This window comes from Cupressus sempervirens, chromosome 1 (assembly GCF_028749045.1).
Source record: "Cupressus sempervirens isolate cs-2001-9-10 chromosome 1, ASM2874904v1, whole genome shotgun sequence".
Lineage (NCBI taxonomy): Eukaryota > Viridiplantae > Streptophyta > Pinopsida > Cupressales > Cupressaceae > Cupressus > Cupressus sempervirens.
Genome location: NC_143118.1, coordinates 16810374 through 16882462, shown reverse-complemented (window position 1 = coordinate 16882462; position 72089 = coordinate 16810374).

The window sequence follows — 72089 nt, the reverse complement described above, 5'->3', positions numbered from 1 at the left end:
TGTTAATTTTCTTTGCATACTAAATCTTGTTCTACACTTTGAATTATTCATAAAGATTCCTTTTGAAAGCTTTCTTTCTTTTGTATTAGGAAAATCTACGCTATCACCTATATTATTTTGTATTCCATTTTGCTCTTGGTCCTTTTCCATTATATACTAGTAATGTAATAGCTCTTTGCAACCTTAAGTAGATAATCAATGCACTATAATATCATTTTCATAATTGGTCTTTGCACTTCTTTTCTTTATCATAACTCAACCTTTCCTGTATGTGTTAATCCTCTTCATCAACCAAACAAATGATAGTACTCAAATCATTTAAGAAAATTATCTTATCAACATAGCAGGTTAGACATCAGTGACAAAAAAATTATTGAAATATATTCTCATACTTGTATTAATCTATTTTCAACATTTATATTGGTCTTTTGAAAGTATTGAGATTAGTTAGATATCTTCTCCTATCCTTACAATTGTATCTGACTTTGGTTCACCGGTACCCTTAATATTAATAGGATTGAGAGTTTATGTATTAATCTCTGAATCTTTGTCTACATAATATTCCTTATCCATTTCCATAATTCTTTCAATTAACTAACTTTTTCCCTTAAATGATTCTTTATTTTCTTCATTTCTTGAATCAAACTTTATTCCCTAAAGATTGGCTTCTTTTGATTTATCCAAACCTTTGTCACTAAATATTCCTTCTTTTGAGTTTACTTCATTGCCTTTATCTATAGATTTTATTATCTACAATTTGTATTTTTTGTCATTTAAAAGTATGGCTTTAGAATTCTCTAAAGGAAATTCTCTTTGAGTGTTCATCTCCATTCCTTTTGATTTGGGTTCTCTATCTAAGAGTACCATTTCTACTTCACTTATTTCCATCCTTCTCTTATTACCTTCTATATTAGTTATTATAATGTCATCTTCAAAATTCTTTGAATTATTCATAAAGATTCCTTTTGAAAGCTTTTTTGCTTTTGTATTTGGAAAATCTATGCTTTCACTTTTATTATTTTGAATTCCATTTTGCTCTTGGTCCTTTTCCATTTTATACTAGTAATGTAATAGCTCATTGATTTTCTCCTGGGGTTTATGGATGTTCTGGAATATATCACTTATATGTTTCACTTCTTTTTTCCATTTTATGAACTATATTAACTTGTTCGTCATGACATTTTGTCGATGTTCATTGCCTAACTATGTGAATTTTAGCCATGAATTTTGTTAGAATGTTTAGAATAACTAGGCAGTGGGGGGATGAATCAATTATCCAAGGTCCAGATGTACCAACTGAACAAAAAAAAACTTAAACTACTTTAGATATGAACATCTATTAGCTTGACTTCTATAGTAAGCTTTTAGTAACATAAACTAACAGTCAATGTCTTAACTATAATAGACTTGCAAAATGTAAACATTAATGTGGAAACCCAATTTTTTTTTAAAGCACTAGTGTCATGTCATCAATCTTTGACTCTTTTGAAGTGAGCTTTGTCAAGAGCCAAACCTGTTAAAGGTTACAAAATACACTATTAAATGTGACCTTGTTAAAGGATTTAATCACCCTATTAGGAGTGGCCTTGTTAGAGGACTTTAAAAAATTCTATTAGAATGTCACCTTGATTAAAGGATTTACATATGACTATTAGGTCAACCTTGATTAAATAATTTCAGTAATGATACAATGGTTAGAAAGTAATAACAAGTTTTGATCTAGCAAATACAACTCACTTTGAAAATATAGATCATAGTTTGACTCAAATGTTGGTCCATTGACTAGGCTTCATTATCATCTCAATCTCTGATTCACTTGGCAACCCTTCAATAAATCACTCTTCATTTCTTCTCAACTCTTCTCATCCTTCTACTTAAGTTTTCCAATTAGTAGAATCAACAACTGCTCTAACCTTTTTAGGGTAGCACTTGTACCTCCTTAACTAGGCAATTCTGATCTTTTTCTACTTAAATACCACCATATATTATAGGGTTTGGTCAGATTAATTGAATCCTTCCAACATTTCATCTCTTCTTTTCTCTTCTATAAAATTATCCAAACTTCTCCTTGAATCCTTGCATAGAAACATGCAAACATGGTTTCCCTTTATTTTAGTGTTCTAGGTTATCCATCCTTATCTTCAATATGCTTTACATATTTCAAGAAATCAAATCTATCAGCTAGAAATCATGATTTCCTCATAAACCTTCAAAATATTCTCCCTCAACCAACATTGTGTTATGATGCTCGATTATTACTTGGTCACTCTGTCACTACCAACTTTCTATTCAACATATATACCAACACTTAGTTAATATTGGTGCTTGGTCAACACTATTTCTTCTCGGCACATATTTTGGCTTAATTGACACTAGCATTACTCGATACAAACTTCAATTTCCTTAATCTTATGCTCTATTGCTTGGTCAAGTCTACGAATTTGGTCAATCTTTGACAATTTCTTCAAGGCTTTAGTACAACTATATTCTTCACTTGTAACATGATTAAACAATCACTTTATCTTATCAATGTCTAACTAATCAAATGTCCATTTTATTTTCTTCTCATAACTCAACCTTTCCTCTAGGTTCTTTTTTTTTTACCAATTTCTCAAATCGTCTTCATCAATCATCTAGATATGACACTCAAATCATATAGAAATCTTTTTCACCAATAAGGCTTGATATCTTGAAATCGTCTCCATGCAACTTTGATAAGCAACTCATAAACTCCCTCTATCATATCAAATTATGAAATCAATCAAATTATTCTGTATTTCTAGCAACACCATACATCCATTCTCCCTCTTTCTTATTATATATCTCTTTAGCTAATCATTGCATAGGTAATTTCTTCAATATTCTTCCTTTTCATGGTACCTGAATTATAGATTATCCCTCTTTGACAACAATGTCAAAGATATTGTATCTATCTCATGCATCTTTTCAATGTAGATATCTTCATATTAGCACTTAATTCTTCCTTTTTTTTCTGTGTCTAACTAATACAACATTTTCTTCTTCTTCCTCCACTACTACATTATTAAATTCCTAAAGTATAACTATCTACATCAACTTGTAAGATATTTTGATTAGCACATTTGATGTGGAGCTTCATCTAGTCTTAACTACCCTTGTCTAGCGGAATCACCCCTAGTTTATCTCTTAGATATTCATGATCATCCTTAGCTAAAGCTTTAGTGAATATATTAGCTATTTTCTCCTTCGTATCCATGTACTCCATTATCACTTCTTTATCTTGAACTAGCTCTCTCAAGTAATGGTACTTGACAGAAATGTGCTTAGTTTTTGTGTGCATCACTAGATTCTTTGATATATTTATAAAACTAGTGTTATCACAATAGATAACAACTAGGTCATTGATTTCTTCGTTTACACCATTACTTGAACAATTCATTTTTGTTGCCACATACTTGGCTTCATTTGTTGATTAAGACAATTCTTCTTCTTACTTGTCTATGAAACTAGTCTCTTTCCTAGAAAGAATGCTTCACTTGTTTTGTTTTGTCATCAACATTTCTTGCCCAATCTAAATTAGTGAACACTTTCAATTCAAATGTATCATTCTTCTTGTATTAAAATCCATAATCTTTTGTTCCTTTTAGATATCTTAGTATCATTTTTACTACCATCATGTGATTCTCCTTAGGACTTGTCAAAAATCTTGCAACTATCCCAACTGATAATGTAATATCAAGTATGTTGTGAACAACATATTGTAGCTTTCCAATTGTTGATTTATACAATGTTTGGTTCACATTAGTAGAATCATCATTTTTAGATAACTTATGTCCAGTGGCCATAGGTGTACTAATTGGTCTTGAAACCTTCATTCTAAATGTTTTTAGTATCTCTTTGATGTATTTGGATTGAGTAATGAAGGTCCCTTGCTTCATTTGGTAAACATATAAGACAAAAAATAATTTGATCTCACCAAACATAGACATTTCAAATTTATTGTTTATCTCATCTACAAATGATTTTCATAATGCTTCCCTCCCTCCAAATATGATATCATCAACAAAGATCTCAAGAAAATATACCTCATTTATATTACTAGTCTTCAAGTACATATTATTGTCATCATTAGTTCTACAAAAATCAACCTTCACCAAATAATTGTATAGTCTTTCATATCATGCTCTAGGGGCATGTTTCAAACCATATAGAGCCTTGCGCAACTTATGTACTATATTCTTCTTACTGATACAAAGTGCTCACACCAAAAGCCTAGGGAGACCACAAACTCAACATGTTAAGGTAACTCTACCTTGTCAATTTCTTCTAGAGCCCTCAAATATTCCTTTCAAGAACCTATCAAAAGGTTTTCAACTCCTCTCCAATCTTCTAATCTTCAAAGAAACTTTTGCCTTTAGTGACTCTAAGGATTAACAATGGGAAATGGGCTAAAATGAGGAAATGGAATTCAATCTATTACTTGGACCAAACTAACACCTAGAATATTTCAAGGGACACTCAAGGATTGGACCTCTATAATTATTTGGGTTCCCAAACTTCTATTATGCAAATTTTCTCTTAAGAGGCCTAATTCCTCATGTATCCTTTTTTACTAGTTTTAGGATAGTAATTTAGATTTTTCACACATAACTTGGTAACAAATTAGGGTTTCAGATATCCTTTTGGAAGTTCCTCCAATCCCCCAAACACAAACTTCCTAGCCTACTTCACCACCCCTAAACCTACACAAGCCTCACAAGCCTAATTGGTCAAATCAAGCATGGAATGTGTGGTAATGAACAAAGGTGGTTACTTAGGTATGGTTTATTGTTGCAAAAGATCTTAACTAACTTATTTCACCAATAAATTACCACTCACCAAGTTCTAGGGCCTCATTCCAAGTCCTACCCATGAAATCAATACTTTCTTGACTGAATACATTGCCATATTTAGCCTAGGGTATGTTCATTGGACCCTTGAATCACCTAAACAAAAGACACCACTTTGGAATCTTAAAGTAAATGCCCTACCCTTAAAAATTATAGAAGGCCATGAAAAACCAACTATGGAATTGTAGGTTAGAGCCACATTTTCCTTAAAACCCTCAATTTAAGGGTTTTTAAACCTACTTGCAGTAAAACTGATGTAACATGCCTCAAATTGAACTTAAATAATGAAATCAAGTGAACTGTAATCTAGACTCATAAATTTACAAATTCATGCAACTAGATTTGGTCTCCCAATCCGTATAGTTTTGTACAACAGAGAAATGCTTAGAAAATCTATTTATTTCTTATGAAAAACTTGTTGAACGTACACCTCCTTACACCTCTAACTTCATAGAGGGTATCAACATCTAAATAAATAATTTCCAAGTGATACATGGGTAGTTTGAGTAGTTTCAAGACCAGTTGTAATATTTTTGCAAAACTTGTCAAAATTGACAAAACGTTGTCAGCAACTTTTCTTACAAAATGCAATATTTTAACTATTGATTCCTAGAACTTAATTATACATTTGCAACGCTTAGAACTCTAATAGGGTGTAATGACTTGTAAAACATATATAGAGTCAGTTTATTATGTAAAACAACCAAAAGGAAAGATCCTTAGGACTAAGTGAACTTAGGCTTATATAGGCACTTTAAGTTCCTTGACCTCACAAAAGGATCAATCTTATTATGAGAAGAAAAAAACATCATATTAATTATGTGGATCATCATCCCATGTTGTTCTATCATGAGAAACCTCATTATGTCACCTAGGTACCCTACACCACTTACTAGGATCTACAAATCCTTCTAGCTTCTCTATGTAGACTTCTTCAAGTATTCCATCTAGAAATGTAGATTTGACATCCATCTAACATACCTTAAATCCTTTATAAGAAAAATATGCAAGTATTTCTCTAACTCCTTCCAATCTTGCAACAAGGGAAAATGTTTCCCCTTAGTCAATTTCTTCTTATTGTGCATATCATTTGTATACCAATCTAGCCATTTTCATTTAGCCTATTCCTAAATACCCACTTTTTTGCAATCATATTTTTTTCCTTAGGTCTAAGTACCAGTGTCCATGCTTTTTTATTTTCTATCTTCCCAATTTCTTCATTCATTGCTTGTGTCCAATCCTCATTCTCCAAAGCATTTTTTTTTACAAATTTGGGCTCAAACTCACAAAGTAAACATGTCTCACTTCAAATTTATTTCCTTGTAATAACACCAAATTCTTTATCTCCAATAATTTTATCAGATGCATGATGTCTTTCCACATATTTTTCCTGTATAGGTTATTTCCTTCTTTCTTATTCTATAGGTTCATCTCAAAAAATGATTTCAAGCTCATTTTATTTTTCTTGCTTAGGGTTTGGTTCATGTTCTGCTTGCTCAACATTTTCTTCCTAATGTCCAACTCCTTCTATCTATAACTTGACATCACTTTGATATTACTTAGACCCCATAATCTTCTACTCGACAACTTGTTGTTGCAAGTTGACATTCCCATTTTTTTTATTGATTTTCATCTTTGATCTCTTTCTTAGGTGGGGTGCTATGAGCACCTTCATTCACATATATGACTTTACTATAGTCTTCAGGTTCTATCTTGCATTCAACTTTATTCTTCTTCATATTCACTAACTTTTACATTTTCACTTTCCACAAATTTATTAGTGTTTGAGTTGAAACACTTATAAGCTTTTCTTTTAGTGGAATAACCTTGGAATATACCAAATTATCATAATCTACATGACATAACCTTTTATGCCATAACCAAAACCTTCATATTGTGCAAACAAACATGTCTCATTAGATAAATCTTAATAGAACAAGTTACCTCTTATTTGATCACCACTTCCAATCAATTCACCTTCAAAATCAAATATCTTGGCCTTTCTATGATGGAATTCAACTCTGATCCTAACTTATTCAACTATGAAACACTCACCAAGGCATAGTTAAGTCCTTAGACCCAATAAACATTGTCACACTTGATCTTATTAGGCAATTGTATTGATCATTTACCTTTCACAAGGCATGATACATCATTAATTAACTTAACACAACTACCCTTGTATGCTACAATGGTCTCAATTTTACTTTTATCACTAGTCATGTGATTTAAGCAACCACTATCAATTATCCACCTATCACTTTTATTCACATAAAAAATTAATGTGGTTTTCTCATCTTCATTAGAATCCTCTTTTGTAGTAGCACAAATAACTTCTTCATCATTACTTTTAGATTCATTATCAGTTTCTTCTTTAGCAATGCAACAAGATTTCTTACCTTTCTCTTTGTAGTCCTTGATTCTCTTGTTATCTTAGTCATATCTTTTTTCTTTGTACTTTCTTTCCCTCATTTCATCCTTGTCTTCTCTGTTAGGACATCTTGCAAAAATATCACCAAATTTGTTACATGAAAAATAGATTATAGGAAGTTTACCTTTGTATTTTCCTTTACCTTTTGGAAGTCTTCTAGTCATTAGTGATTCAAGCTCATCAAGTTCATCATCAAAAGTATCACTATTAATTTTTTTACATATTTTTATTTTCCTTTCTTACTAAGAACTAATTGTGATTTAAGAGAAGATTCAATAGTGGTAGGAGTGAAGTTATCAAAAGTTGACATCTCAAAACAATAATTCTACCAATCGCACATTTCAGATTTAGGTCATTACCTAGAGTACATCTTAGTTCTTGTATTGCAGAAACCCTAATAGCATAGATGGGAAGTAGAGTTCTCAATACCTTGCTGATTAGAGTTTCATCATCAATCTTTCTATTGGCTCCTCTCATAGAATTGACAACCTTTTTTATTCTTCCACAAAACTAGACTATATTCTTAGCTTCTATCATTCTCATTTCATCAAACTTACCTCTCAAGCTCTTTGATTTTTCTCTCAAGACATTCTTGTCTTCTCCATATATGGTTTTCATTGTGTACCATATTTCCTTAGATGTCTTGCAAATTTTGATGTCATCAAAATCAACATAGCTTGGTTGTGTTCTTTCTTCTCCTTCAACTGTTGAGCTAGCAAAGGAACTATTGTTATCCCCACATATGAATTTTCCACAAAATGTATTGCAACTTCTCCAAATCTATCTATATGTAGCTTCATCAACCTTTTCCATGCAGAAAAGTTCTCTTTGTTCAACCTGGGCACCTTCTTTTTGTACATCTTGATCTTTAGCTTCAAGTACCTTCAAACATTTCTCTACAAGCACCAGTTCTCTTATACCAATTGTTAGAATTTTTACAATAACTAGGGGGTGAATTAGTTATCTAAGATCCAAATGTACCAATTGAAAAAAAAAAAAAACACTTAAACTACTTCAGATCCAAACATCTATTAGCTTGGACTCTATAGTAAATTTTCAATAAAATAAACTAGCAATTCACTTTCCTAGCTATAGCAAACTTGTAAAATATAAATATTAACAGTAAATCATCATAAATAACATCCACATAAGTTTGACACTAGGATTTAATGTTGAAAATTCATTTGGAAAAAACCACCAGTAATATGTCACCAATTTTTCAATCTTCTAATGTGAGCTCTATTAGGAGCCAACCTTGTTAAAGGTTACAAAAGACACTATTAAATTATTTAATCACCCTATTAGGAGTGATCTTGTTAGATGAATATAGAACATTCCATTACAATGAAATCTTGATTAAAGGATTGATATATGACTATTAGGTCAACCTTGATTAAAGGATTTCAATACCAGAATACAATGGTTAGAAAGTAACAACATGTTTTGATTTGGTAAATACAACTCACTTTACAAATATAGATCATAGTTCAGCTCAAATGTGGAACCATTGATAGGCCTTCATTTTCATCCATCTCTCACTCACTTGGCAACCTTTCAGGCAATCACTCTTCGCCTCTTCTCAACTCTTCTCAACCTTCTACTTAAGTTTTCCAATCAGTAGCATTAACAACTACTCCAACCTTGCTAGGTTAACCCTTGTACCCCCTTAAATAGGTAATTTTGATATTTTTCCAATTAAACACCACCGTAGATTTTAGGGTTTTGTTAGATTCATTGAATCCTTCCAACATTTTCTCTCTTCTTTTCTATTCTATAAACTTCTCCAAACTTCTCCTTGAATCCTTGCATAGAAATGCACAAACATAGTTTCCCTTGATATAAATTTTCTAGGTCATCCATCCTCATCTTCAACACACTTTACATATTCCAGGAAATCAACTTAGTTGGCTAGAAATCACAATTTCCTTATAAACAATCAAAATTTTGTTCCTTAGCAAACATTGTGTTTTGACATTTGGTCATAACTAGGTTACTTGGTCACTACCAACTTTATATTTTCTATATATACTAACACTTGGTCAATACTGATACTTGGTTAACACTATTTCTACTCAGCACATACTTTGGCTTAGTTGACACTAGCATCACTCGGCAAAAACTTCAAGTTCCTTAATCTTTTGATTTATTTCTCAACCAAGTCTATTCATTTGATCAATCTTTGATCACTTCTTCAAGGATTTAGTATAATTGTCTTCTTTAATTATAACATGATTAAACAATCACTTTATCTTGTCAAAGCCTAACTAATCAAGTGTATTGTAGTTTATTCTCATAATTCAAACTTTCCTTTAGGGTCTTTATTATGACCATCTTCTCTAATCCTCTTTATTAGTCATCTAGATATGACACTCAAATTAGATAGAAAACTATCTTACCAATAAGTTTTGACATCAATGATAACATAAAAATTGTTCCAATTGTAGTTTCTAATGGAAGTTATCAACAACTTTTTCCATAATATCTTAGCTTATCTTTTGGATCCCTTCTTCTAGATTCTCATTGGAAATTTTTGCCTATTCCTTTATCTTACTTTTATCTAGCTTAGCCAACTTCACATCAATTGTAGTATTTACTGTATAGGTGCACCTAGCTAGAAGTTGGATTGGGAGTGGTTCTTAAGACTCTTATCTCCCCATCCTCAGATACTTGGTCTTCTGTATTATTTTCTTGATATTTTTCATTATTAGATGAAGATTTGTACTCATTGTCTTTATCTTGTGCATCCCTCTTCTTTCTCATGTGATGACTAATATTTTAGGGTCCAACTCTTCAAATCTATATTTCAGATATATAGTATTTGGTACCAATACACAAATTGTCTCATTGTTGATCTCAATCTTTTCTTTTACTAAAATATGAATATCATTAATAAATTCTTTGTAAAAAATGGGTCATAATTTTTAGATTGAGATATTTGTAATTGTTGGAAATATTATGATAGGCTAAGTTATTGAGAGGGGAGGAGTGAATTAGTAAACAATAAAAATTAATCCTTAATTATCAATTAATCCTTCATGTGTTTTCTAATCTAATTACATGCATGAGAATCTAAAAACATTAAAGAATTCATAACACTTTGACACACAATTTAGTGACCCAGAAGCCTTCTAAATAGAGAGTAAAATTGGGGTGGGAATGATACCAACAAGCTTTAGTACTACAGTATAAAGTTGTCTTGTTAAGCCTAACAATGATCACTTCTGATGATCTACCCTATTAGGAGCAATAAGGACTACTAGGTCCACCTTGCAAAAAGATTTACAAATGTACAATGAAGTATGCACTTGATAAAGAGATTTACATAAGACTGTTAAGTCTACCTTGTGAATGGATTATACCAATCCACCTATTAGGATGAAACATTAGTTGTTTTCTAATCTACAAGTTGGTTTGTTGAATGAGATTCCTTTGACTATAGTAATCACCTTGTTGTGATAGATATATCTTTGCTCCTCCTTATACTATTGTAGCCTTTTTAATTCACTCTACTGCTCTTTTCTTCTTATTACATTACTTCCATATATTACATTAGATGTGATATAATATGTTACATATATACCAATCTAATTTACAAATTACAAAGTTAGCCACAATACAAGTTTACGCAAAAACCACAAAGTTAGCCCAACTACAAGAACTCGGGTTCTGAAGACTAGCTCAGTGAGGTTTTGATACTTGGCATCCACTATCAATGCTTAGCATCATCATGCACTCAACATAAATAGAATCTCAGTCCATACTGATCACTTCCAAATAGTCTTGAACTCAGTCAGCACTGGTGGCTCAACGACTACTATGAAACTTAGCATCTAAACTAAATCACTAGATTTGCACTGCATAGCTCAGGCAATTCTATCACTATGAGCTCATCATAAATTGAGTCACTTGGTCAGCATTGAGTGGATTCGTTAATACTAGACTCACATCATATCAACTACAAACTTAGTAAGCACTGCACAACTCGGTTTGCACTAATAAACTCAACATACATTGAGATGCTCAGTTTATACTACCAACCATCACCTTTGTAGTAACTGCTCAACACAAATTGAATATTGTCCCTTGGACTCGGTAGCAACCGTGGAACTGAGTAGATACTAAAATGCTTGGTTAACACTATTAACTGTACAATGTTCTTGGTAGATACTTACAATCGGAATAAGTGTATGTCACTAATAACAAACATGACTAAAATTTCAACAATCTCCCCCTTTGGCATTAGTGACAAAAACACTTATCAGTCAAAACTAAATTTAAAATGTTCAAGAATATCTTTTATCCATCACCTTGTGTTTCTGACCCGGTAGAGTATAGTGTTTTTTAGATTTTTCAAAATTGGTTTTGTAAGAGATTTACCTTTGAGTGTCTATACATGAATAATATTATAATGCTCCCCTAATATACATTATACTATTCATCTTTTCACATCTAATATGTAAATTTTCTCCTATTTTCTATACATCTTCTCCCCGTTACACAATATACATTTTCTCTACAATATACATTTTCTCCCCCTTTTTGACATTATGTATGCTATATATATTATATAGTAATGCCAAAATGTGACAAGAAATTTTGATGTACCTTCAAAATTAACACAAATGTCTTGTCCCATTTCTCTTGCAAAACCTTGCATGTGTGCAATGCAATTTGCACTTCTGCTAACAGTTCTATCATGTGGTCTATAATGGAGAAGTTATTGTCATGGATGAGAATTTTAGCATGTGCAATGTGTTTCTCTAATGCATCCATGTTTGGTAGAATCATACCTTGTATATCTATCTATGTAGCTCTTATTCTTGCCTCTTCTCTCAGCAATTCTACTTGCTTATAAGTTAGGAATCTAATCTTGTTGGAATGGGAAAAGTTGTAGCTCAGGTCAAGTTGCAACTTTTGTGCACTTGCCTTTAGATCTTCATCAAACTTTGATAGTTTATCTTTTATTTCCTTAGTGAAATTTGAAATATCATAGAGTTTACCAAATAGTGAAGACACATTGTTGCAAGAGGTCTCCAGTGAGCCTAGAATAGTAGATAATTCTACTTGATAGATAGCAATTTGCTAAGCAATATGTTCCAAAATTTTATTCTCAAACTTCTTCTTGTATATGAGAAATGTTAGTATGCTAATAGAAACCAAATTTAAATAAAGCTTCTACAAACTAAACAAAATTCATAAACTTCAAGATAGACTAAGATGAGCTCTCAATTGAGAATATGAGCCATTATTGGGCTCTCTCAATGAGAAGCTCTCTTATTGAGTGGCTTTGCCTAAATAGATAGGATGTATGCTCAAGCTTATGCTTCAAAAATGGCTTCAAATGGAGTTGGAATTTGGGTGTGAGTGTATGGTTTTCATGTAAAATGGCTTCTTAAAATGGCATTATGACTTTACTTCATGGATTGTGTTGTTTTGCAAAGGGGAAGGATCCAATTTATAGGCAAGAGGCTTGAGGGATTGAGGGCTAAAATGCAAGGATGGGAAAAAGCTCATGGAGGGCTCAGATTGCATGAGAGGAGAGCACATGGATTGTGCTTCCTTACAGCCAATCAGGGAGTGACACATGTCACAAGGTGAGAGGATGGAGGAAAGGGGAAGGATGAGTCAACAAAGGAGGCTCAAGGGATAAAATCTTCATAAAGACCCTCATAATGGCTTGTAAGAGCAATAAAAGGGCTTGGAAGAGTCATTTATGGCCTAGTGGGCTTCATAAAGTTTTATGGTTGAGATATTTTGAGGGAGATGAGAGCAATTTTGACTTGGTCTTGATTAGGAGGTTTTTAAGCTTGCTTAAGATTGTGCAAATGATTAGAGGATGGATTAGGATGGTTTAGGATTAGCTTAGGGATAGGCAAGTGGATGGCATTTAATGAGGGTGGGTGAAGGAGGAGATATTTGTTAACTTTGGCTTGGGTTCGTAATTCTTAACCCATGTTTAGGGAATGTGACAAGGTTAGGAGGGGATTAGGATTAGGTTTAAAGACATATTCTAGAAGAGTCTAGACTTTGGATGAGGATAAAGACTTTCTAGAATAGTCTAGAATTTCCTAGGATGAGGATGAAGACTTTCTAGAAGAGTTTAGAACTTCTTAGGATGAGGATAAATTACATTTTTAGGAAATAAATAAAGTTTTATTTATTTCAAGGGTTTGGGTTGAGGAGATATTTATTAAAAAAAAATTAATAAACATGAGGATTAATATTTAATCTTAATTAAATATTTTGAGTTGGGATTAGGGGTAGGAAATGATGGGATTAGCCTTTAATCAAAATTAAAGAAGGATTAGAAGATTTTGGAAGAGGTTAGTGGTCTTAAGGAAATTGGCCAAGTTTTGGGCAAAAAATAAATTTTTTATTTATTTTGGGTTTTTTGGTCAATTTATTAATTAAATAATTAATAAATAAGGAAATAATGTTTAAATAAGATTTAAACATTTTTGGGAGGGGTTTCTTAATTAAATATTTTTAATTAAGATAAAGGGATTTAATGGCATAAAAATAAATTAATTAATTAATAAATGATGATGTCATCAGGAATTTTTCAGAAAATAAAAATACTTTATTTTCTAAAGGTTTTTAGGTGTCTACACTTCTTAGCTCTTTGCAACACTTTCCCTTGTCCATTCAAATTATTATTGAATTTTTGGACTACCTTTGCTAACTAGTTCAAAATTGGTTGAGAAGTATCAACCTCTATATTTAATGCCTCTACAAGGATATTCTTTCCATCTTCTATTATTTGGAATTCCTTGTTCCTTTCTTCTCTAAGCCTCTGTCGCTTGCCTTTCTTCTCAAGAATTCCTCCAAAAACATGCATCTAATTAGGATTGAGATTTGAGATTTCCAAATTTGGAATTAAAATCTCCTCATCAAGATCTGTCTTCTTCCTTCTCTTTTCCTTTACCCAAAAAGTTTGTACTTGGTTGAGACTTGGTTTGAACTATCTTTGTACTTATTGCTTGCATACTAGGAATAGAAACGATTGTAGAAATAGTACGCCTAGCTATAGATACTACACTTATTGCTGAAATACCTAGATTTACCAAAATTGATGTAGAGGGAAGTGATGGCTACTTAGTAGATGAAGTGCTTGTCACTTCAATCAATGAAGTACTGAGTTGGATGGGTGCAAAGATTGATTGAGTGATTGCACTTTTAGTGTTAGTCACAATCAATCCTACTGAAGCTCTCTTTGGGCTTGATGATTTTAGGATTTTTCTTGGAGAATGAGGAAGTGAGGCTATGACTACTACAACAATTTTCTCTGGGTTAGTTTGTTGGAATTAATTTAGAATAACTGAGAGGGGAGTGAATCAATTATTCAAGGTCTAGATGTATAAATAAAAAAATTCATAATTTAGTGAACCCTTAAAACATTCATACCCATGCATGCATCGATTGTGTATTTACTAAAACTTGTATGTTACTATCAAATCAATTTGTTGAAATGTAAAGCATGAAACATAACACATTCATCAGCACATTTGACATAATGATTTATGTGGAAACCCAAGTTGGGAAAAACTACCAATAACATGCTACTCCTTTTCACTCTTTTGAAGTGATGCCTTGTGAAACTCTGTTAAAGGTTACAATACACATTGTTAAATGTGACCCGATTAAGGGATTTCAATCACCCTATTAAAAGTGAGCCTTGTTAGAGGACTTAAGGTCATTCACTTGGAATCCCACCCTATTAAAGGATTTTCCAATGACTATTAGGTCAACCTTACTCCAAAGGATTTATCCTAGATTGATACAATTGTTAGAGGGTAATAGTAGAGCTTTGATCTGACATAACTTACAAATTCACTTGTAGATTATAGATCTCTGTTCAATCGTCAATTTTTCTTGGCTTTCATAGTTTGTAGCTCTGACAACTTGTTCACCCTTCAAGAATTCATCTCCTTAAGCCTTCTTTCTTAGCATGCCATTGTAGACTCTTCTCTTGGGTCTTTTGATGAAGCAAAACCCTTAATTCCTTCTCTTCCTTAAGTTCTCGCACATGACACCAACCTCTTCAACCTCTTTTCTTCATGACTAGACATTCCTAAATAGGAAATTTGAATATTTTCTCACTTATTATCCATCATCTAAATTAGGGTTTTGGATGGATTAGGTAGGATACAATGTATCTACCCCATATCTTGTCTATTCTAGAAGCTTCTCCTAGAATCCATTTGAATTTGCCTAAAATAGTTTACATCAAATTTTGTGCCACCAACTCATCAACCTTATCTTCCTCCTAGTTCATAAGTTCCAAGAAAACAAACTTGTCAGCTTAGATGCAGTGAATCTTCAATCTTTATCATAATGTAGCTGCTCGGTATTATCAACCTTCTAATGCTTAGCACATACTGCATTGCTCGGCATCAGTTATAAAATCACTTAGCATCAACTATAAAATCACTCAGCATCAACTAAAGTTTACTAGTGCTTGACATCAACCAAACTTTACTCAACATCAACTATGTTGCTCAACATCCACTAAAATTTTTTTCACTTGACTCCAACAAACCAAGTAGAAGTTTCTTTCACTCGACTGCAGTTCATACCTTGAACTGAGTACAGCTGAAAAAGGACTCATTAAAAACACCCTATGAGTTGTGGTATGGCTACAAACCCAATGTAAGTTATCTAAAAGTATTTGGAAGCAAATGTTACATTTTTAAAGAATCTAAAAAAGGTAAATTTGATGTAAAAAGTGATGAAGGAATATTTTTGGGATACTCTTGCAAAAGAAAAGCATATAGATGTTTGAACTTATCTACTCACAAAGTTATAGAAAGTGCACATGTGAAAGTTGATGAGTTGCAGAAAGAAAAGAAGAAGAAAGCAAAAAAGAACTTGAAGACTATAGAAGATTCATTTAAATTGAACCTAATACAATGCCAAGTATACCTATTATTCAAAAATCCTCAACTCCAAAATCTTCAATTACCGAGTCACAGGAAGTTCAAACTGAGCTAATACCTCCCAAGCTGCAAGAACTCGAGTTGCAAATAGAAGCTACCGAGTTAGCATCTACCAAGCCTGAGCAACCAGAATCAGAACCAAAAGTGGAAACATAGAAGGATAACAATGCAAGTCATTCAAAAGGCAAGGAGCTCATGTTTTCCAAGTATGTTAGAAAGCATCATGCACCAGATCAGATCATTGGTGATAAATCAGAAGGAATAATGACAAGAGGTAAGTTGAAAGGCACTTGTTTACTTGCTGATTTTGAACCTAGAAATGTCAAAGCTGCACTAGACAATGAAAGTTGGATTGAAGCTATGAATGAAGAGATAGAACAGATAGAGAAAAAAAAAACATGGACTCTTGTACCAAGACCCAAAGACAAAAATGTGATTAGAATAAAGTGGATATTCAGAAACAAACTAAATGAAGATGGTAAGGTATCAAGGAACAAAGCTAGACTAGTATGCAAAGGATACTCTCAAGAAGAAGGTGTAGACTATGGAGAAAAATTTTCTCCTATTGCTAGATTGGAAGGTGTTAGAACCTTACTTGCATATGTTGCATTCAAAGGATACAAAGTTTATTAGATGGATGTCAAGTCAGCATTTCTCAATGACATATTGGATGAAGAAGTTTATATTGAACAACCTGAAGGTTTTGTTGATCCAGTCAAGAAGGACATGGTCTGTGAATTGCATAAAGCATTATATGGTCTAAAACAAGCCCTTAGAGCATGGTATGAAAGATTTCATAACTATCTTATTCAAATTGGTTTTCAAAGAACTAATGACAATAGCAGTTTGTACATAAAGGAAGAACTAGATAATAAGATTGTTTTGGCAGAAATATTTGTAAATGATACTTTGTTCACAGGAAATGATGATCTTTACAAAGAATTTTTAGATCAAATGAATAAGGAATTTGAAATGTCAATGTTTGGTGAAATAAAATTCTTTTTTGGTCTTCAATTTTAACAGAATAAAAATGGCTTCTACATCACTCAATCTAAATACATCGAGGAGATACTGAAAAGGTTTGGTATGGAAGACTACAAACCAGTTGGGACTCCTATCTGTACTAGATTAAAACTCACCAAGGATGATGAATCAAACGAAGTGGATCAGACATTGTATAGATCTATGATTGGAAAGTTGCAACATGTAGTGCACACAAGACCAGACATTGCCCTTGCAATAGGAATTGTAGCAAGATTCTCAGCAAAACCAAAAGAAAATCACATGATGGCAATCAAAAGGATCACGAGATACTTAAAAAGAACTAAAGAATATGGATTATGGTATAAACTTGGAGGAAAACTAGATTTAAAAGTGTTCACTAATGCAGATTGGGCAAGAAATATTGATGATAGGAAGAGCACAAGTGGAGGAACTTTCTTTCTTGGAAAAAGGTTAGTTTCTTGGACAAGCAAAAAGTAGAATTGTACATCTCAATCCACAACAGAAGTTGACTATGTTGCAATAGTAGTAAATTGCTCAAACATTGTGTGGTTTAAACAACTATTCGAAGGTATGAAGCAAGAAATCAAAGAACTAGTTGTTATGTTTTGTGATAACACAAGTGCAATTAACATCTCCAAGAATTTAGTGATGCATTCAAAAACCAAGCATATTGCCATAAAATATCACTTTGTTAGAGAATTGGTACAAGAAAAGAAAATAAGGTTGGAATATGTGCATACAAAGGAACAAATTGCTGACATATTCATAAAGCCTTTACCTAAGGATGCATTCTTGTATCTAAGAGGTAAGTTAGTGGTCATTCCCCTATTTGAAGCTCACTAAAATATAGTTTTAGTGATGCACCAATAGGAATAGAATTGAAGATTTATTAGTTGATGCAGCAAACCAATGAAGACATTACACATGAATCTATACATCAGGTACAATGCTATTCAGTTGTTTTGAGTTATCTTTGGCATGTGTTGTCAAAGAGGGAGAATATATTGTCATATCTTTCTATAATTTGTAAAATAATAAGAGTTTGTGTAAGAGGGAGAGATTATTATGAAAGAGGAGGTTGTGTATTCAATTATTAAAAGACTTATTTTCAAATTTCATTCTACAATGACATTTTGTGTTTCCATCAATGCCAAAGAGGGAGATTATTGAATACAGTTCTTTAATTGTGTGTTGTCTTTGATGTTACACAAATATCATATCAGTCATCAGATAGTGTCTACCAAACTCAGAAGGTTAGCAAGGCAAAGGATAGTTTCTACCAAAGCTTTGAAAGTCAGCAAGGCAATAAATAGTGCCTACCAAGCCTAAAAGGTAAGTAAAGATAGTTTGTAGTGTCTATCGAGTAGACAGTTGATCACCAAGCTTTCAAGGTAATCAAAGAAATTTAGTTCTTATCAAGCTCACTTGGTAATTGAAGTAATTTGGAAGAAACAATTCTTACCGAGTTAACTCAGTCATCAAAGGTAATTTGGAAGAAATAGTTCTTACCAAGTTCACTCGATCATCAAAGGTAATTTGGAAGAAGCAGTTCTTACCGAGGGATTTAGTTCTCACTGAGAAAACTCGACAACCTAAGGATTTTAAGGATATTACAATATTAACAGAATCAATAAGGTTAACTCAAGAAATTTTTGGAAGCAGTATCTACCTTATAGGGTCGACCAGTAAAGGATTTCACTATTTTATGAAATAATGTTTATTTGTTTAGAGTAATATTTGTAGCCGACTGATGTATGGTTTATTGGTAAATGTAACACGTAAATGAGCCTACTTGACAATCTGAATGGTATAAGTAAGAGGTCAAGTTGCAAATTTAAAGTGCGAAAGATGGAAAAGTGGAATTAATGAGATATGAGGACTAATTATTGTGGAAGAAAATTTGAAGGATGATCAAAGATCCTTGAGGAGCAGTAGAGCCATATTTGATGAAGAAGGATTTAACGAAGTAAAATAGAGACCTGTAATTAGCAAATTTAGTTGCATCTTGTTCAAGTTAATTCATTGTTTCTTTCTGACCATTGTAGCAGTGATTTCAAGTCTCTTAAAAGAGTTGGTTTAACATCCATTTTGTAAATCCTCTAACAAGGTGACAGTTCAGTTGAATTGTTCTAAAGACCTCTATCAAGGCCACTCCTAAATAGGTGATTAAATCCTCTAACAGGGTCACACCTAATAGTGTGTATTGTAACTTTTAACAAGGTTGGCTCCTAATAGGGCTCACTTCAGAAGAGTGAAAAATTGGTGACTAGTTACTTGGTGGTTTTTCCCATATTGAGTTTCTACATTAAATCTGGCGTCTCTTCTGTTCACTTTATTTTTAATTACATGCATGAATGCTTGGAAAGAAAGTAATAGTTTAATTTACCGAGTTACAGCATTTTTTTACCAAGTACAAGTAGTAACTAGATCTTTAAGACATATAAGGGATTTGTGGATTAATTTTTGTTAGTAATTGATTCATCCCCCCCTCTCAGTTACTCTATCTTTAATTCCAACAATTGGTATCAGAGCTTTTGGTGCTTACAGGAAAATATTTCAAGGATCTAAGCTAAAGATTAGGATGTCTTACAAAAGGGAAATTCCAAGACTTAATAGGGACAACTTCTCAGCATGGCAAGGATTGATGAGGCTTCATCTGGCTTCTATTGGTGATACAGGGCTGACGTACCTTGATGAAAAATATGAAGAACCTTCTGGTACATTATTTTTCAATGATATTGCTGAAAAGAAGACTCACAATAACATGATGATAGATATAGCATCTGCTCTAAGTTCTGAAGAGCCCAAGCCAAAGTGCGTGCATGCTTTGCAAAATTTTAACTTTTTATATGTAGGCTACAAACCTGTGGCCCATTTCATTTTATTTTGTTGTTGCATTCTTTCTCCTCAACAACATGCACACGGGTTGAAAAAGTTGAAGAATTTTCTCTCCCATCTCCTCAAAATGCCTCCTCATCACTAAAGATCAAGATCATATAGTATGTTTTCTACTCTTGTTTTTGCATTGTTTTATATGTTTTTGCATTGTTTTGTAAGTTTTTACATTGCTTTGTAGGTTTTTTTAGTTTTGCTTTAAATTTGTTTATTTATTTAGAATGCAATTGGTTTCTTATCAAGAAATGTGAATAATGAACTACCAAATCCCCAACCAGATCAACAAAATCAAAATGAAAACCCTCCAAAAGATCCAGATCAAAACCCTCCACAAGAAGAGAAAGAAATTTTGCAACCTCCACTGATTGAAAGACTTCCTTCTGGCACCCAAGAAAACATAATGAATGAAATGGAAAGAGGAAAAAATGAATTAGAAGCACTCATTGGTAGGTTGAAAGCTTGTGGAAAAACCAATCCTATGAGAGCACAATTGGCATCTTCCCTTGATTTCATTATGACCCATGTAGCTTTTGTTAGTGGAAAATTGGATATTTGGTGTGTTAAGAGGGATGAACTAAAAACATATTATGCAAAAAAATTATCCTATAAAAATGTTAAAAAAATGGAAATAGCAAAAGGTAGAATTTGTGCATTATTTAAAAAGTTTGGAGAACAAGACACTGTTAAACATACAACTAAAAGGTTTCCCATCCATTGGTGCATACATGATGATATTAGAAATAACTTTTGAGATAGATGGTGGATGGTCTTTGATGCCCCTCACTATATTAATAATGAGGTTCCAATGTGTTTCTTAAAAAAATTGTATTGTGAATTTTTCCTTGGGGAGATCTCCAACTATTTTGATATAATAGAATCTCAAGGTAGAGGTGGGGGTCATCATTTGAGAGGTATGGGGCATGTCATGACCCTAATGTAGTTAGGGTGCCTATTGTCAAACCACAAGGTGAGCATGTGATTATTCCTTCAGTCACGAAGGAACATGTAGAGGCCAAAACTCTAGGGACAATTAGTTCTTTGACACAAACCCTCATTGATTGTGCTAGTCCATTAGTTGAGGAGGAGCCTTCTTTGCATCATGATCACATGTGCACATCATGTGGATCCTTACGCACATTTGGCAAACATGTTGGAGATAGTATGGATGATGGGCTAGTCACTGATGAGTGTCTGAGTAACACATTTGGCATTGACACACAGGTAAATTATAATTATAATAAACTAATTTGATCACATTTTTTATGTAGAGTGAATGACTAATTAATTAGCATATATTGATATTGTTCAAAATTTAGGGTAAGAGTGTTGATGGCCCTAGTAAGGATTCTTGGCCCCACTTTACATCCCGTCGATGAGTCGAGAGATATGTATTGATTTAATCATTTAAATTAATACATATATTTACTAAGTAATGATATGAAAGATTGACAAAAAAATTATCCATGTGCATCAATTCTCTACTAGACCATCAACATTCACAAGGGAGTCTGAGCCTAGGCATGAGGTACATTTGTTTCATGTTAATTTAATTCATTTGGTTATATTTGTTTCATGTTTTAGGTTAAATTTAAATTGTATTATATGACATGCAGTTGTTGATGTCTGAGACTCCTCCTCATCTTTGCCAATCCATCGATCATAGAGTTGCTGCAGTGATGGCTAGTTCAGAGTCATTGACTAAGGTATGAAAGAATTTTCTTAGTTTTAGTTATTGTTTATAATAGTTATTATTGAAATTTAAAATCTTATTTATAAGATATTATACTGATTAAATTGTTGTAGGGACTTCTTACACCTAATCGTCTGCAAGCCTTTGAGGTGGACTTATAGAGTGACTATTTGATGGTAGTAAAAAAATAATTAATTTTGTGTGTATATATATTTTATTTCAATGTATAATAATTATTGATTCATATCTACTTTGTTTGTATCAACTATAGTTAAAGAAGAGCATAAACAAAAGGATAAGTGAGCATGTTAGGAAGACCCCATCATCCCCATTATCTCCTTCCACACAACAAACGAAGACCTCTAGAGATTTTTTTCCTTCCTCTCATGGGAAGGAGAAGATATAGGGATAGACACACATGTATAGGCATTAGTGGACATATATGTTGGATTTTATGTCAGTGGACATATTCAACATACATCTTATATATATATATATATATATATATGACATTTTATATTTGATGTATGACATATATTTGATGCATGACATTATTAAACTTGTGAAATTATTGGTTAATAGATGATATGTTTTTTCATGTATCACATTATTAGTTAACATAATATATCATATGTTTGTTCATGTATGAAATTATTGGTTATCATAATATATATCTTATTTTTCTTGTTTATGTTTTAAGTACATTTCATGTATTTTATTTTAATGTAATTTGCATCCAAAATGATGCAGAGTGCTCACACCAAAGCTAGTGAATTACCAACAAGAACACTTTTAAAGAAAACTACCTTTCCCACCTTCCAAAGTGTCTTCAAAGACTCTTTCCAACTTGGTTAAAACAATGAACAAACTTCTACCCAATTTCACAAAACTACTCGATCATGTTCCCTATTCAAGACTTGGGACACAATAAGGGAAAAATAAGCAAATTTGAGAAATGGATCATAATCAACTTCTTGCTTCAAACTAACACCTTGGACACTTTAAGGAACACCTAATAACTATCTCAAAAACTTCAATCTATCAGCTATTCCATCCTTTCAAGAGATTCTTCAACATCCTATGAGTGAAAACAATCTTCCAACATCCTATGACTATATTTTCTTTGCAACATGCAATTTTTTTAATTTTTTTCCAACTCTTTACAAAGGGAACTGATTATGTTTCAAACCAATTAAATGGCTATCAAGACAGCCAAGAAGATCCTTAACATCTTCTACTAACTCCATTTAGTGATAACATATAGCTAAAGTGGTGTTTCATTCTAACAAAGTATACAGTTTTTGTTCTAAAAATGAAGTAATGATATTTGACAATAACTCAATGATCCTATATACAAGTTTAACATCAATAGTGAGTCCTTTCCATATAAAAAGAACTTAATAATCATCGACACTTTCTGCCTCCTCTAAATTCATAGAGGGTATTTTCATCATTTGACATACATTCCAACCAATTACTAGTTGGTTTGATTGGTTACATGGTTAATTTCAACCTTTTCCAAAAAATTGCCAAAAAATTGTCAGCAATTTTTATTGCAAAATGCAATTTTTACTCTAACTCTTCCTAGAACTTAACCAATTGGTTTTTGATAACACATAGGACCTATATAAGGTGTAATTAATGTCAAAACACTTATTGAGTCAACTTATTAACAAAAATAACAAAAAAAGAAAAATCCTTAAGACTAAGGCAACTTGGGTTTATAGGTGACCTCAAGTTCCTTGACCTTACAAATAAGGATTATCTTATTACCATAAAAAAATAACATGTTCAAAATGAGGTCTATGATCGCCCCTTTACCTTCCATCATGAGTTTCCATCATTGGATGAGATGACATATCCAATTCCCACCTAGGTGCCCTAAACCACAAGTTTTAGCATCACCCGAGATGGGGTAGCAAAATCTAAATAGAATTGGATCTCCAAAAAGAGAGAAGTTATTTTAGGTCTCCACAACATGGTCCTGTAGCACCTAGAATTGGATCCATACATCGTATGAGCTTTGAGATATGCCCCATCAATGATCACTATACTATGGCATTTAGTAACTCTTAGGGATGATTCATTTCGATGTGCTCGAGAATATTTGAGCACTTAGTGGGATGGGAGGAGCTTGGTGCTAGGGTTTCCTAGCCACACAAAGCTAATGGAAGAGATAGTTTGATCCCATGATGAATGGTGAGAGAGATTTGGTAGCTAGCACCTTTGTATTGATCAACATGACAAGTTTCAGCATCACTCGAGATGGGGCTGCAAAATTTAAATAGTATCAGATCTCTAAAAGGTGAGAGAGGTAATTTTAGATCTCTACAACATGGTCTTGTAGCACCTAGAATCACATCCATACCTTGCATGAGCTCTAAGATATGCCCTATCAAAGATCCCTAACCTATGGTATTTAGTGACTCTTAGGGATGATTTAGTTTGACATACCAGACAATGTTTGAGTGCTCAATAGGATGGGAGGGGCTTGGAGCTAGGGTTTACCTAGCCACCCAGAGCTAATAGTATAGATAGTTTGATCCTACAATGAATGATGAGAGAGATTCAATAGTTGGCACCTTTGTACTGACCAACACTACAAGTTTTAGCATCACCTAAGATGGAACCAAAAAACTTAAATGGAATCAAATCTCTAAAACGAGAGAGTGGTTATTTTAGGTCTCTGCAACATGGTCCTATAGCACCTATAATTGCATCCATACCTTGCACAAGCTCTAAGATATGCCCCATCAAAGATCATTGTCCTATGGAATTTAATGACTCTTAGGGATGATTATGTTTGACATGCTTGAGAACATTTGAGCACTCAACAAGATGGGAGGAGCTTGGGGCTAAGGTTTACCTAGCCACTTGGAGCTAACAAAATAGATAGTTTTATCCCATGATGAACAGTGAGATAGATTCAATAGCTAGCACCTTTGTACTAGCCAACACTACAAGTTTCAACATCACATAGGATAGGGCTACAAAATCTAAATAAAATTGTATCTACAAAAAGTGAAAGAATTTATTGTAGGTCTCCACAACATGGTCATGTAGCACATAGAATCACATCCATACCTTGCAGAAGCTCCAAGATATGCCATGTCAAATATCATTTCCCTATGCCATTTAGTGACTCTTAGGGAAAATTTGGTTGAACGTGCTAGAGAAAATTTGATCACTCAATGGGATAGGAGGTTCTTAGGGCTAGGGTTTACTTGGCCACCCAAAGCTAATGAAATAGACAATTTGATCCCATGATAAATAGTGAGAGAGATTCAATAGTTGATACCTTTGTACTGGCCAACACTACAAGTTTTAGCATCACTTGAGATGGGGCCACAAAATCTAAATGGAATTGAATCTCCAAAAAGTGAGAGAGGCTATTGTAGGTCTCCACAACATGGTCTTGTAGCACCTATAATTGCATCCATACCTTGCACAAGCTCTGAGATATGCTTCATAAAAGATCATTGCCCTATGGCATTTAGTGACTCTTAGGGATGATTCAATTTAGCATGCCTGAGAAAGTTTTAGCACTCAATAGGATGAGAGGGGCTTGGGGCTAGGGTTTACCTAGCTACCTAGAGCTAACATAATAAACAGTTTGATCTAATGACAAATGATGAGAGAGATTTGGTAGCTGGCACCTTTGTACTAGCCAACACTACAATGTTTAGCATCACCCAAGATGGGGCCACAAAATCTAAATAGAATTAGATCTCCAAAAAGTGAGAGATGATATTGTAGGTCGTTACAAAAGAGTTCTATAGCACTAAAAATTGCATACATACCTTGCACTAGCTCTAAGATATGCCCTATCAAAGATCATTGTCCTATGGCATTTAGTGACTCTTAGAGATGTTTCAATTCAAGGTGCCCAAGAACATTTGAGCACTCAACAAGATAAGAGGATCTTGAGTCTAGGGTTTACCTAGCCACCTAGAGCTAACAAAAAAAAAACTTTGATCCCACGATGAACAATAAGAGAGATTCAGTAGTTGACACCTTTGTACTGGCCAACACTACAAGTTTCAACATCACTTGAGATGGGGCCACACAATCTAAACAAAATTGGATTTCCAAAAATAGAGAGAGGTTATTTTAGGTCTCTATAACATAGTCCTATAGCACTTAGAATCACATTCATACCTCGCACGAGTTCTAAGATATGCCTCATCAAAGATTGCTACCCTATGGCATTTAGTGACTCTTAAGGATGATTTGATTTGGCATGCTCAAGAATGTTTGAGCACTCAATGAGATGGGAGGGGCTTGGGTCTAAGGTTTCCTAGCCACCTAGAGCTAATGGAATAGATAGTTGAATCCCATGATGAACGGTGAGAGAGATTCAACAGTTGGCACCTTTGTACTGGCCAACACTACAAGTTTTAGCATCACCCGAGATGAGGCCACAAAATCTAAATAGAATTGGGTCTTCAAAAAGTGAGAGAGGTTATTTTAGTACTTTTTAACATAGTTTTATAGTGCCTAGACTTGCATCCATATCTTGTACAAGCTCTGAGATATGCCCCATCAAAGCTCACTACTCTATGGCATTTATTGACTCTTAGGGATGATTCAGTTTGGTGTGCCCAAGAATGTTTGAGCTCTCAATGGGATGGGAGGAGCTTAGGGTTAGGGTTTACCTAGCCACCTAGAGCTAGTGGAATAGATAGTTTGACCCTACAATGAATGGTGAGAGAGATTTGGTAGCCAACACCTTTTTACTGGCCAACACTATGAGTTTCAGCATCACCCGAGATGGGGCCACAAAATCTAAATAGAATTGGATCTCCAAAAAGTGAGAGATTTTATTGTAGTTCTCTACAACATAGTTATGTAACACCTAGAATCACAACCATACCTTGCATGAGCTCTAAGATATGCCTCATCAAAGATGCCTACCCTATGGCATTTAGTGACTCTTAGAGATGATTCAGTTCAGTGTGCACGAGAGCATTTGAGTGCTCAATAGGATGGAAGGAGCTTGGGGCTAAGGTTTACATGGCCACTCAGAGCTAATAGAATAGACAATTTGATCACATGATGAACAGTGAGAGAGATTCAGCAGCTGGCACCTTTGTACTGGTCAATACTACAAGTTTCAGCATCATTCGAGATGTGGCCACAAAATCTAAACGTAATTGCATCTCCAAAAAGTGAGAGATTTTATTTTAGGTCTTTGCAACATGGTCCTATAGCACATAGAATTGCATCCATACCTTGCACGAGCTCTAGGATATTTCCCATCAAAGATCATTGCCCTATGGAATTTAGTGACTCTTAGGGATGATTTGGTTTGGCATGCCCGAGAATGTTTGAGCACTCAATAGGATGGGAGGAGCTTGGGGCTATGGTTTATCTAGCCACTTAGAGCTAACGGAATAGATAGTTCAATCTCATGATGAATAGTGAGAGAGATTCAGTTGCTAACACCTATGTGGGGCTGCAAAATCTAAATAGAATTAGATCTCCAAAAAGTGAGAGAGGTTATTGTAGGTCTCTACAACATGGTCATGTAGCACCCACAATTGCATCTATACCTCACATGAGCTCCAAGATATGCCCCGTCAAAGATCATTGCCCTATGGCATTTAGTGACTCTTAAGGACAATTCAATTTGGCATTCCCAAGAATGTTTGATCACTCAATGGGATGGGAGGGGCTTGGGGATAGGTTTTACCTAACCACCTAGAGCTAACAGAATAGATAGTTTGATCCCACAATGAATGGTGATAGAGATTCGATAGCTGGCACCTTTGTACTAGCCAACACTACAAGTTTCAACATCACTTGAGATGGGGCTGCAAAATCTAAACAGAATTAGATTTCCAAAAAGTGACAGTGGTTATTGTAGGTATCTACAACATGGTCTTGTATCACCTAGAATCACATCCATACATTACACGAGCTCCAAGATATGCCTCGTCAAAGATCGTTGCCCTATAGCATAATTTATTGACTCTTAGGGACGATATGGTTTGGCATGCCCAAGAATTTTTGAGTGCTTAATAGGATAGGAGGATCTTGGAGATATGGTTTACCTAGCCACCTAGAGCTAATAGAATAGGTATTTTGATCCCGCGACAAGTAGTGAGAGAGATTCAGCAATTGGCACCTTTATACTGGCCAACACTATAAGTTTTAGCATCACCCAAGATGAGGCCACAAAATCTAAATAGATTTGGATCTCCAAAAAGTGAGAGAGGTTATTATAGGTCTCTACAACATAGTCATGTAGCACTTATAATCACATCCATACCTTACACGAGCTCTGAGATATGCCCTATCAAAGATCATTGCCCTATGGTATTTAGTGACTCTTAGGGATGATTCAGTTTGGCATGCCTGAGAATGTTTGAGCACTCAACAAGACAGGAGGAGCTTGGGACTAGGGTTTACCTAGTGACCTAGAATTAACATAATAGATAGTTTGATCCAATGACAAACAATGAGAGAGATATCATCAAGATATGTATGCCTAGGCCACTTCATGCAAGATATGAGCAGAAGTTGTTAATTAGGAAAAATTGAATCTTTTTGAGTTTTTGGTCAAGATATCCTAGCATTAGGTGTTTTTAGTTTTTTTTAATAGTTTGGAACATATTTCAAGTCCTTGAAGTGAAATCTAGTGAACTTTGCAAAAGTTTCACCTTTTGTGAAAAATTGCAAAAGTTGTAAAAGTTGCTTAAGAATGCAAATCTAACAGGAAATCATCTAACCTTCAAAAATATGTTTCCCATGCTCATATACCTAAGCATGGATAGTTACAACTTCTCAAACTTCCATTTGCAACTATTTTATAAAAATTGCAAAAGTTGCTCAAGCAACATTTTCAACAACATTGCAACTTTTGAGCAATTTTTGTTCTTTACATATTTAGGTCAAATGGGTCCATCTAGGATTGTTCTAGGACCCTAGTTAAGATTCCTAGGACCTATTAGGTAACCAAATACCTTATTCTCCCATGAATATTGAAAGGCAATGAATAAGAAATTGGCTACCAGCTACAGATATTTCAAAGACATTGAAAACAATATATATTATTCCTTCAAGAAAAATGAGATATCGATTTTGAAAATAAGATTGAAATGATTCCCATCAGTGGCATGGCCAAGAACTACCTTTTTAATACAGTGACCAATAGTTGGCCTAACTCCCCATGCCTTCTCATTCCTACGAAGGAAAGCTTAATATACAGATGAATATAAATTGAGGAATTGCAGCTACATCTATTAAACATACAAAGGAAGATATAGAAAACCTGCTTAATAGAGAGATTAATCTGAGAGAAAAGGACATTTTAGAAGAAAATGGTTATCTTGGTGCCATCCAAAGTATGCCAATTACTTAGGATGAAGAAACAAAACCTACATCTATTGGGAATGAGTGCACATGTACACAAACACAAAATTTTTAAATAGAGAAGTAACAAGTGCTATAGAATTATCCATAGAGCAATGTAAAGTGAAGCCTCAAATTGGCTCACTAGTAGGCAAAGAATCTTGTCATGCACTTCATCCTAGCACCACAAATGTTTCAATTATAAATACCTATTCATCAATGGCCTTACATTTATAGGACTTGGGAAGCCAGGATACTCAAGTTGGTCATGATCCCTCAAAGTTCTCATCGAAATATATTAATGATCTTAACAGAACAACAAAAAGCTCATTACCACCTTTAAATGGAGATTGTCAATTCCCAAACATGTCCCAGTCAAGTAGATGACTAGTGTAGGAGAAACCACTCTAGACTCATTGAAGAAGGAATCTAAGGATCTTAGATAGTTCACTTAGGATAGGTTGGCACATTGATCTAGTTATAAAGCCTAGTTCCATGATTAGGCATAAATATGAGCCCCTAGGTAACTAAGACCAAATATGATCAATACACCTAAAAAATGAATAGGATTCTAGGTTTTTAATTTTTTTTAATAACTAGATCTATGTTGGATCACCTGCTTTAGGTCTAGACAAAGTTTGGTCTTCGAATTTGCATTTTTGCAAAAAAGTGTCAAATACTTTTAAATCATTTCCTCCATGGCTAGGTAGTTAAAAAGATCATGGAACCATTAGAGAAGTCCTATAAATCCTTATAGGCTGATGATAGGAAGCACAATTGTAATTTGGCATTGAAATCAATAGAAATCAACATTTTTCCTTGCAAAACACGTGTTCCAGACCCTTGTATAGAATTGTATAGATGAGAGGGAATGTGCCAATGGATCTAGAAGTTGGATAATTTTATCTATTTTATTTTACATCAAGTCTTGTGTTCTAATTCTTCATATGTTGAAAGTCATCAAATTTTCTTGCTTGCTATCTAGGATTCAGCCTAGAAATCAACACTTTTCTAGGGTTGGGTCATTTTGACACATTCCACCATAGGAAATTGATGCCCTTTGGTGGACTGCAAGGTGTAACAATGTGCTTTTAGATTCTACAAGTTGTTTTCTAGGAACTTCAAGGAATTGAGTTTTCCACCATACCCTAGGTGTGCATCACCATGAGTACACCATACACATTTGTAACAGTCCCTTCTAGTTTGAGTTGTTTGATTCATCAGAGGCTAAAACCTTGGATTATTGTTTCTTTTACATGATCCCACATATCCTAATAGTTTTATTGAGTTTCTCCTTTGTAGAAAACATGCTTGTAGAGTAAATAGAGCCCTAATTAGGCCTAGGAATCTGGTCTAATGTTGCAACAATAGAAACCTCTATTCCTATCCATACTTGGGTGCTTTGGCATGTTTTATAAAACCCAAGGGTATCCAAATCCATAGTCAAGCCACCATTTTGTTTGGAAGAATTCAAATTTATACCTCATTCTCATTCTAGGAGGGCTACAAGCCAATTAATTGGTTTTCAAAGCAATTTGATGCTATAAGTTGTCTTTGATGAAATGAATAATTGATTCATGTTGATTAGGACCATGATTGTAGGCCACCCCTAGTCTTTGTATCCAATTTTTGGGGTTTGATCTCTCTTTGGCTAAGGGAATTCATTATTGCATTTTGAGTTTTTGGTGCTTAGAACTTTAGTAGACCTAGTGATTAGGTTATCTTGTCTTGTGGGGTTGTGATAACCTTCCTATGAACCCATCTCCATACCTATGATAGGTATTCAGCACTAGGACCCTTCATCTTGGGTGTTGAGGAAATTTGAGAACTTCTACCATTCCTAGTTGTTTGAAGACTTCTACTACCTACTGCTGCATCAATGACCAAGATATTACTTGAGTAAAGGGGATACTAGTTTATTAAGGTATCTTTACAATCCCGCTTTCATTCAATTACTATTTTTTGAGCAGCTAGCCATCTGCTTCAGTGTAGGATTTCTATAATATATAATGTCCTCATACAAGTACATGCCATTTTTGTAAACATTTTCTTTTGTAAAGTATTAGTGAGCAATATTTGTAATGTCCATTTTTGGGACTAAAGAATATAACTATTAAAATCGCAAAGCTTCCATGCTGTTTTAATGGAGATTATGTGCAATATAATTTATGATTTTGCTAATTCTGATTTGGTCAATAATACTATATACATATGTAAGAATAATTTGGTTCATATATATGGTTCTTAATTGTCTGACTATTATTAATGACTTGCTACCTTTGGTTTGGAAAAATATTTGTTGTATACAATACTCAATATTCATATTCCTTTATATTTTTTATTGTTTATTGTTCATATATATATATATATATATATATATATATATATATATATATATATATATATATATATATATATATATATATATATATATATATATATATATATATCCTTCAATCATGTTCATTTTCATTATTGGATGCACTTGTCGAACACATTCTAGCTCACCTAGGGAAAAGGGTTAAAATTGCTTGCCAACTTTTTTAAGGGCCTTGTTTTTGCCACAATATATTACATTGTGTATACTCACTACCCCCAAGAGGTCATACAATCCCAATAGTGGGATAGTGAGTTACACCATTATTAATACAAGCTATTGAAAATAGGATAAAAGACTGGTGAATAGAGAAAGATTTTTAAAACTATGAAAAGAGACAATCAAACCAAACTTCCTAAAACAAAATTATTCTAAACAACCCAATCTACCATGAAAAATAGTATAGTCTACAAAAACAAGGTCAAAAATTCCTTAAAACTCAGAAACTTAGTAATTTTGCCTTCAAATATCATGATATAGCAAGTTGATCGTATACAATGATATTAACTTCTCTCATTTTAGGGTTTGGAAACTCTTTGTATCTCCTCCTAGGTCTTTCCCCTTCATCCTTTTGGTTTGCATCATCCTCCTTAAATTTTTAAAAGGAAAATCCATAATTTCTTGCAAAATCAACATTTTGCAAAAATTGCAAAATTACAATATAGCAACTTTTGCAATTTTTCTTGCTTGCTCTTCTTAACACTTCTAACTTTTTATTTAGGCTTTCCCTTAGAAATTCCATGCTAGGGACCCTTACCTAAGATAATGAATCATCCCTTAGGTTACTAATTTTCATATGGCAATGTATGCCTTGATTTTTAGGCCAAAATTGTGACTCTTCTAAGCACATTAAATGACATCCAATACCCTAACTACCACACCTAGGTCCAATGAACCTTATTCTACATACAAGGCTCACTTGGAGCATAACACAACAATGAAAAGGTGAGGGCCCTATGATTCAAGGTTCCCCTGCACCTCTCTCTCTCTCTCTCTCTCTCTCTCTCTCTCTCTCTCTCTCTCTCTCTCTCCCCCTATTCAATCTAATGAACCAACTAGATTTTCTCTAAATTTTAATGTCTCAAGTATTACCTCATGGTCTGACTCATGAACTTTCCAAAGAGTCATTTTATGTGGTTTTCCATCATATTTTATCAAGTGGACATTTGATGCAACAACAAGTTTTAAATAATGAAGATTTTTCCTCTCTATTTACTAATTCTTGAATAACCACAAGTTAGGATTCTTCATAGAATATCGTCTAAGCCATGTGTCAGTTACAACCACCACACTGATATGGTACTCTAAACCTTCACCATCTATAACTGAGTGATCCAATTTTTTTTGGCTTGGACACAATCACACAAATAATAATCTATCCCTTCTTCATTGTCTTCAAGTGCAATAATAGAAAAATCATGGCCTACAATGATAAATGTAAAAAATGCAGTCACTAATTCAAAAAATACTTAGGTAAAAGTTATAAAGTTACATATTGAAATTACAAAGATATATATATATATTACCATGTTGCACTAGATCAGACAAGTGATCAAAATCAATGGACAAATCCATCTCTACCATTTCCAGTGCTTGTGGGGAATGATAGGTTTTAGTTGGGTCCAAACCCCATATATCACATTTATCCACCCATTCAATCAACTCACACTCATACCAATTTTCCTCTACACATGATGGAAAATAGCATGTCATTTTTTGTGTGTGGATACTCCATGAACCTACATCAGAGCTTCTAAAAGAGTGCAACTCACTTGATCCTATTAGTGTGCAATAATCCTCATATGGTGCAATGTTAATATTATCTATCAACCAAAAAAATATACAAACCATAGACTCACCTTCCTTACCTGGACCCATTATAGGATTACACCACTGGATAATGGATTATGCATCTATCAATATTGCTCCATATTTTTACTTTATTTCTTCACAAGCTAAGGCTCTTTTGATGCATGTGCCTACACCATCATGCTCTCCCTTTCCATGACCAGCCTCTATGAAATTCCACATATATTGAATTCTAGACAACTTGTGCATCTTGTTCAACCAATAGAACTTTTGTACATTCTTAAATTGAGTTGCGCAATTGTCTAACCAAATAATGTACTGACGATATGGTATGCCCTTGTTATCGAAATATCCATAAAATAGTTGAAAGCAACCATGTACAAACTCCATAGAATGTGATCGATCATAGCTAATGTAAAAATGGTACTCCCTCAAAATCTTCCTATCATCCTCTATACTTGTAAGTGAATGCATGAATGTTATGTGTAACAAATATGGAAACCTATTGAGAAGTATGACACTTTTCTTGCACCTTGTTTTTTGGTTGTAGTGTGTAGTTCTTTGTGAAGTCTACAACCAAAAAAATGGTATCTAGTTGAAACGTATCCTTGCACAACTTGAATTGAAAATACAACCATTGAGCTCTATGTGTATGCCTTGCATACTCGTAAATTATGTTTTCACAAAAAATCTTTATGAACTCATACACTGGATTCTTTTCAATAACTAAATTGCATTTTTTACCCTATTTTCCATCTTTTTGAGCATATGTAACTATCTTGTATTTTATATAATCTACTATTTCATTTCTAATTGCATGTGTACTATCCATATGTTCACAAGTTGACAAAAGTTGCAAAGGACCACAAAATAAGCATGTACCATCCAAGTATGATGTCTTGTAAAATTGTTGGTTGTCCCCTATTTCACATAAAATGTTGGATATGAATTTCCTTGAAGATTAGGTAGCTTATTCATGTCACAATCTTGCAAAAAAAACTTAGAATGCAAAAACACACATATATGCCTAAAACATCAAAATGGTTAGAAAATTTTATATGTATCCTACAACAACAAGTTGTGCATGTGTGATTTATCTTCACATAAAAAGGTTTACCCATCTCAAAAAATCTTTGACTTATTCAAATTTGAGGATACATACTAATAAATTGTGCAAAAAATTGTGTGTGAGTTGAGTCCAAAAAATGTTTTGTAGGTGGGTCGCAATTTTGGCTACCAATCCTCCTTCTTACAAAATCTCTTTGATTAGGGGAAAAACATGTGTTATTTGTCCAAAAATCTTCGATCAATGATTTCAAAGCTTCATTAATTTCTTTATCCTTTCACAGTAGTCTACCACTAAATGTCCATAACTCATTTTTTCTTGGATCTTCCAATCTCTAACGCCTTAGCATGGCTCTCCTTAGAGTATCTCAACCAATTTTTAATGTTTTTCTCGTCTTTCTCATGAGTCAAGCTTTCTTCATTTGGGAACTTACTATTGTTAATGTAAGTACTCATCTCATGATATTACTATGTTTGGTGCATTATTTAGAACCCAATTTGTCATAAGCATTCATTAGATTATTTACAATACTTTTTTCATTTGAATCATCCATCATTCTTAGCTCAAAAATCTTCATGATAAGCCTAAATTTCAAATTCCTCATCATTTCAACAAATAATTGGCATTGACCTATAATATTTAATTCTTCAAAGAATAATCTCCACGTATGATTAACTTTTCTTTGACAAGTATGCTTGCTAATCTTGTCAGGCATTGATTTCAAAATGTTAGTATCAATATGAATCAAATATTCTAGTTTTCTAAAACTAATTCTAGAATTTGTTATAATTTCTTCCATTCCCTCAACATTTTGAACATCAACATAAGGTTGACTGTTTTGTGTACCTTGAACTAAAGATGATGTGCCTTGGCAATAAGATATAATAATGGAATATCACCTACTTGATATGTTGATGTTGTGCCTTCAACATGACATGATGAAGTGTGTACATTTTTTGGATGTAAAAATTAGCATATCTTCAACATGAGATGATGATATGACTCCAAAATTGGAAGATGGTGTAGGTTTACAATTCAATTGTCTTCTTGAGTGTAACAGTCTCATTCGTTCTCTTTGTCTTTTCAATTCTTCCTCTTTGTTTCTTTGTATAGGTGGTTCTTGTTCCTCTTGGAAAGACAATTCTTCATTATTGCTTTACAATTTTCTTTGTTCACGTAGTAGTTTCATTATATCTCTTTTAATTTTCAAATCTCTCTCCCTCTCTTCTATTGTTTGAGTTTTTGGTTTCTTCCTTGGCATGATGATGATTTCTAAATGTCTAATTATTCAAACATTTGAATTACTTACAATTTGTAAATTAAAAATCATTCAAATGCATATAAAAATCACAATTATTTCAATGAATACACAATATATATTAAAAAACTTGTCAAATTATAATCAAATTTGTCTCTATATATTAACAAAGAATAATTAAAAAGGACTCCACTAACCTTTTCTATAGAAAGAATACTCAAAAGCCCTTCAAATAGTGTATCTAATGATTGAATTCGGTGTTTTGTAGCTTCAAACAAAATGAAAGAATGTTCAAAAATTGAAAATGGTGTTTTCTAACTTCCAACAACATGAAAGCCATGTTTTCTATCAAAACAATGTAACACACAATAGATAAAAATAGAATATGGATCAACAGGAACCCAAAATGTCATTATAACCATTTTTCATTGTTTTCATATAATACGTATGCAATAGCATGTATGCCCTCTAAATCATGTGTGCACTATAGTGTGCATGCACTATGTGAAAAATTATATCTCCCTATCCCACCCTTTCCCATCCCCTACTTTCTCTCTCTCACACTCCCATCCCCCCTCTCTCTCTCTCGCTCTCCCTCTCCCACTGCCTTCTCTCTCTCTCTCACTATCTCTCTCCCATCCCCTACTCTCTCTCTCATTCTCCCACCCCCCACTCTCTCTAACTCTCTCTCCCATCTCCTACTCTCTCTCTTACACACTCCAATCCCCCCCTCTCTCCCTCTCCCACTCCCACTCCTAAGGCCTACTCTCTCTCACTTTCTCTCTCCCATCCCCTACTCTCTCTTGGGCTACTCTCTCTTGCTCTCTCTCCTCTCCCATCCCCTACTCTCTCTCACATACACACACTCCCATCCCCCCCTCTCTCTCTCACTCTCTCTCTCCCACTCCCTCTCCCACTGCCTACTCTTTGTCTATCACTCTCTCTCCCATACCCTTCTCTCTCACACACACACGCACTCTCTCATCCCTCTCTCTCTCTCACTCCCTCTCCCACCACCTACTCTCTCTCACTCTCACATCCCCTACCCTCCATCTCAGGCTTCTCTCTCTCTTCTCCAATCCCCTACTCTCTCACACACACACTCCCATCCTACCCCCTCTCTCTCTCCCTCTCCCTCTCCCACCACCTACTCTCTCTCACTCTCTCTCCCATCCCCTACTTTCTTTCTCTCTCTCAAGCTACTTTCTCTCTCTTACTCTCTCTCCTCTCCCATCCCCTACGCTCTCTCTCTTTCACAAACACACTCCCATCCCCCCTCTCTCTCACTCTCCATTTCCCACTCCCTTTCCCACCACCTACATTCTCTCCCTTTCTCTCTCCCATCCTCTACTCTCTCTCATTCTACCACCACCTACTCTCTCACTCTCTCCCATCCCCTACTCTCTCTCTCCCACCCCTTACTCTCTCTCTCTCTCTCTCTCTCTCTCTCTCTCTCTCTCTCTCTCTCTCTCTCTCTCTCCCTCCCACCCCTACTCTCTCTCCCATCGCCTACTCTCTCTCTCTCCCACCCTACTATCTTTCTCACACCCACACCCCCATCAACCCCACTCTCTCTCTCCCTCTATCTCTCAATCTCCCTCTCCCACTCCCTCTCCTACCACCTACTCTCTTTCTCTCACTTACACTCTCTCTCCCATCCCCTACTCTCTCTCATTCTCCCACCCCCTACTCTCTCTCACTATTTCTCTCTCCCATCCCCTACTCTCTCTCACCCCCTAATCTATCTCTCACACACACATACACTCCCATCTCCCTACTCTCTCTCTCTCCCTCTCTCTATCTTGCTCTCCCTCTCCCACTACCTACTCTCTCTCTCTCTCACTCACACACTGTCATGTCCCCTTTTCAAATAATTAAAAAATAATAATCTTTGCTAAGACAGGCAGGCCCAAGAAAGTGAAGTTTCGGAAAAAGGGAGTTAATCTTTGGAAACCGTTGGACTAATAAATGATAATTATTATTAAAATATGTTTCATTAACCTCTCTTGGACGTGAGTTACAGTTATGCCCTTTTTAAAGAGGTTTGGAGGCATTTTGGGGGGATTCCAGACTTGATTTTCACTCATTCTTTGTTATTCTTCAGAGGCTGCCAAACCTGTGGAGAAGGAGACCCAAGAACGGGAGTTTGCAGGTTTCCAGGGAGACCCAAGAACGGGAGTTTGCAGGTTTCCAGGAAGGCTAAGGACGGGAGTTTGAAGCCATTCCATGTGCATGCTCATACAGAGTTTGCCTTTGTGCTGAACAGTGCAGATTTGTGAGTTTCCGGGTGTATTTTTGTAAGAGTTTGGTGTTTCCGGTTGAGTATTTCATATCAGTTTTGGTTGCTGCTGTATTTTATACTTTAAGCTGTTAAAATAGAGCTGAATATATATATTGGGACGTGATTAAACTTCTGAGATAGATTATTAGTGTTCTTGTGGTGTTTCCGAGCATATTTTGTGCTATTTCGGGAGCCCGATGAGCATAGTTTTGGTCCTACATTTTCGAGCTGTTGTGTAAAGGCTATACGGATCTAGAAATATCAATTTGTAGGCTGTTATGCTGCTGAAAGTTCTGTAAAAATTTCTATTTTCAGATTCATTAATAATTTGTGAAGTTGTGAAGCTTTTAGCACTATTTTCAACATACCCGATTTGGGGTTTCTTAAGGAATTTGGTGGATCTTTGTGATAGCAGTTGTTTGATTTTAAAGATCTGATTAGAGGTTGGAAATATCATGAAAAATCAGAAAAGGGACATTTCACACACTCTCTCTTTCTCCCATCCCTTGTTAGTTTGTGGTGACTGATCAGGAAAGTAATGCAAAAACAATTTGGGCCCTTTTTTATTAGGATTTTGGGCCAACATGTAATTATTAATTATAACCCTAAAACGGTAAAAATACTTGTATAAAAGGGCTTAGGGTTAGACATTGTTTTAGTGTTGTAATGGGAGAATTGGTTCTTACGATGGTATTGAGTTGTAAGAGATTATGGATTATAATCAGGTTGCAATCACTGGATCGTAATAATAGTGGACATTCTATTTGGTGGGCATAGCCCAGGGATTGGGTGAACCACATTAAATCTTGGTGTCTTGTGTTCTTTTCTATGTGATCTATTATTTGTTGATATTATTTATATTTTCATGTAATTTTTATTTATGTCCATGATTAATCCTAACAAGTGGTATCAAAGCAAGGTTGTTCTTTTATTTATCCTCTACAAGAAATTCTCATAGTTGAGTGGGAGTCTCATAGTTGAGTGGGACTAGTGGCAGACAAGGGTAAGCTAAGGGTTGATAGGTTTAATGGGAAAAACTTTTATTTATGGAAGATGCAATGGGAGTTGTTAGTAGGTATATGATTCATCTAGGAATTGAGCATTGGAATGCAGTCAAATGGATTCTCAGATATTTGAGAGGAACAACCAATAAGTGTTTACACTTTGGGGGCTCTACTACTAACTTACAGGGCTATGTTGACTCAGATTTTTTAGGAGATATTGATACCAAGTGAAGTGTTATAGGTAATGTATTTACTATTAGTGGGGTATGTATGAGCTAGGTTTCTAGGTTATATAAGGTTAATGCTTTATCCACTATAGAGGCAGCATATGTTTAGTCAAGGAGATGATATGGCTTCAGTTCTTCTTGGAATAATTGGGACACCATCATAAGGATAATTATTTATTTATGGATATTCAAAGTTTCATTCATCTTGCAAAGAATTCAACTCTACATTCAAAGACAAAACACATGCAGTTGCAATACCATTTCATTTGGTCAGTTTTGGATGATGGATAGTTAAAGTTGGACAAGATACATATAAATGCCAATCCAATAGATATGTTTACAAAGGTAGTGATAAGGAAGAAGTTGAATTCCTCTTTAGCTTCAATTGGTCTTCTAGACTAAATAGCAATAATAAAACATCAAAGTCCAAGGTGGTTTGATCCAGTAGGAGCCCATGTGGTAGCAGTATTGCTACAAGATTAGTCTCTAAGTGGGAGATTGTTGTCTAGTGTGGAGTCTAATCAGTCCCCAAGTGGGAGATTGTTAATTTATGGTGACTCATCATGAAAGTACTATACATACTTCATAAATTTTATTCAGATTTTCAACTGACATGTAATTATTAATTATAACCCTAAAGAAGTAAAAATACTTTTATAAAAGGGCTTAGGGTTAGGGATTGTTTTAGTGTTGTGATGTGAAATTTGGTTCTTGTAGTGATATTGGGTTGTAAGGGATTACATATTTTAATCAAGTTGTAATCACTAGATCATAATAATATCAAACTTGTTGTTTGGTGGACATATCCTAGGGATTGGTTGAACCACATTAAATCTTGGTATCTTGTGTTCTTTTCTATGTGATCTATTTTTTTTTATTGTTCATATTTGCATGTAATTGTTATTTCTATCCATGGTTTAATCCTAACATCCCCTACTCTCTCTCTCCCATCCCTACTCTCTCTCACTCTCTCTCACTACCTACTCTCTTTCTTACTCTCGCTCCCATCCCCTACTCTCTCTCTTAGGCTACTCTCTCTCTCTCTCTTTCTCTCTCTCCTCTCCCATCCCCTACTCTCTCTCACACACACAATCCCATCCCCCTCTCTCTCTCACATCTCCCTCTCCCACCACCTACTCTCTATCCCATCACCTAACTCTCTCATTCTCCCACCCCCTACTCTCTCTCACTCTCTCTCTCCCATCCCCTCTCTCTCCCACCCATACTCACTCTCTCAATCTCTCTCTCCCACCACCTAATCTCTCTCTCACATCCCATACTCTCTCTCTCACTCTCTCTCTACCATCCCCTACCCTCTCTATTTCTCTCCCCCCCTACTCTCTCCCACTCTCTCTCTCTCCCTCTCTACTCTCTCTCACTCTCTCTCCCTCTCTACTCTCTCTCTCCTATCCTCTACTCTCACTCTCTCTCCCATCCCCTACTATCTTTATCTCTCTCCCACCCCCTACTCTCTCTCTCATTCTCTCTATCCCTCTCTACTCTATCTCTCTCCCTTTCTACTCTCTCTCTCTCCCATCCCTTAATCTCTCTCTCTCACTCCCTCCCTACTCTATGTCTCTCAATCCCTTTCTCTCTCTTCTCTCCCATCCCCTACTCTCTCACTCTCTCCCCCATCCCCTACTCTCTCTCTTCCATCCCCTACTCTCTGTCTCTCACATACACAACCATCCCCTTCTCTCTCTCCCCCCCATCCCATATTGTCTCTCTCACTTACACTCCCATCCCCTATTATCACTTTGTCCCTCTCTCCCTATCCCACCTTCTCTGACCTCTACTCGCTCTCTCTCTCTCTCTCTCTCTCTCTCTCTCTCTCTCCCCATCTTCTAATCTCTCTCATTCTCTACCCTCTCTACCTCTCTCCTTCCCTCTCTATTGAAATTTAGGCTTCAAGAGTGTGTACGCACTAAAGTGCTTATGCACTATAAAGGCCTAAATTTAAAAATTCTTTAAATAGTGTGTGCACATTATTGAGCTCACACACTATTTATAGCTTTGGATTCTACCAGTATAAGGCTTGGTTTTGCCTTGGGGATCCAACCCAAAGGTTTGGAGTCTCTAAACTGGTCTAAGATGTGTTTTGCTGCAAACAAACAAAAAATGTTTTTTTTTTTCCTTATGTGCTATTTTTCAAGTCTCCTCATGGTTGAGCATTGATAAAATCAAGTTACATGACATTATAGGTCTCTGTATTAGCTATATAACCATATAATTTATTTTTTATTTCAACTATTTCAAGCCTTTCAACTATAATTTCTTTTGAATGTATGCCCATTTTCTATCAAAAACCAATGTGTACTAATTGGGTTGTAAATTTTAGCTTGTTCATGTGAACTTCACAAAAACTAATTTTTTTAGAAACTAGACTCCATTCTACTAATGTAGGAGCATCATGGGTTGCACTGCTATCCTACAAGTTTTTAGTTTATATCTTGTTGCTGAAACTGTGTTCTACTAAAACTATGTTCTCCAATTTTTTGGTGTTTGTTGCAGACTATGTAACTAATTTTAAATAATAAATGATAGGTTGCACACTTTTAAGATTAAAGAGGGCTTAGATTACTATCTATGATCCAAAGTGCAAGTTCTAACTCCTTATAAGTTGGGAGATATGGAAATTCTCTCGGAGTATCAACTTCTGGAAATTTTGCAAGATAGTTTTCTATGTTGACATTTAGGTTGAATGTGCACTTTTCCCTAGTGAATCAGCCTTCACACACTTAAGGGGTTGTAGAGGACCTAAATATATACACACATTTTCAAATGTGAGTTCTAATTCAGTCGAATCTAGGAGATATCACAATTTTTCTAGGACATAAATTTCTAGACATTTAATTGTGGATGTAGGCCAACTTGTGTTAGGTTTATTTTCATGATGGATATTTAATATTTTCTAAGAGATGACTTTTGGTTTCTCTATATTCTAGAATGATTTGTAAGCCATTTTGGCTAGTATAAATAGTGTGTTTAGGCTTAGAGCTAGAGAGTTTTAAGAGATGATTGGAGAAGAACTAGAAAGTACAAATTTGATGTTTTATCTTTGATTATGAATGTATTTTGTATCTGGCCATAACCCAAAAGGCCTTACAACTGGGAATTTATGTTGAATATTTGAAGAATCAATGAAAGTATTTTCTCTTCCTCCTTTGGTTGTTAATTCTATGTGTTAGATTTCCACTATATTAACTCTTGCAAGGTGGTTCAGAGAGTTGGGTGTGTCATTGGCCCTAGTTTCCCCTATCCTTCCTTTTGTAAGGTAGTATTAGAGCTTGAGGTTCATCCTTTTGGATATTGGATCATATAGAACCCTAATTTGGATTTGGTTGTAGGGTTGTACATCTACAGATTTGACCTATAACTTTTAGAGGGTTACGATCTTGCAAGTACCTGATTTGTAAAGATAGTTTGTGGTAGAGGAAATGTTGATAATGTTATATTGGATCAGTTGAGATAAATTGCAGCTAGATTAGATGCTATAGAGATAGCCTAGAGGAAAGGAGGACATCTTGATGATGTAAGTGATGATGAAGTAGGGACACCAAACCATAATCTAGAACCTAAAGAAGATCAAGATGAGGAAAGATTGTTGAGAGTATTAGCTAAGAAAAATTCAAAGCCTGTTATAGAAGTTGTTCCTTATGATGAAAAATTGGATAACAATGCTATGTTGGATTGGATCTTAGATATGGAGAAGTTTTTTGAGTATGAAAAAACTTCTAATAATAAATTGAAGATTGCAGTCACTAGGTTGAAAGGTCATGCATCACTATGGTGGAAACATTTGCAAAGTGATAGGCAAAGGACAAGAAAGGAGAATATTAGAACTTGGTTGAATATGGTGAACAAGGTAAAGAACAAATTCCTTCCTGTTAATTAACAAGTTAGCTTGTTGAGAAAGATGCAAAATTTGAGACAAAAGGATATGATTGTGAAAGAGTATACTAAGGAATTCTATAGGTTGGACATCAGATCTGGACATGTGGAATTCAAGATGAAATAATTTTTGTGAAGTTGGAAAGTGTCGAAGAAGCATATCAATATTCCTTGAAAGCTGAGGAGATGATGGAGACACAACCCAAGCACAGAATGGACACAATAAGAAAGGAAAAATTTATTAACTATGAAAATATGCTAGTACACTTAGTGCAGAGAAACAAACTCTAAAACATGCCCTATGGGCTTACAATAGCATAAATCTAGAGATAAATTCTTCTCCCAATACCTTCTTTCAAACTCCACTCTGAACTACCTTTTACAATGCCAGAAATGTTCTTAAATAGACCCCGAAGGGTTAAGGATTAGGAATACATTCTAGAAAGTGCTAGTTGGCATCCACCAACCAAATAGAAGGCTCTAGAAGTTGCATTAGAAGTCAGGACAAAATTAGAAGAATCCAAAAATGGTAATTGAACTTTTGGAAGGCATAACTTTTGAACCGTAGCTTTGATTGACAAATTGTTTACATTTTCGAAAAGCCCTCGAAGCACTCTATAGCCCTATGGACCATCTTTTCTCATCCCCCATTTTTTGGCCCTATTCAAGGTCATTTAATGCCCCTAACCTAAATTTGAATCATTCTTAGGAGGTCTCCAGAAACTGAAAAATTGAGATAACTTTCAAACCGTGGGGCCTTTTGACCTGATTCTTTTTCTGGAATGCTCTAAATTATAATTACATTCATCTAGCCAATTTACACCTTCTAGTTCACCAAAATAATGACTCAATTATATACTCCTACTTTTTTGGAATTTACACGTATCCCAAGGTGTTCAAATACTCTAACCTAGAACACTGATAGTGGAACTATGAGAGTTGGAACCTTTATTTGACCCAAATGGGTATCCAGAAATGAAAACACATGAAACAAAAACTAAGTCTAAGTACATTTTTTTGGGTGACACAGGATTGCCCTTATACCTCTAGATGCTCTTGCATCACGAGATCTTCACAAATAAGAATGAACAAAGAAAAAGAGGTAGAGGTGGTAGATTCTAGACAGGTAGAGGAAAAGATCTTGTGGAGAAGGTGGTAGATCTGATAGTTTTATGAATGATAAAGGAAAATCTGAATGGAAAAATGATGATAAAGACAAGATTGAGTGGAAAGGTGGTAGTTCATACTAAGGAGGTACTGGATCTTATTGAGGAAGAGGTAATTCTTATCCTAGAGGTGGTTTCCATGGTAATTGTTTTAGATGTGGAAAAGAAGGACATAGAACTTTTGAATGTAGATCTTCTGAAATTGTGCAGAATGTTAGAAATATTGTGATTCAAAATGATATTGAGAGTTCACCAAGTGGACCTGAGGCTGGAGAAAATCTAATGGTAAGAAGAACCTTATGCAATAAAGGAAGTGATGAGGAACCTATCCTTAGAAGAAGTCTTTTCAAGACCAGATGTAAGATGGATGGAAAATGTTGCAAGGTAATCATTGATAGTGGAAGTTCAACAAATTTGGCATTAGAGGAGTTGGTTACAAAGTTGTAGTTGCAGAGGTTAAAATATCCCAAACCTTATCATGTTTCATGGATCAAAGATGAGCATAAGATATTGATAAGTGAGCAATGTATTGTGATGTTCAAAATTGGACATTACTTTGATGAAGTTTTGTGTGATATTATGCCCATGGATTGTTGTCATAGTTTTTTGGGTAGACCTTGGCAATATGATAGATATGTTGTGCATGATGGAAGATTGAATCAATATACTCTTTGGGTAGATGGGAAGAAACAATTGGTGTTGCCTTTGATTGAAAGTCCAGATGAGGTCAGTTGTAGTACAATAAAAGTTTGCATGGTTAAAGCAATTTGAAAAGGAAGCAAAGAAGAATAAAGTTTGTTTTGCTATAATTCATAGAGGACCAAGTGTTGGTAGTAATGACCAAGCAGTAAAAGTTGGCAATGACAAAGTGACAACAAAAATTGTAGAATTGCTGAATGAATATAAATATATTGTTGCCGATGATATTTCTAATGGTTTACCTCTAGTAAGAGGTATAAGTCATTGTATGGATCTGGTTCCTAGAGCTAGTTTGCCAAACAAAGCACCATATAGATTGACATCTATAGAGAATGAAGAACTTAACAAACAAGTGCATGAGTTTTTGCAAAAGGGTTTGATCAAAGAAAGTTTGAGTCCATGTGTTGTACCTACTATATTAGCACCTAAAAAGAATGGAGAATGAAGAATGTGTACTAATTCTAGAGCTATTAACAAAATCATAGTGAAATATAGGTTTCCTATGCCAAGGATGGATGACATAATGGATTGTTTGAGTCGAGCAAAGTATTATACCAAGATTGATTTGAAGAGTGGCTATCATCATATCATAATTAGAGAAGGTGATGAATGGAAGACTGCTTTCAAGACAAAAGATGGTTTGTATGAATTTTTGGTTATGCCTTTTGGCTTGAGTAATGCACCTAGTACTTTCATGAGGTTAATGAATGAAATTCTAAAAAGATTTTTGGGTAAGTTTTTGATTGTTTATTTGGATGATATTCTAATATTTAGTAAGACTAAGAACATCTTGAGCATATTAGACAAGTATTGCAGAGGTTGAAAGAGGAAAAGTTGCTAATTAATCTGAAAAAGTGTTCTTTTATGCAAGAGGAGATTGTGTATTTGGAATTTTTGATTTCAAATGATGGTTTGAAGATAAATCCTAAGAAGGTTAAAGCAATTTTGGCATGGCCTACACCTAATAATGTGGGTGAGGTAAGATCATTTTATGGTTTGGCCAGTTTCTACAAAAAGTTTATAAAGAATTTCAATGTTGTTTGTAATGTTGTAACTATGACAATGAGATAATGAGAGCGGTATTAAGTCAAGAAGGTATATATGTTGCTTTCTTTAGTGAAAATCTGAATGATTCCAAAAAGAAGTATTCTATATATGATCAAGAATTTTATACTATTGTTCAAGCATTGAAGAAGTGGAGATAGTATTTGATTCCTAAGGAGTTTGTATTGTATACTGATCATAAAGCTTTACAATACTTGGGAAGTCAACATAAATTGAATCAGAGACATATGAAGTGGTTTGAGTACTTGCAAAATTTTACATTTGTAACTAAGAACAAGAGTGGAGTTATTAGCAGAGTTGTTGATGCATTGAGTAGAAGACATTCTTTGTTGACTGAAATGAAGGTTGGAGTTCTTGGTTTTGATGAAACAAAAGAGTTGTATTATGTTGATCCTAATTTTTCTAAGATGTGCAAAGAGTTCAGAGCACCAAATCTAATAGATCACATAAGTAAATATGATGAGCATTTCATTCTAGAAGGTATGTTGTTCAAAGGTATTCAATTGTGTATTCCTAGAAGTTCTATGAGGTTGAATCTGATTAAGGAAAAGAATAGTGGTGGATTGACTAGACATTTTGGAATTGATAAGACATTGAGTTTTCTAAAAGAGAATTATTATTGGCCACAAATATATAAGGATGTGTTGGCTCCCGATTTAACAAAATTTGAACAACCAAGTATGCAAGGCAAGAATGCATCTATGGGCAGCTATCTCCATTAATGGACACAATTTAACAAGAACTTGGGCCAACTATAAGGCTATACTCCTTCTGCACTTTAGGCTCTGCAAAACCTGGGCAGGTGAACCTCTTTAGATCTAACATATGGAAGCAGTGTAATAAACACAATCAGGATCTATGATAGCAGATGAAACCCCTAATTCTTCTATTCTTAACTAGGAGATCACAAGCATGAAATAACTAAGGACATGACTCATGAAACTAGAAAGCTAAGTGCGGGTTATACTTTGAATACCTTTCAACATAAAATGAAAATGATTTAATAGATTGATGACAGCAAGACCCAAGTATGAGCAACAAAATTTAATGATCCTATTTGTGATCAGTGCCTTATCTATTGGGAAATTAAATGAATTATAACCATACATCTCCTGGAAATCTCAGACATATTACTACATCTAGATCCCTGATCTATCTTTCACCTTGTGAATAGATATCTGCATCAAAATGAATCTCATACTCAGAATATTCCATCATGAAATCAGTAAACCCTGTGATAAACACCAAGTGGTTACATGGCTCTTTGTTCCATAAGCAAGGTATTTCAATCACATATATCACTAAATGAGATGCAACCTAATCTATGGTCTTTGATCATAAACTAGAAAAGATTACAGATCCACAAACAGGAGACAAGATTTAGACTGAATTTGAAACCATTGCTGCTCTTTATTTGCTTTCCTTGAAACCAAATACATGAAAGATGTACAGAATACTTCATAAATCACCTAACAAACATTAACTATTTGCATAAAACTCAAAATGTTGTTCAATACAAGAAGAAATGCTGAAGAATGGTCTCTCGGTGCAAAAATTGGAACCAAAAAATTGGAACCCTTCAAATGGAAGAAAGAAAGAATAATATAGGATAGATGAATTCTTAGATCTCACATGTGACTGCCATCTATCGACTTAGAAATCCATCTCCTACAACTGTAAAGACTCTCTCTAACCTCTTTCTTCCATCTGATTTGATTTTTTGTTTCATCATTACATTGTAATTGATTTGCAAAACATCCCCAGCTGAATGATGAAATCCCTTATTTGCTAAATATCTAATTTGCAAAATGCTGATAAAACTTCATTTAACTAACTCAAAAATGCCCCCAATTGAATTCTCCTTGTCTTTTACGCATATTCAAGCTATTAACTTGCCAAAAATCACAACTGAACTTCCTGGTCTGAAAATGGTTGCAATTTAGGTACCTAAGAAAAATCTTCTTGTAGCTCAAAAATATTGATACCTATGCAAAAACCAACTCTGGAATCGGAAAGTTTTTCTTCTCCTGATTCTGATGATATATAACATAGCCTATTTGGCATCTTAGAAACCTCCTAAAATTCATTTTGAAAATGACTCCTCTGCTAGAAAGTGTTCAGATTTGCAACTCAAAAATTCAAAAATTAAAATAATTCCTAAAGTATATACTTTAGAAATATAAATCTTTTTGAATTAAAAAAATCTTGACCCTAACTTCACTTTTGAAAAAATAATTTAAAATTATTTTTTATTTTAAATTTTTTCTTCTTTTTCTCATGAAGTCCACTAGGCGCCACCTGGGCTACCATGTGGCCGCTCCTGATTGGCCAACTGATTTGCCACCTCATCACCTTCGGCCCTGCCATGTCACCCACCTATTTTCTCAGTCACCACGTCTCAACTGCCCGCAAATCCCGCAATATTTAACTACCCTGCAACTTCATAATGCGAGAATGCGGAATCCATAGGATGCACCAGGTGTCGACATCTGGGCGCCCACCTGAACCTGCACGTTATTTCCACCTTAGTACATGCATGGGACCCGCAGTGCCATGTGTCAACTACCCGCATTCCTGTAATATTTAACTACCCTGCAATTTCATAATGCGGGGAAGCAGGCACCGTCCGATTGGGACACTTGTCCTCATCTAGTCGCATCTTGGTTTTCGATGCCACATCATCATTACTACATGTTCGTTCAAAATTTTTCTATTTGTGCACCACGTGGCTAACATCATCGAACCACAGGATTCAACATCAAGTACACAGGGGGACCCACCTCTTTCTTTGTTGCCTTCAAAAGGCGTGTCTTTTAAGACACTACCCATATTGCTTGTTCTTGTATTTAAGGACATATAATATCTGTCCTGTGAGCAATATGGGACAAATCTTATGACATGTTCTTGTTTCACTCTTAGAAGTCAACTCCTTCCATTCTCTTGCTTAACGCAATTTTCTTCTCTGTATCTACACATGCCTTTTGCTGGTGTGAGGTTTGAAACTTCATGCGTGGGATCCATTTAAATTGGCCAGTCCACCTGTTAGATTTGGACTTCTTTGATTTAATACTGCAACTTTTTGCTTAAGACTGAAATTTCAATTTAGACACCTTCTACCTTTGCGTGGATGACTTTTGAAACTACCCTACTTCCTTATCAAACATTGGGTTAGCTTTTTTAATTGTTGGCGCTGACTTTTTTAACATTTGCATGGACATTTTCGTTTGTACTGAGGCTTGGCTCTACTTCTTTGTTTCTTCTTACCGCTGCCTTATTCCTTAACGCCTCCTTCTAGCGTAGACTGCTTTCATTACTTGTCACCGAGTCTTCTAATTATGGCATCTCTGTGGCTTCTTAGCATGGGATGGTTTGCTCTTGTTAAGGTCAAATGATCATTCTCAATCTGCTCCTCTAAATAGTAGATTTCTTCTATGGCTTTTCCCTTTTCAAATCTGCGATTTGTTCTTCGATTTCTGCCTTAACTCCCTTTACTTTGTCTTACACGATGAGAATGCTCTATTTTTTTTTTGGCCGCACTTTTTTTATCTTTAACCTGCGCATTGCTCCTTTTCCATTGCCAGCATGTAGCATTCACTTCATTGCGTGAATGTCTTTTAAAACTGTAGGCGTCTCTTTTATAAGGCATCTTTTCTAAGATATGAAGCTCTTCCCAAATTATCTGCAACATCTAATAAGCTCTCGGCAGTCCTTGTATCTGCAGCAACTATCTCCTCGATGAACCAGCAAGGTGTCCAAGGGCTCATGATTGAGGACAAATTTTCATTTATATGCCATGTAAGAAGACAAAAGGCGAAGAATCTGACATACCAAGTATCAGGTTGATTAAATGAAAGCCCCCTAGTATTTTATAGGCAACTAGAATTTGGCACGTTATCGATTTGATTTAGTTCCTAGCGATATTGATTCAAACCTAGAGGCCTAGTTTCACCGCATGAGATGCCGTGATTGATTTTGGATTGGTCTGTTTTGATGTGGGAGGGCCCTACTATAGTATTCTAATGGGCAGCCCCTACCCTTAGAATAGTAGGGGCCCCTAAATAGATTCTTCAAGAAAGTCTCCATCAGGCCATCCACCCCGAAGCTCTACATTGCAAACCTTTTTGAGTTTCCTATTTTCCTACTGAGCCTGGTTGCTTTTGATTGACAAAGTCAACAGACTCCTTTCTTCGGGAAAGGAACTAATCATCTAGCTGATAAGAATCAGATACAAACATTATATTTAATGAAACACAAGTAATTCACTTTCCCAAAATATGTACAATCCCCCATATCAATCAACCTGATGCAATCAGTCGAACCCCAAAGTGGGTCCGGCTAAAAAAAATCATTTCTGAGCAACTGAACTGGAAAATTAACCCACTGATGAACTTGAGCTAACTAAAACCATTTTTGATCACTGATTAATCAATTAAAACTCACTATCACTTTCTGCAAACTATCAAATTTGCACCAGGAGCTCCTGTTGACTGCCTTTGAAAACTGACCCAAACCTTTGACTAGGCTCTGAAATCAGACACGTTGAATCTCTCCTCCACACACTTTCATCCAGTCAAATCTAGTCTCATGACGAATTTGGGGTCAAAAGATATTCACTATCAAAGTTGACCTCTCAGAATCACCTGCAGATAAACATGTCAGAATACCATAAACTGGATTTGAAATTGGCCTTGAAAACTGGGCAAATGAGCACATAGGGAAACAAAAACTAGGGCATCGGTTCTCTGTCATGAGGACATTATGGATCTACAATTTAGGCTCATGATGAATAACTGGGTGCAAATGGCGATCGGTCAAAGTAGGCTACTTGGATTTTGCAAACTGGAAACACTGACAAAAAACATTTTTTGCGAATGGAATTGACCTAGAAAAGTATGTGAATGGATTTTTCATGACTTACAAACTGACACACTTAAAGTATTTTTGGAGGACAACATAGGGGTACAATCTATTCGATCTTACAAATCATAGATCAAGAGATATGATGTCACGAACAGGGGTTCCAATCAATCCGCAAATGCTGACACCAGTGAAAAGATAAAAATTGCATTTGGAATCACGTTTGAAAACTGATCAAACGGATTCGTCATAAGCTAAAACTTGAAACATAACACGTCTCTGACATCTAAAATGCAACTCAAAAAGAATTTCAACATTTTTCTCAACTGGTTCAAAGTTATAGCACGTCAAATAGGACTTCCCAAAATTTAGATTTAATTGCAAAAGCATGAAAATAGTAACTGACCAACTTTGAGCGATTCAAAACCTAGTCAAACAAACTCAAAAAAACTCAAAATCTGAAACATAGGTTCTTGGGTATGGATACTAGACACTCCCAAAGCGGTGAGTCTTAAAACATTTCTGGGTGCAAGTTATTCGATGACAAACACAGCCTCCTGTCACTGTTTGACACAGGGTAAAATTGCATATTTGACACAAGCTTAAAACGAGACTTCACCAAATGATTCAGAATGATGATTTGACCTCATGCAACAGGTAGACAGGCTGAATGGAAGGTGTTAGAAACATTAAACATCATTTATGCATTAACTCAGCAGTGAGGTACATAGGCTTCACAAAGCATTTATAGGCCTGAATTTCTCAATGGTGCTCAAAATTGACCATGCAATTTTGAGTGCCAACAAGATGTTCAAAAAATTGTAAAGAGTTGTGGATTTTGTCAAATTACAAAAGGATTGAGTCAAAATACTAGTTTGTATACACCTATTACTGTTCCTCAGAAACCTTGGAGTGACATCAGTATGGATTTTGTTCTTGGATTGCCTAAAATAGTGAAGGGGTATGATTTTATATTTGTTGTAGTGGAAAGATTTTTTAAGATGGCCCATTTCATACCATGTAAGAAGACATTAGATGTTGAGCATGTTGCTGAACTTTTTTTTAAAGCGATTGTGAGATTGCATGGATTACCAAGAAGTATTATTTATAACAGAGATAGTAAGTTTGTTGGTTATTTTTGGAAGACTTTGTGGAATAATATGGGTACTAAGTTGAAGTTTAATTCTACATTCCATCCACAGACAGATGGATAGATAGAGGTTTTGAATAGAAGCTTCGGTAATTTGTTGAGATGTTTAGTTGGAAATAAGCCAAGTAATTTGGAGATGGTATTGGCACAAGCTGAACTTGCATATAAAAATTCTATGAATAGGAGTACAGGGAAGACACCTTTTGAGATTGTTATTGGAATGAAGCCTAGAGGAGTATCAGATTTGAGAGATATTGTTGGTGAAGAAAAGAGAAGTGTTGCAAGAGAAGAATTTGCTAATTTTATGAAATCTTTGCATAAGGAAGTGAAGTTGAGGATAGAACAAAGTAATTAGAAATATAAAAAAGAATGTTGATTGATCTAGGAGACATCATGATTTTCAAGTTGGTGATGAGGTGAAGATTCATCTAAAGAAAGGAAGATTTCTAATTTGAACATATAGTAAGCTGAAAATGAAGAAGTTTGACAGTGGAAACACTTATGAAATTGAGTTACATGATGAAATAGATGTATCTCCTATATTCAATGTTGCTAATTTATACAAGTGTCATGAGTCAGATGATAAAGTTATTATATTAGAGGACCATCCTAAGAAGAAGATTGAAGAAGTTGAACAAATATTGGAATAGAGAATTTGTAAGAGCACAAGGGGAAAAGATTATTATGAATATCTAGTGAAGTGAAAGAACAGACCTATGGAAGATACTTCATAGATTTCTCAATCTAAGTTTTGTACGACTATTTTCTATGCTTGACTTTCAGGTTGAATGTACACTTTTCTTGGTGAATCAACCTTTGTGCACTTAAATATTTGTAGAGGACCTAAATATCTACCCACCATTTGAAGCATGAACTCTAATTCAATCAAAGCTAGGAAATATCATGATTTTACTCAAACATCAATTTCTGGACATTTAATTGTTGATGCAAGCTTACTTGAGCTAGGTTTATTTTCATGATGGGTATTTAATTTTTGCTGAGAGCCAAGTTGTGGATTCTCTATGTTCTAGAATGATATGTAAGCCATTTTGGCTAGTATAAATAAGGTGTTTAGACTTAGAGCTAGAGAGTTTTAAGAGAGGATTGGAGAAGAATTAGAAAGTGTGAATTTGTTGCTAGATCTTTGAATATGAATGTATTTTGTATCTGGCCATAACCCAAAAGGCCTTACATCTGGGCATGTGTGTTGAATATTTGAAGAACCAATGAAAGTTTTTTTTCTTCCTCCTTTGGTTGCTGATTCTATTTGTTAGATTTTTGCTGTGTTAACTCTTGCAGGGTGCTTCGGAGAGTTGGGTGTGCCATTGGCCCTAGTTTTCCCTATCCTTCCTTGCATCATCTACACACTTTGAAAAAAAGAAGTTTTGATTTTAATTAGTTTTCAATCATTTCTAGGAGGAGCACATAGATATTTCACATTTTTGGAATGTGTCCAATAAAATAATTCATAAAAAAATACACATTATAAAATTACCCAAAGAATCTGGGATAAACTACACAGTGTTAGGTAACTTTTGACCAAATCAATTAAATAACTTTTTTTTAAAATTAAAATTTTAGGGGGGGCACACTTTGTACTATGTTATGTTTTTTTTTAATAAACGGTACCATTTTCTATGCCCTTATTTTTTGAAGACCTAAAACTAAACCAATTTGAAAAAAAAATAGTAGTTTAGAAACAAGATTCAAAGGACTACTACTTTTGTTTTTGTCATATCTTAAAATTTTGAGCATAACTATCTTCAAATTCTTGTCGAAGTTTAGAAATTTTTTATTTTAAAAAAATGTGGCCACTTATACACCATTTTGGCACCACAACTTGGTGCACTTACCCGCATCTAAACTGAATCACTCAATTCACATTGCATAGCTTAGTCAATGCTATCACTATGAGCTTGGTATAAACTGAGTGACTTGGTTAACACTGAGTAGCTAGATTAACACTAGACTCACATCACATCAACTAGAAACTTGGTAACCATTGCACAACTCAGTTTGCACTTATAAACTTGGCATACATTGAGATGCTCGATTTATACTACTGATCATCACCTTTGTAGTAACTGCTCAGCACAAAATGAATATTGTCCATTGGACTTAGTGGCAACTGTAGAACTTAGTAGATATTGAAATTCTTGGTTAACACTATTAACTATACTATGTTCTTGGTAGATACTTACAATCTGAACTAGTGTATGTCACTAATAACAAACATGACTGAAATGTCAACAGTAATAAGTTTTAGATGATTGAAGGTGTTTACTTCTGCATGACCCCTAGTAGACAACTTAATATCTGAAGAGTTTAAGAGAGTATTTCAGAAACCAATCATTTCAAAAATTATATTTCCTATTTAATACAAGATCTTACTATGTAGAAATTCCATGTTAAAAATTTTAATAGCTATCTATTTTAACATACAATCTTTTGAAAAGATATTCAAATTAAAGTTTGGATGCCATAGAAAGGAATTTTACACTGTGTCCTTCAAAGAAAATTGGAAAAGAATTTACTAGTGAACTTCTAAATTCTCTATTGATGCAATTCAAATAAATATAATTGTTACCCAATTCAAAGATACTTACTCAATCCCCTGGGATTTTACTCAACTACCACACAATTTTTCTTATGCAAGAAAGATGACCATTCCATAAGGCATAAATCCTATGTTGTTCAAAAGATATCATTTGAAGTGTGGAACCTATCATGGAAAAATCATTATTTTGCTAATGATGTCAAACTTGCTACTTGTTGGCAAGACAACTTTTTGGTTTGAATGTTATCATTTGTTTGATTGACGAAGAGGATTTGAAAGGATAAGATAACAAGAGTACTTAGAGAAAGGTTGAGTTATTTATTGTATAAAAGGAGCATTAAGACCAAGTAAGAAATTGATGATATCACGTATTTTTGTTCTGCTTAAGGTGAAATTGAATGGTTACTTAAGCTAAGAAAAGAAAAGTGTTGTCATAAAAATTGTTTGCCAAGCCTGGCCGAGCAAACAATGTAAGCTAAGAAAACCTAGTTTAGGCTAAGTAGAAAATTCAGTATGTGCCAAGCGTCAATAAAATTTGGTTAGTGTCGAGCATCAAGGAAATAATAGTGGTGATCAAGTAAGGAAAATGTAGTTGATTATGAGAAACCTAGTGTTGGATGAGCATCAAAAGACTATTATTTCTGAGTGAACAATGTAGATGTTGAGAGACATCAAAAAGTGTTAAATCAAAGATTTGACCAATCTGAGCCAACTAATTTTATTTCTTGAATTTTAAGAAGCATGTGGTAGATTTCTATGATAATTTGGTGGCACAAAATTCAAGGTAAACTATTTTTAGGAGAATTCAAAGAGATTATATAATAATTTTCTAGAGGGACTAAAATGGAAACGTTTCATTGAATCTTACCTAACACTAAAATAGATGATTGTGGTTAAATGGAAAAAAACCTAAGTTCTAGATTTATAGAGATAGCAAGCTAGAAGAAAAGGTTGTCATGTGCGAGAACCTAAGGAAGAAAATAAGTTTAGGGTGTTGCTTCATATGGTGGCCAAATAGAAGGAACTGCAATTGGCATGCAAAGCAAGAAGGCTTAAGAGGATGAATGCTTGAAGGGTGAACAAGCTATCAAAGAGGAAGAGTATGAATGCCAAGTAAAATGGAGGACTGAATCAAAGATCTATAATCTACAAGTGAGTTTTATTTTATTATCAGATCAACTCCTATCATTAGTTTATAATAATTATATCAGTCTAGATAAATCCTTTGGTTTAAGGTTGACCTGACATTCATTTTTAAATCCTTTAATTGAGTGATATTCTAATAGAATGTTCTAAAGAACTCTAACAAAGATCACTCTTAATAGTGTGATTGAAATCCTTTAACTAGGTCACATTTAACAGTGTGTATTGTAACCTTTAACAAGGTTGGCTTTTGTTAGTGAACAAATTGTCCCGCTTTAAAGAAACATGCAAATATGACCCTGGATGCCCAAATGACAGAACAAGCTAACACCAACAGTTGGATAGGTTATCATGGGTTAATAACCTTCCTCTGAATTTTTATCGGGTACAGCTCCCCGTACAAGGTATTCAATGAATCAAATGTAAATGCTTTTACCAGAAAGCATAAAAGGATATCAAACATCCACTTGTAAGTACAGCGTAGATGTGAAAATCTATACTAAAGCACGAAAAGAAACTAAAGAACAGCAAATGACACAAATTTCATTTGCTGAATGTTGCATCATGTAATAAGAATAAAACTGACTATTTCATCTTCCTGAAAGGATTGAAATCAGAGCCTTTAACATGACAAAAGAACAATGACATTGAACTGTAATGTTCAGAGAAAACTGAAAATGCCTCAAAGTACAAATTCAGTGGAAGGAAAAACACATTATAGCCAAAGTTAAATGCATTTCACCTCCAGCCTCGTTCTCTGACTGTGTAGACCACAAAGCTTCTTTCACAGGTTACAATCCAACTAATATTCAATGAAAATAGTAATTCTTCCTATCATATTACATCAAGCATCAAATGCTTTTAACCAATCTCAGACACACAATTCTGAAAAGAAAAGAACTATGCTCGTGCTTTGCACTCGTTTGGCCCCTCAAGAAGATGTAACCATCCTGTCAAAAACTTCCTGTCCTCCTGCCTGAAACACACAGTCTCCAATCTGGAAGAAGCAGAAAAAGAATTGGAACCCTCTTTAACTGTATTCACAGTTCTCCCAATCCTACTACTGCTCAAAGTCTCGCCGCAAAACTCAGAAAAATTGGAACCCCCTGCACCTCTGTTGCTTGCTTATTTATCCCCCTCCTATCGGTTTCTCAACACTTTTCAATAACTGATTCTTGAAAGATTTTCTACAATTTCTTTTCAGTTTAGTCTCGTTTCTTTCCATATACTGCTTTCCCTCTGATTCTTACATATGTGCCTAATGTTTAATTTTCATTAAACATCTATTGTGATTTTCTTTAAATCATTGAATTAAGCTTCTTTTATTTGGAATCAAAAGTTGTCTTTTGGTTTGCATTCCGTTAAGAAATAACACTTACTTAAAAAGGGACTCCACGTGTCATTATTTACTAACATCATACTTTTCCTCTTACCACCTCCCTCGGGTTTCCATTTTTATTTGATCTTTGAGTAATATTACCAAATAGAGATAATATAATGTTTATTAAAACATTATAATATCTTTTTCTCTTCTCCAACTAGAATTGATGTAGTTGCCACCTGATTTATGTATTACTCGTTCGTGATGCACAGTAGCATCTCCACGCTTAAATTTTGTAGCCTTGGGTTTGTCTTCCTCAGAAAGTTCAACTGAAATTGTATGGACTTATCACAATCAACATGAAAAGTATTATGATCTCTTAATTTTGGTTCGAGATGTGACTCTGGAACAAAATGTAGACACCTATTGTCATCTATGGAGTTGTCAATGGCAAGCCAAAATAATGCAATCCTGGTATCTTTTGTTATCGGCTAGTAAGCCAAATCTTGGTGCTAATGAAATATGACATCAGGCTTATTTTGTGGCTTGGCAAGTAGTTGATCATAGTTACACTGCACCTCAGGTCCCAAGAGTTGCTTCGATATGGATGGTGCTCCTCTTTCATATATGTTATTTTTCAAAGATGGTTTGTACCTGTTGCTTCGTTATTGTAGAGATTCATACACATGCTCCTTGGCTGCATATAATCAGGAGATTCAAACCCGATTATGAGGTCATGAATACTCTGCAATGGGGAGATATTCACCATGGGCGGCCCATGGGTCTTCATGATTTTTCCATTGTTGCTTACCACTGTATTAATGTGTGAATCAAGTCTCCTTCTCGTATAAAGAAAACTGAAAGATGAGTCTGCAGGTGAAATATAATGGGTCTGCATTAACAGAATCCATGGTCAATTAGTTGAATGGCTTACTCACATTGATGGAACTCGGCCTTTGTTCCATGCCATAGGTTATTTCTTGAACTATTGCATACAAATTATGATTGTTTCCATGCATCAATTTTTTGAATAATCATAGAGTCATAATGAAAGTCTGTAAAGACCTTTTGGTGATCTGATGCCATATTCAAGGTTTGGTATTTCCCCTATTTCTAAGATTCTTGGTGTTCCATATTATGGGTTTGAGATGGCTTGCGCTATTTACAACTCTCAATAAATGGGCATTCATCTGCATTTCATCTTTAGTCTGCATTATCAACATTATCCAACCAGAATAACCTGCATGAAGGAGGTTCTCCACAGTGGAGTCTCATTGATTCTCATGTCTTCTAGGAAGGAAAATCAAAACCACACCATGGTTTTGAAATTTTTGGTATAAGCTCAAAGTGGGAACCAATAGTGGAGATTTAGCTTCTTCAACCCTATGATTCCAAGCATCCACTTTATGCAACATTGAACAATTCTAAAAAGTACTGAAGTACAAAACGTTGGGAAAAGTTGTTTTATCAATGTCCAACATTATTCTATCTGATCCATCACCATTTGCAAAATGAAAGCTCTGAATGCATGATCTCTAGTCTGCTCCATTATCAAACAATCAATTGTAGAATTGACAAAAATAACAGACTCATCAAGACTGGTTATGATATAACTTTTTTTTTTGAGCTACAATGTCTGCTGGGAACAATTCTGAATCGTATTTTATGAGCATGATTGTATGTCTACTGGTTGTTCTCTCTCTTGGCGTGCTCATAGTCCTTCATTCCTTTGTACATTCTTACTCCAAGGTTTCGGAAAGCTGCACTGCACCTATTGTGCATGCATTCACTCTTGGGCTCCAAGATGAGAGAATGCTATATATATACTTCAAAATCTGAGTCGATGCACATAATCTGTGAAAGCACATCTTTGATTAGCCATCCAACTGCTTTGTCTGCTCTATTTCCTTTTTACATCTTTAGTCCAATGGTAGATGAGGCTCGAATATTTGGAGAACATCTTGACTCATATTCATAGAAATATGTCGATGTCTTATTTGAGCTCGATCTCCTTTATGGATGTTCACGTTAAGCTTGTTTTTCAATAAAAGGCTTCCACATTCAAAATGGAATTTAGCTTTCATACCTGAATATATATTTTTTGGACCGCAGCTTTTTGGAATAGAACAATCTCAGGATAGATTTTACACCTCATGCCATTCCCTTGTCTTGGCCCTCAATTCCATGCTTTGGGTAAGAGATCAACCTTCTCTTTATCGGGCTCAAGTGTAAGCTATGTCCATGTTTAGACCATGCAGCTTTCACATCCCAACCTCTCATTTTTTCATTCATGCTTTGGCGATGAATTCACTTTCAGGCTCTTGTTATGAACTTCAAATGCCTATTTTTATTGTCTTTAATCACATGTAACTCTGGGTGTTCTCCATGGAATCCTGAATACCTTCTGTAATCTACATTTCAAAACCCAAAGTCTGAACCTCGCTTGCATTGAACCTACAACCCGAGTCAACTAAACCATTGAACCACTTTGAACTACTTCAAACTTTAGTTTGAAGTGGTTCAAAAACTCTGAACTTGAAGTTTTAAAAGTGTGACCATATCGAGCACTAACAACTTTTAATAGGGCATCACTTTAGAATAGTGAAATTGGGCAGCTTGTTATTGATTTTTCCCAAAATTGGGTTTCCACATAAAATATTTGTCTCAAATTGTGTGAATGAGTTTATAGTGTTTCATGCTTACATTTTTGCAAAGGTATTTTGACCTAGGATAGTGACCCACTAAAGGTATTGGATATTCTAATGGATTCATGCATGACATGGTTTTATGGATATGAATATGTTAAGCACTGAAAAGTTTTATTTGTACATTTGGACCTTGGATAACTAATTCACCCCACTCTTAGTTTTTTAGAGAATTCCTAAAATTAGTATGTGAGAATTGGTGCTTGTAAAGTAGTTTGAAGGTACTAAAAGCTAAAGATCAAGATGTATAGAAAGGGGGTGCCCAAACTAAATAAGGAAAACTTTCCTAATGGAAAATTTTGATGAAGCTACATCTAGGAGGACTTGGAGATTATGAACAATCTACCATTAACACTAAGCATGTTGATCCTACTGGAGCTTCTATTACTAATGATCTGAAAAAGAAGAAAGAACACAATCAGGCAATATTAGAGCTTGCAGCTACCCTAAGCTACTCAAATTTTGATAACATCAAAGGATTTAATTCTACTAAGAAGATGTGGGATGCTATAGAGATGATCTATGGAGGAGAAAAGAATGTTCTGAGAACCAAAACTAAAATTCTAAGAGGAAATTTTGATGACATGAGAACGCAAGAAGGTGAGACTATAGTCTAGTATTGTACAATAATCAAAGAGTTTTTGAATGCTATTAGAGGAGATAGTGGTGTTATTGAAGATGAGACTATGATCAACAAAGTATTGAGAACCTTACTTCCTATCTATGCTATTAGATTCTCTACCATACAAGAATTATGGTGTGTTTCTCATAGTAATCTAACCCTTGAAGGATAGATGGGTAGACTCATTGATTTTGAACTTTCTAATTTTGATAATTTCAAAATTGAAAATGTTGAATCTTCTTTCAAATCTTAATTGGCACTAAAAGAACCTAAAGATAAGAAGAAAAAGGTCAAGCATGTTACTAATGATAGTGATACAAATGAAGATGATGTAGAAGAGCTTGAAGCATTGTTGGCTAGGAGATTTCACAAAGTCAAAGGGAAATGCAAAGGTAAGTTACCTATCATGTGTTTCAATTGTAATGAGGTTGGTCATATTGCTACAAGGTGTCCAGAGAATAAGAACAATAAAAGTGAAGATAAATACAAAGGTAACAGAGATGAGGACAACAAATACTATAAAGAAAAAGGAAAGAAGTCTTGCTAAATTTTTGAAGAGGAAACAAAAGATGGATCTGATTGATGCAAAGCATCACCTTGGAAAACTTAGGAGGTAATTAATCACTCAACTAAATTTTCATCAAGGGGCACATACACCTTCAGGATCGATAAAAAAATTGACTCAGATGGCAATCCAACTAATTCTCTTAATACTTATAGAAGTGTAGGTATGTGACATTAACTCATTTGACTTCCTATAGCAATATAGGCTTTCTTGCACTAATTTAACTTATATTAATTTTTTATATATTTAGTAACATGTTAGTATCCAAAAATGATAGGAAGATGCAAACTTTCTATAGAAAATCTATTATTACTTGTCAATATATTTCAGATTTGACTCAAATCATATGAACTTCAATATAAGAAACTTTGAACTGAAAACCCACAAATAAAGATCAATACATATTTTGCAATCTTTCCATACATAATTGAATCACTCAAAAATTAAACCTTTATCCATTACAAGGACTAAACTAAGAAATAGAAGAAGAAAATCTAAAATTCCACTATGAAAATCTTTATTCAAACTAAACAAAACTACAAAAAAGAAATGGTTGTCTACAGCCAAAGAAAACTAATAAGACTACATTTCAAATATTCTTTTTTTTGTTTTCCATTTTGAAAACTCCAGCCCATTATTTGTTGTTCATGGGCAGTTACAAATGAATGACTCTTCATATTCCATTAGTTACAATAACAAGTGGTAATCATTTAAATCTTATAATAAACTTTTTCATTTTAATATGTCTTCATACTTCCTATCACTGTCAAACTTCATGTAGAAAAACTTTTGCATTTTTTTGATATTGTATGTTTCCTTCTTGTTTCCACTAGAATTCCTTCCACAATACATTTCTAGATTAATAATTTTATATGTTATCTTCCTGTCTCCACCTAACTTCCTATCACAACAAAATTCTGCCTTAGTAATACAACATGCCATGTTCATGTCACCACTTGACTTTCTGTCCCAAAATTGAAAAGTTTTCATTTCTTCAAAATAAGATTCTTATCATTGAATTTTTTAATGGCTACCTCCAAAAGTCCACTCCTCCAATGTTGCATCTCACACACACAAATAACTTGTATACCTCACCTACAATTTCCTTTCATGCCTCTATCCCCAAGACTTCTGGAAAACACCTTGGACCTTCTTCTAAGGCCCTCATGGTAGACCTCCATGTCCACCTCTTGTAGTGATTGAACAAAAACATTTGCAACCAATAAAAATCCTCTAACATAAATCAAATCATAAAACTCTTCCACTTCCCAAATCTTTTACTAAGCTCTGATACCAAAACTTAAAATACTAAATTTTCTTTCAAAGCTAAAATGACATCAAAAGAACCTAAATATAAGAAGAAAAAGGTCAAGCATGTTTCTAGTGATAGTGATATAGATGAAGATGATGTAAAAAAGCTTAAAGAATTGTTGGTTAGGAGATTTCATAGAGTTAAAGGGAAATGCAAAGATAAGTTACCTATCACGTGTTTCAATTGCAATGAGGTTGGTCATATTGCTACAAGGTGTCCAAAGAAGAAGAACAATACAAGTGGAGATAAATATAGAGGTAAAAGAGATGAGGATAACAAATACTATAAAGAAAAAGGAAAGAAGTCTTGCTACATTTTTGAAGAGGAAACAAAATATGGATCTAATGACCATGATGATGAAGTTGTGTATGTTGCTAAGAAAGATGATTCTGATGAAGATGAGGCAACTACATTGATATCTTATGTGAACAAAAGTGACAGATGGATCACTAATATTAAATGTTCACATCATATGATTGGACAAAGAAGTAAGTTCATTACCCTTGAGTATCACAATAGAAATAGTGTTAGATATGGTAATGATGCACCCTAATTGATAAAAGGTAAAGGATCAATAAAAGTGATAGAAAAGATCATGTGTGAAAATACTTACTATGTAGAAGGAATAAACTATAACTTGTTGAGTGTGTCACAATTAAATAGTTTAGGTTGTAAAGTTGAATCTGATAACAAGAAGGATAAGATCTATGACGTTAATTGAAAACTAATTGGAAATGGAGATTAGACTAGAGGCAATCTATTTTATCTTGACATGAGTGATGTTATTTTTCTTGTTGTAGAATTTGATGATGTGTGGCTATGGAACAAGAGGTTATATCATGTTAAATTTGATAACTTATTTAGTATTAGTAACATGAAAATAGTTAAAGGTTTTCCAAAACTAAAGAAACCTAATAATGTGATTTGTAGAGAATGTGAGTTAGGAAAGATGACAAAATCTAGTTTTAAAAGTAAGACTCTCTCCTCAAAAGGAATTCTAGAATTATTTCACACTAATTTGTGTGAACCAATTGATGTGAAAAGCTAGAAAGGTGACAAGTACATCATCCTATTTGTTGATGATTATTCTAGGATGACAACGGTTATGTTTTTGAAACAAAAATCTGATGCTTTTCAAATGTTTAAGTGGTAATTGGCAAGAGTTGAAAAGGAGACTAGTAAAAACTTGAAATTTTTGAGATCTGACAAACATGAAGAATTTACATCAAATGAGTTTTGAATATTCTATAATGATAGAGGAATTAAAAGATAAGGTTCTGCACCTAGGACCCCTCTACAAAATGGGATTTTTGAAAGGAGGAATAGATTTGTGATGGATTGTGCTAGAACACTGATGATGGAGAAGAATGTTTCTTTTAAATACTAGAGAGAAGCTATAAATATAGTTGTTTATGCCTTGAACCAAGTAAAAGTAAAGAAATGTACAAATTCTACATGTTTTGAACTATGGTATGGATACTCACCCAATGTAAAATATTTTAAGGTATTTGGAAGAAAGTGTTGCATTCTTAAGGACAACAAGAATGGTAAACTTGATGCTAAAAGTGAAGAAGGTATATTCCTAGACTATTCCACAATAAGTAAATCTTATAAGTGTTCAAATACTAACACTAACAAAGTTGTGGAAAGTGCAAATGAAAAATTTGATGAATATATAGATGTAGATGAAGTTTAACCTAAGAATGAAACTCAAGAGTACAAAAGCTTAATATACTACTATGAAGACATGAATGTTGATGAAGTTGTGAACCAAGTTGTAAATCAACAACAACAAGTATCAGTTACTACCAAGTCACATACAATGGATGATGAGTTGCATTCAAGAGCCAAGTTGTAGATAAAATCCAAGGTACATTCTAATACTGAGATTAGTATACATGAAATGAATGTCAATTTACCTGATAGAGATGTGTATAGTGACATTAAAGTCGATAGACCCATTGAAGAAAGAAGAGAAGAACCAAGTTTGTCAAAGTATTTCAAAAGACATCACCCTACCGAACAAATTATTGGAGATAAATAAGTTAGACCAATGACAATGAATAGGTTGAGAAGTGATACATGTTTTCTAAGCATGCATGTGTTGGCATTAAATTATTATTGCCATTAGTGACAACACTTATCAGTATCAGTATAGCTACTGAACTCATCACTTAGTCTATAATGTATACCAAGCATTCAATGGTTACCTTGTACATTCATCACTTAAGTAGTTTGCACCGAGCTTCATAGTTGACACTGAGAATCCTAGTCTTAACCAAGCTGAGTATAGCTACCGAGTGAATGTACAATCCAATAATGCTTACCAAGTGATGGAAGTGCAGTGTTTACCGAGTGATGGAAGTGTAGTGTTTACCAAGTGATAGAAGCACAGTGTTTACCAAGTGATACTATATCCATCGAGTCTCCAATGGTTACCAAGTTTAGAACTATGTTAGGTGATTAGTATGGACTGAGCCTTCACTTCTACCAAGTGCATGACAATGTCGAGTAAAGCACTGGACACCGAGTATCAGAAGGTTACCGAGTCAATTTAGTGAACCCGAGTTATTTACTATTTTGCTGACTCAGTAATATTTTGTTCACTTGTGTTTTAGCTGACCTTGCAATTGTAATTATTGAAATGGTATATATGTAATGTATTATATCATTTGCAAGAAATATGAAGTATGAATTGAATTAAGAAAGACATGTAATGTTTTGAGACAAATGAAAGCGAATCAGCAGAAGAGCAAAGTATTCAGCAAGGTCCACAAGGAGCAATAATGATTCATCAGTCATAAGACGTGATCTATACTTCAAGGATCCAATCAAAAAATTAAGTTTGTAAGTAGATCCACTGTTTCATCCTAATAGGTGAATTAGTTTTGTAAATCCTTTAACAAAGTAGACTTAATAGTCTTTGTATAAATCTTGTAACAGTGCACATACTTCAGTGTATGTTTGTAAATCCTCTAACAAGGTGGACCTAGCAGTCCTTTTTGCTCCTAATAGGGCAGATCACTAGAAGTGGTCAATGTAAGCCTTAAGAGGCCAACTTCATACTGTAGTAATGAAATTTTGTGGGTATCATTCCCACCCCAGTTTTACTTTCTATTTGGAAGGTTTTTGGGTCACCAAATCACTGTGTACATGTGTTATGGATGTTTGGTTTCTCATATATGCAGTAGATTAAATGAATGAATGGTGAATGGTTAAAGTGTTGAATTGTTTAAAAGTTTTGAAGTTACTAATTCACCCCTCCCCTCTTAGTAACCTATCATATCTTGAATATTTCCAACAATTGGTATCAGAGCAGTTTGGTTCTCTAGACAAAGCTTAATAGCTTGAGCAAAGATCAAGGACAAATGGAGATATTCAGACTTGACAAAGCTATTGAAAATGAAAAGCTAGATCTGGAAATGGTGATGGCTCAACTCAAAGAAGCTAAGGAGCATCTTTCTCAGTCCTTGAAGAGAAGAAAGGAATTTGCAAGACAAATTAATGACCATCAGTATGTTGAAGAAAATATTGAAGACCTTTTACCATCAAGCAGTTCAGATAAAGCTAATGAGGCAATCAAGGAACTCCTAGCAAAGAATGGTTCTTTATAGGAAGAAGTAAGAAAGCTTAAAAGAGAATAAGAAATCTAATCAATTAGGTTATGTGAAGTTTTGGAATAGAGAAACAAGGCAACTGAAGACTTAGAGACTAGAAATAATCAATGCAATTAGCATGTAGATCTTGTGGATCAACTATCTAATGCAAATGAAGAAATTATGAATCTGAGATCTGAAAATGAAAGCCTAAGGAATGATCTGATCACTAAAAGACAAACCAATGAAAGCTTAAAAAGTGACTTGAGATCTGAAAGACAAATCAATGAAAGTTTGGAAAATGACCTAAATGCTGAAAAACAAATCAATGAGAGAATGATGAAATCTCAAGCAGACATGACTCAACTAAATCAACAAAGTGAGCAGAATCTTCATAGACAAAAAGGTAAAGCTGGACTTGGTTATAAGGAAGAAGGTGAAACCTCCAAACAAGGTGCCCAAAGGAATCAAAGACCTACTTGCAATCACTGTGGTAAGCTAGGTCACACATCAAACAAGTGTTGGAGCAATGAAAAAGGTAAATTCAATGGTAAATGCTACAATTGTAGTCAGCATGGTCATAAAGCTAATGAATGCAAGGAGAAACCAAAATTTGAAGGAAATTGTCACAAATGCAAGAAGCATGGTTACAAGGCATTCCAATGCAAATCCAAATCATTCAATCCAGTTAAACAACTTGTTAAGGCAATCTTTGGATGGGACTACAATACTTGGTGCAGATGTCATTATTGTGGAGAATATGGACATATTGGTATAAACTACTCAAGACATCACTTGAGAAAAAGAGATACAACAGTAAGATGTTATACATGTACAAAACTTGGTCATATAGCTAAAAACTGCATGAATATAGGAAAAGTTGAAGATGAAAAGAAAGTTAAAGCTAAAAAAAATTGGAAGCAAATGAGGCAACAGTGGATTCCAAAATCTATCGAGCAAGATAGTTCAAATGATGGCAATGTCACTCAAGAAGTGAGTGACTCCATCAATTCTAGTTAGATCCATAAATAAGGATATGGAACTACATCCTCTAGTGATATCTCAAGCAGTTTCAAAATAAAAGAAAGCAAAATGATCAAATTAGTATTCCAGATATACCACTAGTACATTTAACATCATTTTTCGACCAAAAATTTTGACCATCAACTAAATAAATTTAGGGTGGTTGAAATGTAAAGGCAAAAATTTCATTTTTTTACATATAAGACCCGTGTTAGTCAAAATTTCGACCAACACAAGGCTTATACATCCACAAAGTTCAAAAAACATTTGCCCAATTACGTTTTTCACGCCCGATTTCATTTGACATTTTTGGAGCATTTTCACATGGTTATCTCTGCATTTTCGCATGGTTTTCTCTGAGCCCAGTTTCGTTTCAGGTTTTCTCCACCCACTTGATTAATGATGCCCGCTAGCCCTAGGAATAATATGAAAGGGGGCCCTGCATTTGCATCAATATAGGGGGGACAGAATAGTAGTTTGAAACTCTCGATATTGTCTTTCTTTCATTCTTCCTAATGTGCTCAACTTAAAAAAGTTGTTCCATTCATGACCTCCAATCACACCTGTATCTCCAGTGGTTGAGGAGAGGGATTTCTCTTCGAGCATATTTTCATAGGTACATGTGTATTTTTGTTGTAGGTTTTTATGATAATATTGAAGATGGAAGTGAATACTATTACTATCATTATTATTTTTTATGTCAAAGTTCAACCATTGTTGTGTAATATAAATGAGAGAGTCTCCACTCAAGTATTTTTCTCAGTGATGTTTTCATGATAAGTGTTAAAAAGAGTCTAGTTGCAAAAAGAATGTAATGCACTTATTGTTTCATTTTATTGAAAGTGTGTAGATGCAGATTTATCATTTGGAATGTTGGTCTATTGTAACAACTATTATACTTTTTGTTATAGTAATGAAAGAAAAGAAAGGAAATGTATATGCAGAAGCTGTAGTTGTAAAAGCTTAGAAGAAATAATAATGAAAAAAATTTTGTTTTATAAATATAGTTGTGTTGGTATCATATTTTTCTTGTATTTTTGTTTTAATAATACATAATTATATTGTATCATTTAGACAATAGTTTCATATTCAAAAAAAGAACAAAAAGAAAAAAAAAAATTGAGTGTGTTTCTCTCTTCAACTCTAGAACATTCAACTTAAACATCAACACATGAAGATAATAATTTTAAATCTGGTGTGTTTAGTGCTCAGAGTTGTACCCTCAATACCTAGGCCATGTGGGCTATAAAACATGATATTCATGTGATTCTATGTTAGATGATGATGATGATAATGAATAATCACCATCTACTACTAGCTCATGTAGTGATAAAAGGTCTTCAATGCACCTCTAACTACAAGTATGCCATGGAAAACTTGTGATGGAGATGACTCCTCAAACTAATAGACTATCATGGAAATTTTTTGATGAAGATGACACCTACAAATACTGGACTATCTTCAAAAACTTATTATGAAGATGGCACCTAAATTTACTAGACTATAATTGAATTGATGTACTTTGGATCCTTCACCGAAAGTCTCTATCATTTTGTTAGAAGATGATTTATCTTCTAGTTCAACCAAAAGAATCTATCCTATATTTCAACATTGCATTTAATTGTTGCATTGCAATTAGGTCTTCCTATAAGGGTTTCCATTTGGATGAATAACAAACTTGTTGGTGTTTTAAAACTACTAAGCAACAAAATGCTTAATACCAAGATGACAATACTCACACAGTCTATAGACTAGCCAATTCTTATTATCAATTGTATGTACACACCATTTGGGCCAAACTTTTACAAAATCAAGGGTGGTTTTCTACTCTTTTGGCTCTGCAAAACTAGGGTGGGTATACCCAGGGATGATACAAGACTAGGAAAATTGTATGAGAATTATCTTAGTTTCATTTTGATTCTCATCTCAAATTCTCCAATACATGTACAATTATTGATACTTTAATAAACACATCCCATATCACAGATATGGCCAAAAATCTTCTATAGGTCTGTAGATGTTTTCAGCAATAATGGCTAACTAAAGCTAAAACATTCCATGCAAACCAGTACATGCCAACTTTGAAGATCTACAGGAAATAAAAGTAAAGTTATTTATAATTCCACATTTTGACAATCATGTGTGACACATTTCTCTTTCAGCTAGATTAAATTTGATCAGTGCCTAATCCATTGGGGTTTAGAGTCTACTACAAATCTCTAGATCTAATTTGTTGCCTTACAACAAATGTTATCAACAATTCTTATCAGAAATCGCCATTCAAAATCCTTTCCACTACTGCAGCAACCTTATCAAATTCATCAAAGCTTTTACTTAATCCATTGAATTAACAGCCATGATAAATAGATATACAACCTAATTGAATTGCATTCAATTACACAAGCCTTTACTTATACAACATCAAGATAACCAAGTAATCAAAAGGAGACAAAGTTCAGAAAGAATTGATATGAGGATAGTTCATAATTTGTATTCATTTTCCTTAAAAATTGTATACAATTTAAAAATAGACTCAGAATGACCTTCAGAAAGAAACACGGATCATTCTATATTCATTTATTCTCAAGATCTGACAGAGAAAATACATCATGAATTTTTGCTCAAAAATGGTGGACCAAAAATAGACTAAGTGTATCACTTAGAAAATAGAATTCAGACCTTTTCTCTTGCCCTGGAATTTCACTTATATAGTGTGAAATGCAACAAGCTTTAGGCTAAGAGAAATTGACAGGTGTCTTTTACAAGGAATATCTACATACACCTATCAAAAAATGACAAAACTATGGGTAACAGAAGATATCGAAATCAAATCATTCCTTTTGGTGGGTCAGCTTCTATTACATGTTCTGATGTTGTTGAGCTGGCTATTGATCTAATTCATCTTCATATGTAACTGCTAAATTAGCTAACGATGAAGCTTTTTCTAACAAGGGCACATTAACCTCCACCTGCAAGCTTCCACCACCTTCATTCTGCATGGTAAGGACAACTTCTACCTTTTCCTTTTCTTTAATTGTACTGGCATCTTGTGGTCTCGGTTCTGCAACTGAAATTGATAGGTTTTTCTTGTCTTCTTCTTTTGATTAGGTTTGAGTAGTGATGGTATCAATGATTTGGACTTCCTCACCCTACACCTCATTATTGTCAGTTTCATCTACATCAAACTGTTCACTAGAGGGCATTTCTGCCATCCACCTATCAAATAATGTGTCATCTGGCCAATTGAATTGCAAAATATCCTTCTGTTTCTTTATTATATAATCAGCCTCATTATCAATATCAACAAATTCTTGTTTTAAAGAATCAAAGAATATTTTGGCTTTCACCATTTCTTCTGTTGTGGTAGCCCATTGTGCATGCCCTATTTCATTTATGACTTGATTCATTCTTAAATAGAGTAAATCATCAAGTTCCTTCACCCATTCCTCTTTTCTTTTCAAACTATTTTTCTTATCTAGGGCATGAGGAAATAAATTGAATTTTTGGCTCTTATAATTATCTAAGTAGCCTATTATTATCTTCTATAAATGTATCCTTTTGCTATCAAAATTAGCAAGATCAAAAACAATGTCAAATGTTTTATCAATCTAATCACAAGAATTATTTATAACAAATAGACACAATAAGGTTATTGCTTTCTCCCTTCTCACCCATTTGTTCACAATAGGCTTTAGAGCCTCATCATCTGCTTTTAACTCCTCCCAAATGTTAATCACCCTGGCCAATTAATCATGGATTAGTGGCCATTCAACCTTGTCTCCTAGATATGTAAGAGTTGTTCTTATTTTATCTTCATATTTAGATTCCAGCTCTACATGTAAGGCCCACAGTTTACTCTTTTCTTCTTCAAAATCCTTAGCAGTGTAATACTGTGGCCCTTGGGGTGTTTTTGGTATTTCAATGAGGGGAGTAGATTTGAAAGGTTCAACAGGGGGGCGAGGGTATGTTATTTTAGGCTTGGTGGATTTTCCCAATAGCTTGTTCTCAAGCTCAACTCTCCTTTTTACCTCTTTATTGTAGGCATCTACAACTGCCTCATATTTACTTTTTAATTCAAACATTTCCTTTTCCTCCCTTTTAGCAGTAGCCAAGGCAAACTGAGAATAATCCACATTCATGTGGGTTGCTTGTACGTGTGAGGTATCAGCAACTCTCCTCACAATAATATTCCCTATCGGTCCTGAACCATCAGGCTATGCTAATACAATCCTGGATCCTCTTCTTAATGACCACATAACAAGAGCAGCTTGATCATCACTAAAAGTAGTCCCAGAAAATTCCTTTTTATTTGGGTCTTGTAACTCCAGTCTATTAGAAACAGAGTTGAAAATCAATGCATCTGCAATATCCCAATTAGGCAACAATAGTATGTTAGAAATTTTTACCATTTGCCTTCCCTCCTCAGGGATAATGTTCTGGAATTCTTGCATCATTTTATCCTTTATTTGGTTTTGGATGGAGGCTTCATCCATTTCTAGATGCTCTATTTTCATGTTCTTACATCTTTCCTCAAAATTGTGGATGTTTTCCCTCCAACCAAATTGATGGAAAGCCCTAGACCTTACAAAACTATCATCTGACAAAAATTGTTGGTTGGCTTGTTCCAAAACAGGGTCCAATTCCCTTTCCTTATAATCAGCTACAGTCAGCTCGAGGCTTGGCATAGGAGGTTCTTGGGGGTTCCCTTCATCGATCTCTACTTAAGTGACAAAAACTCCCCCTTGTGATCCAATTTGTTCAATTTGCTCAATAGTGAGCTGCTCCTCCTCGGTTCTCAAAGGGGTCTGTGAAGGTGAATACTCCTCAACATGAGAATCCTCCTCTCTTATTACTTTCCTCCTCTTATGGGAGGGCTCAGTAGGCCTCTCTTCCAAAACCTTACTAGTGGACTCAATTATTTGTTTTCCTTTGTCCACTGTATTCTTTTTATTTTGAACAATAGTATATCCTGGCCTTTTTTGGATAGTTAATTGACCTACCCTTATATTGGCAGTAAAACCCAATCTTCCCATTACTTCCCTGGCCTTATCTCGGTAGAACCTAATAAAGAATTGCTTCTTTTCATTCATTGCCTCTATTATTTCAGGAAAATTATTCATAAGTTTTCTCATCTTATCTACATTTGTAACTGCATCTATAATCTGGATCAAAACAATGAATGAAATCCAAAATTTTAGAAAAGACTTTCCACTTTTC